Source organism: Rutidosis leptorrhynchoides, chromosome 10 (assembly GCF_046630445.1).
Source record: "Rutidosis leptorrhynchoides isolate AG116_Rl617_1_P2 chromosome 10, CSIRO_AGI_Rlap_v1, whole genome shotgun sequence".
Classification (NCBI taxonomy): Eukaryota; Viridiplantae; Streptophyta; class Magnoliopsida; order Asterales; family Asteraceae; genus Rutidosis; species Rutidosis leptorrhynchoides.
In genome coordinates, this window is record NC_092342.1 from 170397572 (window position 1) to 170469660 (window position 72089).

The 72089-nt window shown below is 33.6% G+C and overlaps 1 protein-coding gene across 3 annotated transcripts; it reads right to left on the reverse strand.

Annotated features, from left to right (window-relative positions):
* Positions 1–30235: 30235 nt before the first annotated feature.
* Positions 30236–37852, reverse strand: LOC139872127 (uncharacterized). 3 transcript variants are annotated; one of them, XM_071859947.1, is made up of 11 exons: positions 37789–37852; positions 36974–37060; positions 36782–36852; positions 36654–36703; positions 36412–36485; positions 36254–36316; positions 31782–31869; positions 31454–31516; positions 31292–31371; positions 31126–31197; positions 30236–30637 (listed from the first exon to the last, which is right to left on the reverse strand). In XM_071859947.1, exons 2-11 carry the CDS (start codon positions 37003–37005, stop codon positions 30559–30561), a joined length of 672 nt encoding a protein of 223 aa, XP_071716048.1. In that variant the 5' UTR covers positions 37006–37060; positions 37789–37852; the 3' UTR covers positions 30236–30558. The 3 variants fall into 3 exon arrangements, with proteins under 3 accessions (XP_071716048.1, XP_071716049.1, XP_071716047.1); XM_071859948.1 differs by lacking the exon at positions 37789–37852 and adding an exon at positions 37579–37702; XM_071859946.1 differs by lacking the exon at positions 37789–37852 and having other exon boundaries at positions 36974–37259.
* Positions 37853–72089: the final 34237 nt, after the last annotated feature.

Sequence of the window (72089 nt, forward strand, 5' to 3'; positions counted from 1 at the left end):
TTGGATCGATTGTTTGGGTGTGTGGTGGTTGAACACCCGATTAAAGCATGTTTATTCTCAGGTATTAAAGAAACCTTCCGCTGTGCATTTACTCATATTAGAGATATTACTTGGAGTCATTCATGACATATTTCAAAAAGACGTTGCATTCGAGTCGTCGAGCTCATCAAGATTATTATTAAGTCAATTATAGTTGGAGTTATTATGAAATAGTATGCTTGCCGTCAACTTTCGATGTAAAGAAAGTTTGTCTTTTAAAAACGAATGCAATGTTTGTAAAATGTATCATATAGATGTCAATTACCTCGCGATGAAATCAACTATTGTGAATCGTTTATAATCGATATGAACGGGTCCTTTCAAGTAATGTTCGAGTTAGCTATACAGGGTTGAGGTTGATTCTACAATAATATATATACTTTGAGTTGCGATCGAGTCTGAGACATGTATATAACGGGTCACGACATGTATTAATTAATTCGAATATTATGTATTAAACTATATATGAATTGTTGAACTACTAATTGTGGACTCCTAACTATGGACTAATGACATTGGACAATTAAAATGAATTAAAATATTGATTATAACATATGAAACTAAACCTTTCTTCAAGTTTTCCACTTGATTTCATCTTAAACCTCATTTGTATCTTGACTATTCCAATCTGCGTTCAAACCTTTCACGAATCTTGAAAACACCTCAATCGAGAGGATGATCCAACCACACGTTATCTACGAAAGGGAGAACCTATGCATATGGGCATGCACCTGGAAAACTCTCGGAACTTGGGTAAACGTTTAACATGTATCTGTGCTAGCTAATGTGGCATTGTTATTACCGAAAATAACATTGCAATTCTTTTTCAAATTAGCAAATTTTGTCACAGCTCCAGCAAGTCAACTTCGACTTTTCGTTCGAAACAATCTTATTATAACCTTGATATATATATGCGTGCTCTTTTATTGTTACTAGGGAACCTTTTATATTCCACCATATTACCAACAGACATGCCAGCAACCTCGTTGCTCCTTGGCTTAAATCTCTCCGACAAATCACTATATTTATCTATTAAAGTCTTATCATGAACTCATCCGCACCTTGTAACGAGAATTGCGATACCAATTACCAGAAATCAGCAATCAGTATTTTGAATCTCGCAACATTTCTACATCAACCGATACATGTAAACATATAACATTTATCTCTTAGAATCATGATCTTCCATTCTAAAATTCTGAAAAGCACCCAGTCTGCAAATCAGTTCTCGAAATTTTGAAAAATGCTGACAAAGCAGCAAAAACTGTAAACGACGTTAACAGTCAAAAGTTTGATGATAACGAATAATGAGTTGGAAAAGCTCAGAAAAAGAAAAGGTTTGGAACTGGAAAATGGATTGAGCAAACCATGAAGGAGGCTGTGGACAAATCACAAAGACTAAACTTGCCTTCAAAGAATCCAAATGATTCAGTGTCTGCTGAAGTCATTATCGAATACCTTGCTCCTGACTCTAAACCCTTACGAACAAATCTTCATCATCATCCATCGATATTAGAAATTCTAAGATATCATCGTATCTTTCATTATAAATATCCTTGATATTTCTGAAGATATTTTCATAACTAATCTTATCTAAAATCATTTATCTCTTCGCGATATCAGTGTTACATCAGAAAGGAAATTGTTTTAGTTTTAAAAATTTTGAAAAATGCGAATTTGAATTATGAATGATTTTGAAGTAGTGTTGGAAATTGATGCATGAGTTAGTATAATATAATTACACTTGATCAACGTGATTATATTACAGTAAGTCATGCTGAGTTTCTAATGAAACTTGATGATTCACAGATTATAACGTCATCGTGTGCCATGTTACACGACTCTTACATTCTATCTAATCTATAAATATATCAAGAACATATTTTCTTGATAGTTCTATCTTTTCTCTTGACTTCTGGTAATTTAACCAATCAAGATCGTGCTATTACAATTTTCTTCTTAGAACATTGACTATGTTCATTCCGAATTTCATATCTACAAATTCTGGAACATTATTCGCTTGATTTAAAGTCGGGAAGAGAAAACAAGAGCATGAAGCTCCGAAATATAAGGGAGAATATAAAGCCGATAACAACACATAAATTACAAACCGTGTATATCAATGTTTATCGCAACATAAAGACACGGGAGAATTAAAAACACTATAAAATCAAGGGTGAAGTAGAAGAAAACAGATTCCTCCGGTGGAAGTTGGAAAAGGAGAATGATTGTTGCGATACTCAGGATAAGGACAAGGATCAGAACTGGATTAAGTATTTTCACAATCTTTTGAATTTGGGAATGGAGTATAGGAGTGGTAAAAGTAATGAAACGGAAGAAGTTAATGTATAGTGAAATATATGATAAAGAAATCAAGGCAGATCTCTACATTTAATTAGAGAGATCCTAATATCCTGAATTACCGAAGAATAAAATCTTATATAGATTTTGAAGATTATCTCTAAATCCCTTAAATTCCGGAAATCAACCATGACTACGTCACCGGTTAAGACAAATCTGCATTTACTCATCTCAATCTTTTATGACAGCTTCACTCGTACGCTTCACATAATCAAATTGTTTTATCTATATTAATCAATAATGATAAAACTCTAAATTTCAGCTCCTATGCGTCATGAAAACATACTTATTGTCAGCCATGACCATTCCAATCAAATTTCAGAACGAAATTTCTTTAACGGGTAGGTACTGTGACGACCCAGAAATTTTCGATCAAATTTAAAACTTAATCTTTATATGATATCGACATAATAAGCAAAGTCTGTAATGATGAAGTCTCAAAAACTTTGAACTGTGTTCATATATGCATTTACCCTTCGACTACTCTCGACGATTCACGAACAATTAATTGTAAATAGATAGGTGTGTATGTATATATAAATAATAATTCGAATTATAATTCAAAGTATTATATGTTGTTGTTATTAAAAATTAATAAAATAAAAATAGGATATTATAATAATTATTATATATCTCTATATAAAGTATATTAAAAATAAATATTAAATGATTGTATTACTCGTTTGATGTTCCGATTGATATTAAGCAAGTTAAATTCAAACTTATGTAATTTTAAAATAAACGGTGATACGAAAATGAGTTATATAAATTATAGACTTATTAAAAATATATTTAAGAACAATTTGTTGAATTTTAAAACTTTTTATATTTTACTTGGAGGTTGGGAGTGAATAATTAATGTAATTTTTATTTAATAGTTAATGACCGAATTTTATACCATAATGACTGAAATAATTAAAGAAACTTAATATAAAAATTTGGTATTTTTTTGAATACTTTTTACTCGTCACTATTTAGCAGTAGAGCACGAAAGTCCAGTCCGTGAATGAAATAGTAATCTAATAATTCAAGGCGGCTAACTATTGTTATTTTTTTTACACGTTTATATTATTATATATTAATTATTATATTATTCTATGATTATATTTATATATAGATAGATAGTTGACCGATGGAATCAACCATCACCAAACTTACTTTATGTTCCATGCCTTGATTTATCAAACCCAATATTCTTCGTCCTAACCCCACTAAATTGCAAGTTGTTATTTGTTTCTGTTTTCCTTTTTCCATTCATTGAACTATATCTATTATATATTAACATATACATATGCATATATTTACATGATACACACATACACTAACATAGGATCACCTCCACACTTCACCATCATCTGCCACCACTCCCTACCACCGCAAACAACCACCATTTCTTCACTTTTGTCTTCCTTAGGAACACCCACCCTTCATCACCATCAAATCACCATCATACAACCGCCACTATCCTTCATCTTCTTCGTGACTACTCAACCCACAAGACCCACCACTCTTGTGTTCTTTTCCTTCTTCTCTTGAGACAACCGGACTACCACCGTCATATTGTTTTTCTGTTTGCAGCCATTTTTTCCACCACCATAAACTATCGATCACTACCAATTATACATCTGCAACTTGATACTTCTTATCTTCTATTCGACAAACCCTCACCAAGATCACGTTGATCTCTCTTTTTTTTTTTTTACGGCTCCCCGTCTTATGTTCTACATCGAACAACAGATTTTATTTTTACTATTGATTCTATGCTTCTGTTACTGGATTGTTATTGTTTCTACAACTTCTCATTCGTTTGTTACTGTTCGGGTTAATATGCGAAGACCAATATCGTCTACTGTTTTGTTTATGGTTACTACTCTGGCTACTCGATGAAACCCATCCAAGGACACCACCTAATGCTCGAGAGTCACCATAACTTACAACGTTTCTATCTTATTTATTGCTACTGATCGCTAATGCCTTTTTTTTCTTTTCTTTTTCGGACCAAGAAACACACAAACATGCTGTTACCATCGACCTGCAACTATTACTGTTTTTGCTCGTCTCTTTTGATACTGTTCAGTTCAAAAACCATAACAGAAACCACTAGTATTTTCTATTGTTATTCGATTGAGATGTTACTAATTTTTTTTTGAGACATCAATCGTGTTGGTTGCCACTGCGTAACTGATATGTTGCATCTGTTCGATCAACTCCAACGATCACCGTACTGTTGCTGCTTAAATCCTTCAGTTCTATGATAAACGCATATAAGTCAACCCTAACAATATAAGACTTTTGTTGCTGCTTCCGTTTTGATTCTGGGACGGTTATACACAAACCCAACAACACACATTCATTGGATTATAAACAGCCTACACAAGTACTTGGGCTTCTTTTAATTAGTTTTATGACTAAACATAAGTGAGCTGAGGTGTTGGGCCAAAGGTGTTATGATCTGTTGGGCCATGATCTATTATTTTCGTTTGGACTGGAACAAAGGCAAGGATATTAACAGTTTTCGGGCTATAAGTATTAAGTCAGTATTATAAATTAGAAAAGTAGTAATAGAGAGATGGTATGAGTTGTTGGTAGGTGAACAAGAGGTCGCGGGTTCGATCCCTGCTGGTGACATTATTTTTAAAGCTTGTTTTGAGGTAGTTTTTCTTTACCAAAAAAAAAATTATTATTATTATTATTATTGTTATTATTAATTACTGATATTATTACTTGTATTATGATTATTATTATTATTATTATTATTATTATTATTATTATTATTATTATTATTATTATTATTATAAGTATTAGTTATCATTTATTATTATTTTCAATACAATTATGATTATTATGATTATTATTATTATTGTAATTACAAACATTATTATCATTAATAGTATTATTATTATGTAGCATTATTATTAATATAATCTTTAGTAATAAGATTGTTATTATTATTATTATTATTATTATTATTATTATTTATTAAGTAGTATTATCAAAATTATTATTTCCATTATCATTATTACTAAACTTATCTTTTTATTAAAAACTACTATTATTAAAGGTATCACTCCTACTAAAATTATTATGTTGTTATCATTAAAAACTATCATTTTCTTTATTGAAAATATCATGAGTAACATTTTTTGTTATTATTATTATTACTATTATTACTATCATTATTATTATTATCCTTAACTTATTATTATTATAATTATTATTTTTTTACAAACAAAAGATATCTATATAAAAATATATATTCATTACATATATCATAAGCATACTAATATTAGATTTTTAATATATTAATAAATATAATATTATTAATCTCACATTTACTAAAGTATATATATATATATATATATATATATATATATATATATATATATATATATATATATATATATATATATATCATATAAGTATTATAACAAATAATAAGGATTAATATAATAATATATAAAGATATTAGCCTATATATATTATAAAATATATATAAACTTAGTTGATAAATATTACAATGTGTTAATATATATACTTGATATAGGTTCGTGAATCCGAGGTCAACCCTGCATTGTTCAGTTCCGTCGAATGAATATTTTTACTACAAAATATTGTATTGTGAGTTTCATTTGCTTCCTTTTTTAAATGCTTTTGCAATATATATTTTTGGGACTGAGAATACATGCGCTGCTTTTATAAATGTTTGACGAAATAGACACAAATACTTAAAACTACATTCTATGGCTGGATTATTAAACCGAATATGCCCCTTTTTAGTCTGGTAATCTAAGAATTAGGGAACAGACACCCTAATTGACGCGAATCCTAAAGATAGATCTATTGGGCCCAACAAGCCCCATCCAAAGTACCGGATGCTTTAGTACTTCGAATTTATCATGTCCGAAAGGAGTCCCAGAATGATGGGGATATTCTATATGCATCTTGTTAAGGTCGGTTACCAGGTGTTCACCATATGAATGATTTTTATCTCTATGCAGTTTGCGAAATGCCTGATATGAGATGTATATTTATGGAAATGAAAATCTTGTGGTCTATTATATTATTGGAAATGATTGTTTATGATAAACTAATGAACTCACCAACTTTTTGGTTGACACTTTAAAGCATGTTTATTCTCAGGTACGAAAGAAATCTTCTGCTGTGCATTTGCTCATATTAGAAATATTACTTGGAGTCATTCATGACATATTTCAAAAGACGTTGCATTCGAGTCGTCGAGTTCATCAAGATTGTTACTAAGTCAATTATAGTTGGATATATTATGAAATGGTATGCATGCCGTCAACTTTCGATGTAATGAAAGTTTGTCTTTTAAAAATGAATGCAATGTTTATAAAATGTATCATATAGAGGTCAAGTACCTTGCGATGTAACCAATGTAATGTATTCGCCTAGATGGATTAGGACGGGTCGCTTCATTGGACGCCTAGATAACCAAGACATTGATGTCATATAGATGAGCTCAACGGATTAGGGGTTGACGAGTTCGATAAATTTTTACGGTAAAACTATAAGGATCAAAGTTAATAGAGTATTGATTTTCAGTGGTTAATTTTCTAACAAAATAAGATTTTTTTAATAATTGTTGGGGGTGATAAGTGCATTATTTAGATGAAGCGGGTGATATGAGTTTGAAAGGTCGATGTGCCTGGTGGTCGTTACTAGAATTGAGGACCCGTAACCAACATAAATATAATGAGTATAATGTTTATTAGAAATGGATTTAGGTATACTTGCATATAAGTGGATGTGATTTGTAGGCTGTAGATCATGTATCCATAATCCAGCATGAATTGCAGGGATGATATGATAACCCGTAAATTTCCGGCAAAATTTAAACAAAAATCTTTATATGATTTCATTTAACCTCGACTAATTCCGACGATTCACGAACAATTATTTGTAAATAATTACGCATTAATTTGATATATTAATATTATTATTATTAATATCCTTTTTAAACAAGATATCAATAATTAATATCTTTATTATCAGTATTGTTATTATGAATAAAAAAATATTGACAAATATTCTTAGAAAAGTAGTAAATCAATTTGTTTATTTTAAAAAATATATATAAAATAAATCCTTAAAATAAATGATTTTTTTAATAAAATAAATAAATAAATAAATAAATAAATTACTTTTTAATTAAAATTATAATGGAAAACTACTTTTATTATTTTATTTTGTGCATTATCTCATGACGTAACATTTAATACTTTTGAATTTTAAAATCCCATTAAAAATTAAAATATTTCTTTTTCTTTTAATTATTTTATTCTTTTTACCTATTTTTTTCAAGTATAAATACCCCTCATATCTCATTCAAACTCACACTAAAATTTCTCTCATTCTCTCTTTGAAGAATTACTACTAGTAAGTATTCTTTTCTTACTTTTTACTTTTTACTTTTTACTTTTTACTTTTTACTTTTTTACTTTTTACTATTTACTTCGGTTTATTAATTTTTTACCGAAACATGTAAATAATGTTATAAATTATATGCAATTAAAATTAAAATAAATAACATGTTATAATTAGTAATATATGTTACTAAAAATTATAAAAGTATTTTTATGAATTAATATATAGGAGTTATAATTAAAATCGAATTAATGAATATATATGTATATACTCACCTAACGTGAAGGTTATAATTAAAGATAGCGTACAAAGACTACAAACATCACCGCTACTTGTGGTCTAGGGTGATTCTTGTTACCATTATGGGACGCTTGTGGATCTCGAATGCCAAGACCTAGATTCTGGTCAAGAGATCCTGGGCCGCTCGGTAACAATAGATCATTCGAGTGACTTGCATGTTAGCGACGAAGTTTGGGCGAGATTGTACAACATCTTTGTTAAGAATTATAACCCGAACATTCTTAAACTAGAAGCTTACTATAAGTGAAAGTTTTTCATAAATAGTAGGTTTCCAAAAATAGAAACTTTTGAGAAATAGGAACTTTTTTCGAAAACCGTCACTGTCAATATAGTTGCTATATTAATAAACATATTTTATGTCAAGTTAGACATTAACTAATCAAACGTTATACCTCAAGGTTGATATCCAGATCACTTACTTGCTTTACTTTCCTTCTTGTGTGAAATACTTCAACTGCTATTTAATGTGAGTTTCATATGATCCCTTTTACTCTTTACATTTTTGGGCTGAGAATACATGCGCAACTTTTATAACCGTTTTACACGTATCAACTAGTAAACTGTGATATGTTGGGCTATGACCACCAAGTCCCCAACCGACAAGTATAAACGATAACTTGTTACGGGGCAAACTTGAAAGTCTAGTCTAAATACAAGTACCAACTATTAAACTGTGATATGTTGGGCTATGACCAGCAAGTCCCCAACCGACAAGTATAAACAATAACTTGTTACGGGGCAAACTTGAAAGTCTAGTCTAAATATCAGTACCAACTGTTAAAACTATGCTATACCCGGTTATGTCCGACTAAGTTCCTACAGTGATATTTTTAATTGCTGCGGCATTCTTAATTATTGGGGATAGGCCTATCGGGAGTAACGTCCCTGATACATTTGACTAAGTCTTTGTATTAATTGATAATGAAATTAAACGACAAGGACAGAACAACTTGTCACGGGGCAAACAACGTTTAGTCTATATATCACGCACTGGCATAACTTTTTGATCCTGCGGGAGATCAACTTGACTGGATCTGAGTGATCTACTTATGAGAACAAATCTTGTGGTCTAACACTATTACTGAAATCATTATTTATGACAAACCTATGAACTCACTCAACCTCGTGTTGACCTTTTTAAGCATGTTTATTCTCAGGTACTTAAATATTGCTTTCGCTGTATATCTACTGCTTTGATGATGATTGCTTGCTATGCTTGGAGTCTTCATTACATATCATATCAATTAGAGACATATTTATCTTCCGCTGCAAAACTCAATAAAACGTCTCATGTAGAGTCGTTCTCGTTTATACAACTGTGATTTGATATAATTAGTCACAAATACCCCAGGCCCTATTTGGGGGTGTGATAGATTGGTATCAGAGCAGGTTTTTGTAGAGAACCAGGATTTCATTTTATGTGTGCCTTATACAATTAGGTACCTTAGCAATGTAGGACTACAACTTTTCTTGACCATAGTGCCTTTAATTGTTGCCTTTAATTGTTAAATGCTACACTATGCTTTAGGAACTTTATTTATCTTAGAATGCCAAACCAATCTAAGAACTCTCCTAATTTCCCTAAGTATTATCCAATTACGCCATCGCATTTAAATGCGACACCATGATTTCTGAAATTCTTGACATTCCTATGTCATCTATCATGGTTTTGTGTATTACATATGTATTACATGAAATATTATCCATGATTTTTGAAACTCCTATAATTGTTACTATTCATACTCAAACGTATATAACTTCCTGTTATATCACGTACCTATATGCCTTATACCTTTATGCATCGGTTTGCGAACCAGAAAATGTCATTGGGTTATCACAGTATACGAATTGAAAGTCTTTAATCGAAAGATTATTAGATTACATACTTATCATTTTATAATCTCGACACGTCATACTGCCATTATTGGAGTATAGACAAATCATATCTTATCATATCTATCCCAATAGACCTTGTCTACCACTTTTCCTAAATTTCCTCCGTAAATTACGGAAATCTTTTTGCTATAAATACGTATTCAAGGAGACGAATATATCATTCAGTATTCAATACCCATTTCATATCAAACCCTATTCCAAACACATAATATGGATTTCTCACCCGATTCTTCAAATTCCTCTAGTTCCGAAGACAGCATGACGGGGACCCACTAACCGATCAACTACCGTGATTTCTTCAGAAGATGGGGATGGGTTCGTGAAATACTCACCCTATGGAGAAACGAAGAAGGTACTCCTTATCATGAGCCAAACTTACCACCAAACGTCGGAGTACTCGATCCGCTTACCGGCGAACCTATTCGTAATACCGTTTACACTCTTTTCGCAAGGATTTTCTGCCTCGAAGGTCGACTCGATGTAGCCCAAGACAGTATTCGTCCTCTACTCCCAAATTCTAATCAGATAGGATTACTAGAAGAAGTTAGAAGGCTTCAAACTAAATATCAAGAATTGACAAACCTTACGGAGGAATGGGTAGAACAAATCCATAGACTCGAGCGTAAAGTAGAAACCCTGGAGAAAACGGTGCACGATTTGGAAGCTAGGCTCACACCTACTACCCAAGTACCACAAGCAACACCAGCAACACCACTAGTACCATCAGTACCACCAACATTACCAACACCACAATAATTGTAAGCACCATCAGCATCACCACCAACAGCATCAGCTTCATCAACAACAACATCCGCATCCCACGCCTCAACATCACACTCAGTACCTCAAACATCAACATCATACGCCCATAGATACCAAGGAATATTAGTAATAATGAGTTAAGATGTATTGACTCATTATTCGCAAAGAATTATATATGTATACTTTATATATATATATATATATATATATATATATATATATATATATATATATATATATATATATATATATATATATATATATATATATATATATATATATATATATATATATATATATATATATATGATTTGGAACAATAATAAGTCTTGTCGTACTAACTAATTACGTGTGAATCTCAACTAGTATGTACTACTTGGTTAATTCATATCACTAATATGCTATGATGTACACCCTTCGTTAATGACTTAACAATTGTTAATCACTGCTTCAACACAATAAACTCCATTTCATAATAAATCAAGTGTAACGATGAATGTATTGATTCATAACTTCATTAGCGAAATATTTCGCGACAATTATGAAATCTCTAAAGGTTTTGGAGATTATTCATTCTCGTTTCAACCGTAAATCAAATGAGTTTAATATTATATTAAATCCATGATTATATCTGAATAATACATATATGAACGTATATCTTCATAAAGATTGTAAATTCTGTTGTACAAACTGTTAATTGTGAAAATATTTTAACGGGTAGGTAATACCCGAGAAATATTTACATCTCACATTAATACACTGTACATTCTTCAATTTCGATTCATAAATCATTAATTATACACACTACCTTCACAATGATACACAATCATCTTCATACAAAATCAATTACACATTCTGAAATTAACATATCGAAATTCAAGTAAAGCTTTAGCAGGTGTTATCTTCCTAAAGATTACTACATTCATTCATTCGTATTCTGCAATGAATTATCACATCAAACCACCGAAATTATCACTCATCACTTTTAAAATCAATAACGCCTATTCGTTAACCATTAGATTCGTTAATGATTACAATCAGCGTTTAATCATCTAAAAAAAAATAAAACCTTGAAACCATCTCGGATTGATAACCAATGATTCCGATATGGTAGCATTAAATGCAGAGGAAACAGAAGAATTTTCCTCATCATTGGATCTTAGAAATTCTAAGATATCACTGTATCTTTCGTTATAAATATCCTCTATATTTCTGAAGATATCTTCATAACGATTCTTGACCGCAATTAATTGTCTCCTTGCGATATCTTTATCACATCATAAAGGAAACTGTTTTAGTTTCTATATTCTGTCAAATTCAAGTTTAAATTTTGAATGATTTGAAGTAGTGTTGGGAATTGAAGCATGAGTTAGTATAATATAATGACGTCAGGCCAACGTGATTATATTACAGTAAGTCATGCTAAATTTTTAATGAAAGATGATGATTCATAGACTTTATAATCATCATTTGTCATGTTACACGACTCTTACATTCTATTTAACCTCTAAACATATCAAGAAAATATTTTTCTTGATGATTCGGTCTTTTTCAGATATTCTGATAATTTGACAAATCAAATCGTGCTATTACTTTTCCTTCTGCTTTGTATATTATGATCATTCGAAACTTCATACCTACAAATTCTGGACCATTACTCGCTTTACTTAGAGTTGATAGGAGAATAAAAAGGCAAAGAGCTCCGATATATAAGGGAAAATATAAAGCCCGATAACAACACTGAAATTACAAACCGTGTATATCAATGCGTATAGCAATATAAAGACACGGGAGAACTAAAAACACAATAAATCCTAGAGCATAATAGAAGTAAACAGACTCCTCTGGTGGGAGTTGGAAAAGAAGGAAGATTGTGGCGATAACCAATATAAGGTCAAGAACAAGAACTGGATTGAGCATATTAACAAATCTTTTGAAAATATGAATTGAGGAAAGAAAATATAGAAGTGGTGAAGATAATGAAACGGAAGAAGCTAATTTATAGCGAAATTCCAGACACAGCAATCGAGGCAATTCACCGCATTTAATTAAAGAAAATCCTAATTTCCTTAATTACCGGAGAATCAAATCCTATAGACTACGAAGATTTCCTCTAATTCCTTGAATCCCGGAAATCAATCGTGACTACGTCAAAAGTTAAGACGAACATTTAATTTCCTCATTTCAATCTTTTACGATAGCTTCGTTTATACTCTTTCTATAATCGAATTACTTTATTCATATTATTAAATGCCGATAAAACTCTAATTTTCAACTCATATTCATCATTCTTGTTGTAAAGAATGACGATCTCTATCAAATTTCATGACAATGATTTTCATGAACTCTTCTCTGTTTTATCTACCCTAATATTGTGGCATAAACGCTCAAGGTTTAAATAAGCTCACTATTATTCATCACACATTTCATGTATATTGAAATGCTTGTATAACGTCATCATCTCTTTCTGAGGAAAACCTAATCAATGACACTCTTGTTAAATCCTTTAGATAACCTCCGCATTAATAATAAAATGCACTTCGTAGAATTTATGGTTCGTAAGATTTAAACGCTAGAAAAAAAAACAATATCCTATTAGTTGGAATTCACGAAAGGCCCCGAGCATACCTGGGAACGTGAAGACCAAATAAAATGAAAATATCCTCACCTGTTTACAAACAACGCCGACTGATGGCAACAACTAAATTTCGGGACGAAATTTCTATTAACAGGGGGATACTGTGATAACCCGTAAATTTCCGGCAAATTTAAACAAAAATCTTTATATGATTTCATTTAACCTCGACTAATTCCGACGATTCACGAAAAATTATTTGTAAATAATTACGCATTAATTTGATATATTAATATTATTATTATTATTAATATCCTTTTTAAACAAGATATCAATAATTAATATCTTTATTATCAGTATTGTTATTATGAATAAAGAAAAAATATTGACAAATATTCTTAGAAAAGTAGTAAATCAATTTGTTTATTTTAAAAAATATATATATAAAAAAATCCTTAAAATAAATGATTTTTTTTAATAAAATAAATAAATAAATTACTTTTTAATTAAAAATTATAATGGAAAACTAATTTTATTATTTTATTATGTGCATTATCCCATGACCTAACATTTAATACTTTTGAATTTTAAAATCCCATTAAAAATTAAAATATTTCTTTTTCTTTTAATTATTTTATTCTTTTTACCTAATTTTTTCAAGTATAAATACCCCTCATTTCTCATTCAAACTCACACCAAAATTTCTCTCATTCTCTTTTTGAAGAATTACTACTAGTAAGTATTCTTTTCTTACTTTTTACTTTTTACTTTTTACTTTTTACTTTTTTACTTTTTACTTTTTACTATTTACTTCGGTTTATTATTTTTTTACCGAAACATGTAAATAATGTTATAAATTATATGCAATTAAAATAAAAATAAATAACATGTTATAATTAGTAATATATGTTACTAAAAATTATAAAAGTATTTTTATGAATTAATATATAGGAGTTATAATTAAAATCGAATTAATGAATATATATGTATATACGCACCTAACGTGAAGGTTATAATTAAAGATAGCGTACAAAGACTACAAACATCACCGCTACTTGTGACCTAGGGGGATCCTTGTTATCATTATGGGACGCTTGTGGATCTCGAATGCCAAGACTTAGATTCTGGTCAAGAGATCCTGGGCCGCTCGGTAACAATAGATCATTCGAGTGACTTGCATGTTAGCGACGAAGTTTGGGCGAGATTGTACAACATCTTTGTTAAGAATTATAACCCGAACATTCTTAAACTAGAAGCTTACTATAAGTGGAAGTTTTTCATAAATAGTAGGTTTCCAAAAATAGAAACTTTTGAGAAATAGGAACTTTTTTCGAAAACCGTCACTGTCAATATAGTTGCTGTAGTGACCCGAACTTTTCCATGTTTATATATATTAATTGAGATTGATATTTACATGATTAAATGTTTCCAACATGTTAAGCAATCAAACTTGTTAAGACTTGATTAATTGAAATATGTTTCATATAGACAATTGACCACCCAAGTTGATCGGTGATTCACGAACGTTAAAACTTGTAAAAACTATATGATGACATATATATGGATATATATATATAGTTAACATGATACTATGATAAGAAAACATATCATAAAGTATATTAACAATGAACTACATATGTAAAAACAAGACTACTAACTTAATGATTTTTAAACGAGACATATATGTAACGATTATCGTTGTAAAGACATTTAATGTATATATATCATATTAAGAGATATTCATACATGATAATATCATGATAATATAATAATTTAAAATCTCATTTGATATTATAAACATTGGGTTAACAACATTTAACAAGATCGTTAACCTAAAGGTTTCAAAACAACACTTACATGTAACGACTAACGATGACTTAACGACTCAGTTAAAATTTATATACATGTAGTGTTTTAATATGTATTTATACACTTTTGAAAGACTTCAATACACTTATCAAAATACTTCTACTTAACAAAAATTCTTACAATTACATCCTCGTTCAGTTTCATCAACAATTCTACTCGTATGCACCCGTATTCGTACTCGTACAATACACAGATTTTAGATGTATGTACTATTGGTATATACACTCCAATGATCAGCTCTTAGCAGCCCATGTGAGTCACCTAACACATGTGGGAACCATCATTTGGCAACTAGCATGAAATATCTCATAAAATTACAAAAATATGAGTAATCATTCATGACTTATTTACATGAAAACAAAATTACATATCCTTTATATCTAATCCATACACCAACGACCAAAAACACCTACAAACACTTTCATTCTTCAATTTTCTTCATCTAATTGATCTCTCTCAAGTTCTATCTTCAAGTTCTAAGTGTTCTTCATAAATTCCAAAAGTTCTAGTTTCATAAAATCAAGAATACTTTCAAGTTGCTAGCTCACTTCCAATCTTGTAAGGTGATCATCCAACCTCAAGAAATCTTTGTTTCTTACAGTAGGTTATCATTCTAATACAAGGTAATAATCATATTCAAACTTTGGTTCAATTTTTATAACTATAACAATCTTATTTCAAGTGATGATCTTACTTGAACTTGTTTTCGTGTCATGATTCTGCTTCAAGAACTTCGAGCCATCCAAGGATCCATTGAAGCTAGATCCATTTTTCTCTTTTCCAGTAGGTTTATCCAAGGAAATTAAGGTAGTAATGATGTTCATAACATCATTCGATTCATACATATAAAGCTATCTTATTCGAAGGTTTAAACTTGTAATCACTAGAACATAGTTTAGTTAATTCTAAACTTGTTCGCAAACAAAAGTTAATCCTTCTAACTTGACTTTTAAAATCAACTAAACACATGTTCTATATCTATATGATATGCTAACTTAATGATTTAAAACCTGGAAACACGAAAAACACCGTAAAACCGGATTTACGCCGTCGTAGTAACACCGCGGGCTGTTTTGGGTTAGTTAATTAAAAACTATGATAAACTTTGATTTAAAAGTTGTTATTCTGAGAAAATGATTTTTATTATGAACATGAAACTATATCCAAAAATTATGGTTAAACTCAAAGTGGAAGTATGTTTTCTAAAATGGTCATCTAGACGTCGTTCTTTCGACTGAAATGACTACCTTTACAAAAACGACTTGTAACTTATTTTTCCGACTATAAACCTATACTTTTTCTGTTTAGATTCATAAAATAGAGTTCAATATGAAACCATAGCAATTTGATTCACTCAAAACGGATTTAAAATGAAGAAGTTATGGGTAAAACAAGATTGGATAATTTTTCTCATTTTAGCTACGTGAAAATTGGTAACAAATCTATTCCAACCATAACTTAATCAACTTGTATTGTATATTATGTAATCTTGAGATACCATAGACACGTATACAATGTTTCGACCTATCATGTCGACACATCTATATATATTTCGGAACAACCATAGACACTCTATATGTGAATGTTGGAGTTAGCTATACAGGGTTGAGGTTGATTCCAAAATATATATAGTTTGAGTTGTGATCAATACTGAGATACGTATACACTGGGTCGTGGATTGATTCAAGATAATATTTATCGATTTATTTCTGTACATCTAACTGTGGACAACTAGTTATAGGTTACTAACGAGGACAGCTGACTTAATAAACTTAAAACATCAAAATATATTAAAAGTGTTGTAAATATATTTTGAACATACTTTAATATATATGTATATATTGTTATAGGTTCGTGAATCAACAGTGGCCAAGTCTTACTTCCCGACGAAGTAAAAATCTGTGAAAGTGAGTTATAGTCCCACTTTTAAAATCTAATATTTTTGGGATGAGAATACATGCAGGTTTTATAAATGATTTACAAAATAGACACAAGTACGTGAAACTACATTCTATGGTTGAATTATCGAAATCGAATATGCCCCTTTTTATTAAGTCTGGTAATCTAAGAATTAGGGAACAGACACCCTAATTGACGCGAATCCTAAAGATAGATCTATTGGGCCTAACAAACCCCATCCAAAGTACCGGATGCTTTAGTACTTCGAAATTTATATCATATCCGAAGGGTGTCCCGGAATGATGGGGATATTCTTATATATGCATCTTGTTATTGTCGGTTACCAGGTGTTCACCATATGAATGATTTTTATCTCTATGTATGGGATGTGTATTGAAATATGAAATCTTGTGGTCTATTGTTACGATTTGATATATATAGGTTAAACCTATAACTCACCAACATTTTTGTTGACGTTTAAAGCATGTTTATTCTCAGGTGAATATTAAGAGCTTCCGCTGTTGCATACTAAAATAAGGACAAGATTTGGAGTCCATGTTTGTATGATATTGTGTAAAAACTGCATTCAAGAAACTGATTTCGATGTAACATATTTGTATTGTAAACCATTATGTAATGGTCGTGTGTAAACAGGATATTTTAGATTATCATTATTTGATAATCTACGTAAAGCTTTTTAAACCTTTATTTATGAAATAAAGGTTATGGTTTGTTTTAAAAATGAATGCAGTCTTTGAAAAAACGTCTCATATAGAGGTCAAAACCTCGCAACGAAATCAATTAATATGGAACGTTTTTAATCAATAAGAACGGGACATTTCAGTTGGTATCCGAGCGTTGGTCTTAGAGAACCAGAAAATTTGCATTTGTGTGTCTTATCGAGTTTGTTAGGATGCATTAGTGAGTCTGGACTTCGACCGTGTTTTCTTTAAAAATGATTGCTTAACATTTTTGTTGGAAACTATATATTTTTAACATATGAATATTATGTGATATATTAATCTCTTAACGTGTTTGATATTATGTGATAGATGTCTACCTCTAGAACAAGTCCCATTGACTCACCTAATAATAATGAAGAGTCAAATGTAAATTGGAATGATTTGTGGACTGATTCACAAGTTCCCGAAGAGGAACCGGAAGAAGAGTCGGAACCGGAAGAAGAATCGGAACCGGAAGAAGAATCGGAACCGGATGAAGAAATAGAACCGGTCGGGGAAATAATAAAACGGTTAAGTAAAAGAAAATCCTCAACCAACCGACCAAAGTTAATTATGGTCAATGGTGTTTCCGCCAAGGAAGCAAAATATTGGGAGGATTACCAATTCTCCGATGAATCGGATTCCGACGAGAATTCCGATGATGTTATAGAAATTACCCCAACTGAATTTAAAAAGGCAAAAGAAAATAATAAGGGAAAGGGCATAAAAATAGAGAAATCTAATTCCAACCCCGATGAACTTTATATGTATCGTCAACCCCCGAAGTCCTTAAGTTGTAACAATGACCCGGGAACCTCTAAACCACCAGGTTTTTCTAAACCAATGTGGACAACGACGGCTCGTATTAGGGGAACATCATATATCCCTAGAAACTTGGCAAAACGAACCAAAACCAAAGAAGAAGAAACGAGCGAGTCGGAATAAGATAGTTGTATTCATGTGGTGTAATATATGTAATATAGTGTTCTTATGCTTTATGATATATGTAAAAATTGCTTGTATTAATAAGTATTTTTTTTATGAATCTAACTCTTGTCTATTTTACAGTTTAAAAACACAAAATGGATAGACAACCCAATATTTTAAGAGACCTACCCGGAGACATGATTGATGAAATCTTGTCTAGAGTCGGCCAGAATTCTTCGGCACAACTATTTAAGGCGAGATCAGTTTGTAAGACATTCGAAGAACGTTCCAAGAATGTCTTGGTTTATAAGAGACTTTCGTTTGAAAGATGGGGGATATCACATTGGGAAACCCATAAGTTACGATGTGTTTACTTTGACGCATATATTGCGGGGAACCCAAATGCTATTTTACGCAACGGGTTAAGAAATTATTTTGACTCAATATATCCGAATATTGGACTTCGTGATTTAGAAAAAGCGGCTAACATGCAACATAAAGAAGCATGTTATGCTTACGGATTAGTAATGTTCGCTTCTCACCAAAGTGAGAACAAGAACATCGGGCTACAACTATTAAACAAAACGTTTCCACAAGTGACGGAGTCGGTAATTGGGGTAAGAAATGAGGTTTTTAGATTATTACGGGACTGTTGGACATTACGTAACCCTCGTCCCTTTGATGACGTTACAACACGCTGTCTTATCAACGGCCATAACGATTATGTTGCACAAGACCAAGGATGGGAAGTAGTCCTAGTAAAACCAGAATGCATGACTTGTTTCTGGACGTATGAATTACGTGTCTTTATTGCCTTTGCTGAACGACTTGTGTACTAGCTAGAATTGTCTTCACAACTATCTTGTATCAAAGTTATTGTGTGCTATATTTCATGCTTTATGTAAAATAAGCGGTATTGTAAGTTTGTAAAATATTGTATAAAAGTTTGAACGCGAAATATTATTATAATCAGTTTTTCATATAGAATTGTAGTAGTTGAATTGTATATTAGCTACTAAGTATGAACTTAACGGGTAGGTACTACCCGAATTTAAACTTATAAAACGCTAATATGAAGAAAAAGCTTTTATAAATGAGTTCATATTATGCTACGAAATACTATTAACTACTCTTAATATTCTGTATGATTAACTTGTTCCATTTAACTATTTTGAAGGAAATGGCACCGACTACTCGACACACCGTGAATATGAATGAAGAGGAATTCCGTACTTTTCTAGCTTCAAACATAGCCGCAGTACAGGCTGCGCTACATACCAACAATAACCTTGGATCTAGCAGTACAGGAAATCATGTAGGATGCACCTACAAAGAATTCACTGCCTGCAAACCTTTGGAATTTGATGGAACCGAAGGACCGATCGGATTGAAACAGTGGACCGAGAAGGTTGAATCGGTGTTTGCCATAAGTAAGTGTACTGAAGAGGACAAAGTGAAGTACGCTACGCATACCTTCACAGGTTCTGCGTTAACATGGTGGAATACCTATCTAGAGCAAGTGGGACAAGATGATGCGTACGCACTACCGTGGTCAGCATTCAAGCACTTGATGAACGAGAAGTACCGTCCCAGAACCGAGGTCAATAAGCTCAAGACAGAACTTAGAGGGTTACGAACCCAAGGATTTGATATTACCACGTACGAAAGACGATTCACAGAATTGTGCCTATTGTGTCCGGGAGCATTCGAAGATGAGGAAGAGAAGATCGACGCGTTTGTGAAAGGATTACCGGAAAGAATCCAAGAAGATATAAGTTCACACGAGCCCGCCTCCATACAACAGGCATGTAGAATGGCTCACAAACTAGTGAACCAGATTGAAGAAAGAATTAAAGAACAGACTGCTGAAGAGGCCAATGTGAAGCAAGTCAAAAGAAAGTGGGAGGAAAACGGTGATAAGAATCACCAATACAACAACAACAGAAATTACAACAATAATCGCAACAATTATCCCAACAATCGCAACATCAATCGCAACTACAACAAACGGCCCAACAACAACAACAACAACAACAACAACAACTACAACAATCATCCCAACAACAATAATAACCGCAACAACAACAACAATCAGAAGCAGCTATGCCAAAGGTGTGAAAAGAATCACTCGGGGTTCTGCACCAAATTTTGCAACAAGTGTAAAATAAATGGTCATAGCGCGGCGAAGTGTGAGGTCTACGGACCAGGGGTTAATAGAACGAAAGGAACAAATGGTGTCGGAACGAGTAATGGCAGAGCAAGTAGTGTCGGAGCAAGTTATGCCAATGTAGTTTGTTATAAATGTGGAAAACCAGGCCACATTATTAGAAATTGCCCGAACCAGGAGAACACGAATGGACAAGGCCGTGGAAGAGTTTTCAATATTAATGCGGTAGAGGCACAGGAAGACCCGGAGCTTGTTACGGGTACGTTTCTTATTGACAATAAATCTGCTTACGTTTTATTTGATTCGGGTGCGGATAGAAGCTATATGAGTAGAGATTTTTGTGCTAAATTAAGTTGTCCATTGACGCCTTTGGATAGTAAATTTTTACTCGAATTAGCAAATGGTAAATTAATTTCAGCAGATAATATATGTCGGAATCGAGAAATTAAACTGGTTAGCGAAACATTTAAGATTGATTTGATACCAGTAGAGTTAGGGAGTTTTGATGTGATAATCGGTATGGACTGCTTGAAAGAAGTGAAAGCGGAGATCGTTTGTTACAAAAATGCAATTCGCATTATACGAGAAAAAGGAAAACCCTTAATGGTGTACGGAGAAAAGGGCAACACGAAGCTACATCTTATTAGTAATTTGAAGGCACAAAAACTAATAAGAAAAGGTTGCTATGCTGTTCTAGCACACGTCGAGAAAGTACAAACTGAAGAAAAGAGCATCAATGATGTTCCCATTGCAAAAGAATTTCCCGATGTATTTCCGAAAGAATTACCGGGATTACCCCCACATCGATCCGTTGAATTTCAAATAGATCTTGTACCAGGAGCTGCACCAATAGCTCGTGCTCCTTACAGACTCTCACCCAGCGAGATGAAAGAACTGCAAAGCCAATTACAAGAACTTTTAGAGCGTGGTTTCATTCGACCAAGCACATCACCGTGGGGAGCTCCTGTTTTGTTTGTCAAGAAGAAAGATGGTACATTCAGGTTGTGTATCGACTACCGAGAGTTGAACAAACTTACCATCAAGAACCGCTACCCACTACCGAGAATCGACGACTTATTTGATCAACTACAAGGCTCGTCTGTTTATTCAAAGATTGACTTACGTTCCGGGTAACATCAAATGCGGGTGAAAGAAGATGATATTCCAAAGACTGCTTTCAGAACACGTTACGGTCATTACGAGTTTATGGTCATGCCGTTTGGTTTAACTAATGCACCAGCTGTGTTCATGGACCTTATGAACCGAGTGTGTGGACCATACCTTGACAAGTTTGTCATTGTTTTCATTGATGACATACTTATTTACTCAAAGAATGACCAAGAACACGGTGAACATTTGAGAAAGGTGTTAGAAGTATTGAGGAAGGAAGAATTGTACGCTAAGTTTTCAAAGTGTGCATTTTGGTTGGAAGAAGTTCAATTCCTCGGTCACATAGTGAACAAAGAAGGTATTAAGGTGGATCCGGCAAAGATAGAAACTGTTGAAAAGTGGGAAACCCCGAAAACTCCGAAACACATACGCCAGTTTTTAGGACTAGCTGGTTACTACAGAAGGTTCATCCAAGACTTTTCCAGAATAGCAAAACCCTTGACTGCATTAACGCATAAAGGGAAGAAATTTGAATGGAATGATGAACAAGAGAAAGCGTTTCAGTTATTGAAGAAAAAGCTAACTACGGCACCTATATTGTCATTGCCTGAAGGGAATGATGATTTTGTGATTTATTGTGATGCATCAAAGCAAGGTCTCGGTTGTGTATTAATGCAACGAACGAAGGTGATTGCTTATGCGTCTAGACAATTGAAGATTCACGAACAAAATTATACGACGCATGATTTGGAATTAGGCGCGGTTGTTTTTGCATTAAAGACTTGGAGGCACTACTTATATGGGGTCAAAAGTATTATATATACTGACCACAAAAGTCTTCAACACATATTTAATCAGAAACAACTGAATATGAGGCAGCGTAGGTGGATTGAATTATTGAATGATTACGACTTTGAGATTCGTTACCACCCGGGGAAGGCAAATGTGGTAGCCGATGCCTTGAGCAGGAAGGACAGAGAACCCATTCGAGTAAAATCTATGAATATAATGATTCATAATAACATTACTACTCAAATAAAGGAGGCGCAACAAGGAGTTTTAAAATAGGGAAATTTAAAGGATGAAATACCCAAAGGATCGGAGAAGCATCTTAATATTCGGGAAGACGGAACCTGGTATAGGGCTGAAAGGATTTGGGTACCAAAATTTGGAGATATGAGAGAAATGGTACTTAGAGAAGCTCATAAAACCAGATACTCAATACATCCTGGAACGGGGAAGATGTACAAGGATCTCAAGAAACATTTTTGGTGGCCGGGTATGAAAGCCGATGTTGCTAAATACGTAGGAGAATGTTTGACGTGTTCTAAGGTCAAAGCTGAGCATCAGAAACCATCAGGTCTACTTCAACAACCCGAAATCCCGGAATGGAAATGGGAAAACATTACCATGGATTTCATCACTAAATTGCCAAGGACTGCAAGTGGTTTTGATACTATTTGGGTAATAGTTGATCGTCTCACCAAATCAGCACACTTCCTACCAATAAGAGAAGATGACAAGATGGAGAAGTTAGCACGACTGTATTTGAAAGAAGTCGTCTCCAGACATGGAATACCAATCTCTATTATCTCTGATAGGGATGGCAGATTTATTTCAAGATTCTGGCAGACATTACAGCAAGCATTAGGAACTCGTCTAGACATGAGTACTGCCTATCATCCACAAACTGATGGGCAGAGCGAAAGGACGATACAAACGCTTGAAGACATGCTACGAGCATGTGTTATTGATTTCGGAAACAGTTGGGATCGACATCTACCGTTAGCAGAATTTTCCTACAACAACAGCTACCATTCAAGCATTGAGATGGCGCCGTTTGAAGCACTTTATGGTAGAAAGTGCAGGTCTCCGATTTGTTGGAGTGAAGTGGGGGATAGACAGATTACGGGTCCGGAGATTATACAAGAAACTACCGAGAAGATCATCCAAATTCAACAACGGTTGAAAACCGCCCAAAGTCGACAAAAGAGCTACGCTGACATTAAAAGAAAAGATATAGAATTTGAAATTGGAGAGATGGTCATGCTTAAAGTTGCACCTTGGAAAGGCGTTGTTCGATTTGGTAAACGAGGGAAATTAAATCCAAGGTATATTGGACCATTCAAGATTATTGATCGTGTCGGACCAGTAGCTTACCGACTAGAGTTACCTCAACAACTCGCGGCTGTACATAACACTTTCCACGTCTCGAATTTAAAGAAATGTTTTGCTAAAGAAGATCTCACTATTCCGTTAGATGAAATCCAAATCAACGAAAAACTTCAATTCATCGAAGAACCCGTCGAAATAATGGATCGTGAGGTTAAAAGACTTAAGCAAAACAAGATACCAATTGTTAAGGTTCGATGGAATGCTCGTAGAGGACCCGAGTACACCTGGGAGCGTGGAGATCAGATGAAGAAGAAATACCCGCATCTATTTCCAGAAGATTCGTCAACACCTTCAACAGCTTAAAATTTCGGGACGAAATTTATTTAACGGGTAGGTACTGTAGTGACCCGAACTTTTCCATGTTTATATATATTAATTGAGATTGATATTTACATGATTAAATGTTTCCAACATGTTAAGCAATCAAACTTGTTAAGACTTGATTAATTGAAATATGTTTCATATAGACAATTGACCACCCAAGTTGATCGGTGATTCACGAACGTTAAAACTTGTAAAAACTATATGATGACATATATATGGATATATATATATAGTTAACATGATACTATGATAAGAAAACATATCATAAAGTATATTAACAATGAACTACATATGTAAAAACAAGACTACTAACTTAATGATTTTTAAACGAGACATATATGTAACGATTATCGTTGTAAAGACATTTAATGTATATATATCATATTAAGAGATATTCATACATGATAATATCATGATAATATAATAATTTAAAATCTCATTTGATATTATAAACATTGGGTTAACAACATTTAACAAGATCGTTAACCTAAAGGTTTCAAAACAACACTTACATGTAACGACTAACGATGACTTAACGACTCAGTTAAAATGTATATACATGTAGTGTTTTAATATGTATTTATACACTTTTGAAAGACTTCAATACACTTATCAAAATACTTCTACTTAACAAAAATTCTTACAATTACATCCTCGTTCAGTTTCATCAACAATTCTACTCGTATGCACCCGTATTCGTACTCGTACAATACACAGCTTTTAGATGTATGTACTATTGGTATACACTCCAATGATCAGCTCTTAGCAGCCCATGTGAGTCACCTAACACATGTGGGAACCATCATTTGGCAACTAGCATGAAATATCTCATAAAATTACAAAAATATGAGTAATCATTCATGACTTATTTACATGAAAACAAAATTACATATCCTTTATATCTAATCCATACACCAACGACCAAAAACACCTACAAACACTTTCATTCTTCAATTTTCTTCATCTAATTGATCTCTCTCAAGTTCTATCTTCAAGTTCTAAGTGTTCTTCATAAATTCCAAAAGTTCTAGTTTCATAAAATCAAGAATACTTTCAAGTTGCTAGCTCACTTCCAATCTTGTAAGGTGATCATCCAACCTCAAGAAATCTTTGTTTCTTACAGTAGGTTATCATTCTAATACAAGGTAATAATCATATTCAAACTTTGGTTCAATTTTTATAACTATAACAATCTTATTTCAAGTGATGATCTTACTTGAACTTGTTTTCGTGTCATGATTCTGCTTCAAGAACTTCGAGCCATCCAAGGATCCATTGAAGCTAGATCCATTTTTCTCTTTTCCAGTAGGTTTATCCAAGGAAATTAAGGTAGTAATGATGTTCATAACATCATTCGATTCATACATATAAAGCTATCTTATTCGAAGGTTTAAACTTGTAATCACTAGAACATAGTTTAGTTAATTCTAAACTTGTTCGCAAACAAAAGTTAATCCTTCTAACTTGACTTTTAAAATCAACTAAACACATGTTCTATATCTATATGATATGCTAACTTAATGATTTAAAACCTGGAAACACGAAAAACACCGTAAAACCGGATTTACGCCGTCGTAGTAACACCGCGGGCTGTTTTGGGTTAGTTAATTAAAAACTATGATAAACTTTGATTTAAAAGTTGTTATTCTGAGAAAATGATTTTTATTATGAACATGAAACTATATCCAAAAATTATGGTTAAACTCAAAGTGGAAGTATGTTTTCTAAAATGGTCATCTAGACGTCGTTCTTTCGACTGAAATGACTACCTTTACAAAAACGACTTGTAACTTATTTTTCCGACTATAAACCTATACTTTTTCTGTTTAGATTCATAAAATAGAGTTCAATATGAAACCATAGCAATTTGATTCACTCAAAACGGATTTAAAATGAAGAAGTTATGGGTAAAACAAGATTGGATAATTTTTCTCATTTTAGCTACGTGAAAATTGGTAACAAATCTATTCCAACCATAACTTAATCAACTTGTATTGTATATTATGTAATCTTGAGATACCATAGACACGTATACAATGTTTCGACCTATCATGTCGACACATCTATATATATTTCGGAACAACCATAGACACTCTATATGTGAATGTTGGAGTTAGCTATACAGGGTTGAGGTTGATTCCAAAATATATATAGTTTGAGTTGTGATCAATACTGAGATACGTATACACTGGGTCGTGGATTGATTCAAGATAATATTTATCGATTTATTTCTGTACATCTAACTGTGGACAACTAGTTATAGGTTACTAACGAGGACAGCTGACTTAATAAACTTAAAACATCAAAATATATTAAAAGTGTTGTAAATATATTTTGAACATACTTTAATATATATGTATATATTGTTATAGGTTCGTGAATCAACAGTGGCCAAGTCTTACTTCCCGACGAAGTAAAAATCTGTGAAAGTGAGTTATAGTCCCACTTTTAAAATCTAATATTTTTGGGATGAGAATACATGCAGGTTTTATAAATGATTTACAAAATAGACACAAGTACGTGAAACTACATTCTATGGTTGAATTATCGAAATCGAATATGCCCCTTTTTATTAAGTCTGGTAATCTAAGAATTAGGGAACAGACACCCTAATTGACGCGAATTCTAAAGATAGATCTATTGGGCCTAACAAACCCCATCCAAAGTACCGGATGCTTTAGTACTTCGAAATTTATATCATATCCGAAGGGTGTCCCGGAATGATGGGGATATTCTTATATATGCATCTTGTTATTGTCGGTTACCAGGTGTTCACCATATGAATGATTTTTATCTCTATGTATGGGATGTGTATTGAAATATGAAATCTTGTGGTCTATTGTTACGATTTGATATATATAGGTTAAACCTATAACTCACCAACATTTTTGTTGACGTTTAAAGCATGTTTATTCTCAGGTGAATATTAAGAGCTTCCGCTGTTGCATACTAAAATAAGGACAAGATTTGGAGTCCATGTTTGTATGATATTGTGTAAAAACTGCATTCAAGAAACTGATTTCGATGTAACATATTTGTATTGTAAACCATTATATAATGGTCGTGTGTAAACAGGATATTTTAGATTATCATTATTTGATAATCTACGTAAAGCTTTTTAAACTTTTATTTATGAAATAAAGGTTATGGTTTGTTTTAAAAATGAATGCAGTCTTTGAAAAACGTCTCATATAGAGGTCAAAACCTCGCAACGAAATCAATTAATATGGAACGTTTTTAATCAATAAGAACGGGACATTTCAGTTGCTATATTAATAAACATACTTTATGTCAAGTTAGACATTAACTAATCAAACTCAAGGTTGATATCCAGATCACTTACTTGCTTTACTTTCCTTCTTGCGTGGAATACTTCAACTGCTATTTAATGTGAGTTTCATATGATCCCTTTTACTCTTTACATTTTTGAGCTGAGAATACATGCGCAACTTCTATAACCGTTTTACACGTATCAACTATTAAACTGTGATATGTTGGGCTATGACCAGCAAGTCCCCAACCGACAAGTATAAACGATAACTTGTTACGGGGCAAACTTGAAAGTCTAGTCTAAATACAAGTACCAACTATTAAACTGTGATATGTTGGGCTATGACCAGCAAGTCCCCAACCGACAAGTATAAACGATAACTTGTTACGGAACAAACTTGAAAGTCTAGTCTAAATATCAGTACCAACTGTTAAAACTATGCTATACCCGGCTATGTCCGACTAAGTCCCTACAGTGATATTTTTAATTGCTGCGGCATTCTTAATTATTGGGGATAGGCCTATCGGGAGTAACGTCCCCGATACATTTGACTAAGTCTTTGTATTACTTGATAATGAAATTAAACGACAAGAACAGAACAACTTGTCACGGGGCAAACAACGTTTAGTCTAAATATCACGCACTGGCATAACTTTTTGATCCTGCGGGAGATCAACTTGACTGGATCTGAGTGATCTACTTATGAGAACAAATCTTGTGGTCTAACACTATTACTGAAATTATTATTTATGACAAACCTATGAACTCACTCAACCTCGTGTTGACCTTTTTAAACATGTTTATTCTCAGGTACTTAAATATTGCTTCCGCTGTATATATACTGCTTTGATGATGATTGCTTGCTATGCTTGGAGTCTTCATTACATATCATATCAATTAAAGACATATTTATCTTCCGCTGCAAAACTCAACAAAACGTCTCATGTAGAGTCGTTCTCGTTTATACAACTGTGATTTGATATAATTAGTCACAAATACCCAGGCCCTGTTTGGGGGTGTTATAGATGATTATGTGAAGATGCATAGAAAAATATTTAGAGGATTGTTCTGGTGGTGGGATATACACCCATTCATATTGGTTGCTATATTTTTCTCTGGAGGCCTGGAGCCATTAATCATGATAAGGGTAGAAGAAATAGACAATTTCATAGCCAATACATTTTGATTGGTTGTACCGATCAGTTACAAAACCAATATATTAATGAATAGTGGGGTATTAAAAAATCGTAAGTTGAAAATTTTGCTACACTTTGAATTTTTAAAAAATCACCAAATATGAAGTATAAGAAGTTATCAGCAAACACATGAATGACACAATTATGATTAAAAATGAAAGATTTAGACAAAGAGGTAGGTGAGTATGGATAACTATTTAAAGAATAAAGAAAGCAAGGATGATTTAGGAAACAAAGGCTTTGAAAGTGTAAAGATGGCAGAAGCAGGATGAATAAAAGAACAAGGACAAAGAAACCCCAAGACATTAGGCTCGATACCATGTTAACAAGTACTTCCCATAAATTATCAACTGTATTGAGCAACTAATATATAATACAACTGCATGAAAGACGTCGTTTAGTTGCCGACGCCAAAAGAGCCAACACTGGCCAACACTTCTAAGGGTGGTTCGACGCCGGGAAACCCGGCGTTCCAAATTGGAAGTTCGAAAAAATGGCCCACTACTAGTGCCCTTACAGTCTTCAGTGTTTCTAGTGTTTCGTTGACTACAACTCTAGTAAAGGCTCTTATTAAAACTTTATGAGGGATATTGTACATAAACCACTATCTAAGTTAGGATATATTTAATTACCTCGAAATTGAATGATTCTATGTTGAGCTAATTCATCATTCAGTGCGTTTGATATATGACAATTGATACTGACCAATTTGATATCTACGTTGAACGATTTAGATTGAAATATTTCCTCTCAACACTTATAATTCCTTCAATATCCACCTTAGATTATATCTAAAACTCTCATCAAACAATTATATCATTTTATTTGTTCATTCTAAAAGTTAATACATTAACGAGTTTTTATTTCTCTCCGAACAAACAGCAACAATTTGTTATGAAAATATAAATACGACATAATGCAGAAGAAAAAACCAATGTCAACTTGCACAGGAGTTTACAAACAAATGAAAACGTTTAGTCATCACACTTGGGTAAGTTATTTTGTCCGACAATTGAGATCTCACAACAATTAGAAACCAAAGAAAACATGTTTAGCCATCTAACTTTTGACAAAATAATCTACTTTAGGATAATTATTAATTAACATACCTGATGCTTGATGACGATATACAATGACTGAACTACTGAAGATAAAGAGCAATTGCAGATGCAACATATTCGACAGTCACGGTTTTTACTAGATCGATGGAGAAAAGCAGCAGAAAATTGATAATGATTATCAACAATAATGACATTTCTCAAACGACATTAAACAAACTCGATCATTTTAAAATTGTTTGAAATTGCTCAAAAGCCTGGAGCAAGTTGGGCCATACACAAGAAGCTAAATTTAGGAAGCAACATCATCATACATTTCTATATACACCCTTTACTAGTAAGCAACTAATAGTGGTACTTAATAACATAAACACGGAGTGGAAGATAATATGTATTAAAACTGGGTGAATACCTACATACAACTATAGTCAGGCCTAACATTTTGTACGCTACCATCATTTAGATCCTAGACGAATATGAACACAGTACGTTTGTACATACGTACATCCTTTCTGCACATTACATGTCCATATCGTCAAATATGTCGCCATCTGCCTCATAGTATCCTTCCATCGTAAAACCATCAGTCACCAAATTGCTGCAACAAAATAGCATTTAATAAAATGACTTTCGAAATCATAGACATGACAAAACCCAAAGTTATCTACAATATGTTTTGAGGTGGTCATCTTAACCCATTTACTAGAAAATGTCCCATGACTGATATTTTCGATTTTGTAATGTGCTGAAAGAGTTCAACTTAATAAATAAATAAATAAATAAAAAAAAAAAAGGAGATCAAACGAGTCGAATGGGTTTAATGTTGCCCAGGTTGTACTTTCAAATCATACCGAATGACTCACCTCATTGTAAATTGTAATAATGATGATATTAGTGGTCATAATCTACAAAGAACAAAAAGATACGTTTTGTGGGTCATCTCAACTCGACAAGTCCTGTTTGATCCATATTAAAATAACACAGGTTCGAAACAGGGGTATGTTTTTGACCCATTATCGAATCTGAGCCAACCCATGTTGTCACCTCTACAATATAAGGTAGATATGGGGGGGTTAAGAAAATCACCTTAAACAGCTAAAACGGAAACTCACAACACGCTTGAGTTTTCTATTGTAGAAGAAGAAATTATATGACCACCTAAAAAAGAGAGTAGGATGATACAAAAGTCAGATATCAATGAATAGAACCTACACACACACACGGGTTGAAAACAAATACGATTAACTCTTACAAAGATCCTTTTTCTATGGACGGGTCAGCATCAGAGTTTGGGTCATAGCTATAAACTTCACATTCAGCTAAGTTGATAACCTGAAATTTTGCAATTATATATCAACATCGAGCTATAGTTTAGTTTCTTTATAATAATACAATATAAAAGTACTCTTTTTACCTCATCTAGAGCTTTGAATAAGGTTTCCATCAAGGAACTGTCTTCATTTGTCTCCATCCATTCCTGGAACCAAAATTTACACGAAAAACCAACTAAACAAACACTCTAAACGTTACCAAGGTTTCAAAAAGCATTACTCGGGACAACTCAGTCACGACCTTCTAGGGAATATTCGGCAAATCGGGGATGTTGACCAGGTTTGACTTTGACAGAGTTTTTGACCGACTTTCCAAGTTTTGGCCGAGTTTGACCGAGTATAATTTCAGCAATTGATGTTCAGGAGAGACTATTCAGTATTCAATATTCAATATACAGGCGGCAATAATACCTTAGATGCATCAGACATGTAGCTATCAAATATTTGCCTAAAACCTTCCCACGTTTCTTCTGTGAAAAACTGGTGAGCTTTCACTGCACTGTTACACAACACCACCACGATGACAATATAATCGACCGCCAACAATATTATTCAATATGTTGACATGTTAACTTATTCTTCACAATGTCATACATAATACAACCATGGTTTAAAAAAACGGTCGAGGCATACGCCTCGAGACGCGCCTCAGGACGATTTTCGAATTATCCGTTTAGGAACGTACGCCTCAAAGGCCAACTAAAAACGTACGCCTCAATTGGAGAGGCGGTTCGATTTTTGTACGCCTCACTAGTGACTGAAAAGTGTGTGCGCGCCTCATGTTGTTTAGCAAAATATGGCGGTCAACGGCGGTCAATTGTGCAGATCTCGTAAGCGACATGAAAAGAAAAAAGAAGATGAGAGAGGAAGGATAGCGGCCGTAGTTTTTTAATTTCTTTTAAGTTGAGAAGAAGATAAGTTGGAGAGAGAAAAATATACTCCTATTGCTCAAACCTGGAGTCTACTCGTATTATTATTTATTGTTTATTTATCATTATTTATTACTATTTATTAGAGCATTCCCAACGCAGCCGTCTTCTAACCGCCAATCACCACCGCCAAACATTGGCCCCGTTGGGAGTGAATCGCCAATAGCCTGCCAATTCAAACTCGTTCTCAGTTTCGTGAATTTTGGGCATGATCCATCACGAAATTTTATCTTGCTTTTGAGTTTTTTTTTATTATGTTTATTTATGGATTTTATATTTTGTAGATGATGATTTTTGTAGATGAAAATGGAGGTCTGCTGGGTTTGGGTTTGCTGCACTCCATCGAAGAAGATGCTGATTTTTATTAATTAACTTTTCTTTTTGTTTTTTAAATTGTGGGATCCACCACTAACCTAGGTAAACGATACGTAGTATAATACTAATTATAAAAATAAATAATATAATATAATATATTTTTGTCAACGAGTAATATGGAGTACTCATATAAAAAAAATAAATAATAATAATTAATTTAATAATAATAATAATAATAATAATAATAATAATAATAATAATAATAATGTAAGTTTAATAATAAAATAATAGACGTGGGTCCATTTGATGGTATGTGATGGTTTGGAGTGAATTGTGATGAGTTAGTGATTAGAAAGAAATGGGGTGAAAATAATGATGTGGCGCTGATGTGGAAGTGTGTTAATATAAAGAGGAATGCCATGGTTGGGAACAAGGTTGCAAAATACGTGAGACGGGGTTGAGACGGTCGGGTTTTAAAAAGGTCGAGACGTTCGAGACGGGGTCGAGACGGGGGTCGAGACGGACGTTGACCAAAATTGACTTTTAAATATATAAGTATATAAATGTATATATGTGTACATATTTTAAAGTCAAAAACTTTAATTGACTAATTTGTACTCATAATTGCTATCACCGTTAATATAATACAGAAAATTTAAACTAAAATACGACAAATTTGACCGATTTTACCGACTTTCTGGCTTTTCCAAATTTTGAGAGACTTTGACCTGATTTTTTTCAACTTTGACCCGAATTTTGACCGTTGATTGTCATATTAAACGGTTTTCTTCAAGACGGGACGGGCTAGTCACCAAAACGTCGCAACGGGCGTCGAGACGGCTCGAGACGGGGTGTTTTGCAACAGAGGTTGGGAATGCTCTTAGTAAAAGTCATGTACGTTACAGCTAACTTTTTCTCCCTCCTCCTTTGACCGCCCTTTTGAATTTCAAAACGTTTCCACTTTCCCCCCACTCAATTCCACCACATCTCCACCATTGCAACCGCCGTCTACCTCAACCTTTACTCCGATTTCACATCCGATTAGTGCTCCTGCTCCGATTGTTGTCAATCTTGGGCTCGGCGAGATCAATCCATGCTCCGATGATGCTTCTCTACTTTCTGGTTTCAAAAGTCCGGTGGGTGGTGAGAAATCTAGGTGTACCATCTTCGTCGGAAGGTTGAGGTTGGGGTTCGATAAAGCTATTCTTCAGGATTCCTTCGGCAAAATAGGCTTCATTGTTGGGATTGAGAGCTGGGTTGATCGCAGATATGCTTTTATCGAATTTGAATCTCGTGAGGTTGCTACTGCTGCAATTTCGTTGATGAACGGGGGTGTGCTTTTCGGTAAACCTATCTTTGTAGGCTGGGCTTCTCGGAATCATTACTTCGGTCCCAAGAATGTGACTAATCTTGCTGCTCGTGCTCCAGTTCTGAGATTAGGTCTAAATGTCAATTTTGACATTCTAAACAAGCTTCGTTTCAGTGTTTTTTTGCTCGACTTTCAACCTTTTTCCAATGATAAGCTGGCTGCCGTTTTATCTTGGAGGGGTGCCCTCGTTAACCAGGTTCATAAATGGGGCCCTTTCGGATTCATAGTCGTTTGTCCGGATGAGGAGAATATGGTTAAGTTGACTGCCGATCATCCTAGGGTCGACGATTTGATCCTCGTTGAACCTTACGCAGCCCGGGCCGATAGTTTTAGTCGTTATACTTGGGTTGCCATCTCCGGGTATCCGGTTAAGTATTTTTCGGTTGAGAATATTAAGGAGACGGCTACCTCCTTCGGAAAGGTATTGTTCGTTTCGAAGTCTTCTTCCGAGCTTAGGCAACTCAGTGTAGCGTTTGTGTTTATCGAAGTAGGCGATCCATCGTTAATTTGTGACACGATCAAAGAGGTAAAGAACACTTTAGGTTCGGATTCCTTCCGTATTCGGGTCCAGGAGGTTACTGACTCGATCGCCATTAGTCGTATTATAAATGATGGATTACCTTCGAGTTTACTTGTTAAATCTAATCGCGCGGTGTGGCTTGGCGATAAGCTTTCAAATGGTGTTGAATCTGATGCTCTTTTGGATTCGATGGGTAATAAAGATTGCGATGTTGGGGGTGTTTCCCTTGGGGTGAACACTTACTCAAATCACTATGTTGAAGTCAATCAAGCCTTAAAAGCTCAAGGTTTTGTCCCTAATTCTGCTCCTGTTGGTGTTACAAGTACACCTTTATTTGTGCAGGATCCTTCACTTGATATTTCGGTTGGGACTGTTTTGATTGAATCACCAAATGTGATTCAATCAGTTGATGGTAAGCTTGTTGATCAACCCATTGTGGCCCAACCTTATGTTTCTGATTGTGATGTGCCTGCTACAAATGGTGTTAAACACAGTGTTGCGGATTCTTCGAAGCCTTGTATGCCCAAGCCTTTGTATAAAAATATGTTGATTGGTAGTATGCCTATTTCTACACCGGTTATTGATTCGGAAGATTTTCTTGAGGATGAGATCGAAGAGGTAGCTCCTAGTGTTGTTCGTATAGGTCCATCTTCTTCGTCGGGTTTTGGTAATTTGGTTTCCTTGGAATCGGAGAATGAGGTAGTTATTTGTGCCAACGAGTGTCTGATTGACTTCAATGCCGTTGCCTCTAAATTTGATAAGGGTAAGAGTATTGATACTGAGGGTGTGGGTGTGGATGCCGTGGCTTCTATTTCGAATCCTTACAAGGCTTTCAACAAAATGATGGACAACATGGTAGCTGAGAGTGCACACACCATCCCTATTAACTCGATGATTTGCCAAAAAGCAAGCTAAAGTTACGAAGTCAAAGAGAAAACAACGAGTTCAAGGTGAAGAAAAGAACAAGTTCTCCAAATTTATTAAGGACGCTTGATGTAGTTTCCACCCTTATCCTTCCTTCTTTTGTTTAGTTTTAGTTCATTTTCTTTCTAATATGTCTAATTTGTAGTTTGTACTGTATTTTGCTTGTGAGCTCGTTTAAGTTGTTAGTTCTTTTTTAGCTCGGTGGTTAGCTTGGTTTGTAAGTTCTAGGGATTCATTTTTTTGATGAATTCCCTCGTCGTTATAAAGTTCTTTTTTCCGCAAAAAAAAGAAGAAAAACAAAAAAACAAAACTAGCTTAATTTTTTTTTTACTTCGGTCAAATAACAATAATAGTCCCTGAAGTTTAACAAAACTAAAATAACTTGAATAAACTTGATATTTATTTATACATACATATATTAGAAAATATATATTTTTAACTCCGCCTCGAACGTACGCCTCGGTTCACCTCGAGGCATACGCCTCGCCTCACAAAGGGGAAACGCCTCGAAGCACGTTTTCGTTTTTTTAAACTTTGAATACAACTTCAATTATAGCTGACATAACAATACAACTTAATCAACTGAGAATACGTTTTTGGGAAATGGAGAGAATTGAACTCTCAGCTCGAGTAATAAGAGCAACAGTTCAAAACTGTTTGTCAAACCAATTGACAACACTCCCAATCTCATTTAAATAAAGAAGGATTACATAGTGGGTTGCCATGTCGCCCGAAAAGCTGACAGTGTCATTACCCATAATCCTCTTTACAATTACATGTCAGTGTATATATACTTAATAATAATATAAATATAAATAAAAGTTACCTGAAGTCATAGTCTGGGTACATATGATTTAATGTGAGAATCAGATAGATCAATGTCTTTCGACTGTAATACACAAAAGATATAAGAAAAACTATATTAGACTCCAACTAACTACACTTGTTCTTCAACAATCCTATGTTGTTGTATTGTATCATCACCTGGATCTACTAGAAAGATATTCAACTGATGACTCAGAGTCAACATCAGGAGAGTTCCCAATATGATCAAGGATCTGAATTGAAACACAATACCAACAAATCAAACCAACAACAAACTTTTTATGCACTATTAATATAAAAAAAAAAACCATGATTCTAAATCATCTTGATTTATTCCCAACGGCGTTACATAAACAGAGGGATTTTATATTTATATGTAACATAAAATCTATAAATGGTACCTCATTTTCCAAACTGAGAGACAACCTCTTATCTGTTCCTGTATGCTTGCCTGTAAAAAGAATGTTATTTTATGTCTCCACATAAGACCTAAATAAACAGTTGTACAAGAATACAAAGTTTTACTCACAAGAGTAAGCTTCAATGCATCCATTAATGGTACGTTCTCCAAGATTGAGCTGGTCTAGAAAAGCATTTATCCTGTGATAAAAGTAAACAACTTCAAACTGAGACTTAGTCTCAGAGCAATAACTGATGAATACATAACAAAATTTTGAAAACTCGTTCTTATAAGAGAGAACAATGATGCCGCTCAAAATACCGCTCAAAGGGGGTGTATTCCAGATACTTCATGATCCTTAATGAGAATAACACAAAACTTCAATTTCGATTGGTTTAAATAGATGTACTGCAACAATAGGACACAGAAATGAATAATTAATTCAGAAATCATGATATTGTAATTAGAGCTCTCTAAAAGACTCATTAGCATGACTCATTAGTCATTACATAAAAAACTAATCTGCCAGTTGTTTAAAAACATGATATGTTCTAGTTTATTCTTATATATATAAAGGGTTTTTTTGTCAATTTTCGGTTCGTAGTCATTACTAATAGTTCATATACTATGAAGAAGTGTGCAATCAAGTGTAACATTTGAATTTGATGTTCAATATTTACTTAAAAATAGTAATGATACCTACAAAATTATCAATAATAATACAGAGTTTCAATTGACATACACAAATGTCCTTTAACAGAGTTTCAATTACTACTATTATTATTGCTATAAACAAATCCAAATATCGAAATTAACTTATATAGTTATTGGTATATCGTCATTGTTATGTCAACAATCATAATAACTACGGTAAGTATTAGCGCTGGATCTAAAGTAAATTGTTGTCTAAAAACCGTGTATTATACCTAATAATAACAGTTTGGCTAACAGTGATACTAGATCTACATAAAATCAAACGAATTCGCATAGCAACAGAACGCAAAATTCAAAATAGTATCACATCATCTGTACGATATACACACTTAGAAAAAACTACTACAAATTTATATAGTGTTCATGCAATATAATTATAATTAAAAAATATATTAATGATAATTAAAAAAATATACACGTACCTAAAACACAAATATGAGAGAAAAATAAACGATGTGATAAAGAATAAAGGACAACCAGAGATATAATTTTGAGGATAAGAACAAAGCCCTTGAAAATAGGGGATGTTAAGTCTGACGGATAATTGTCTAGACACGTGGTAAGAGGTCCACGTTGGTGGGTGTATCCGACGGCAGCAAATGTATTTGAGAGGTAAGATGTTCTTCAATTCTCAAATTCGTTGGGCGAATGTTCTCGTAAGATGCTTTTACCATTTTTAACTAGACGTTAGAGGGGTCCGTCCCCGGTTACACTCCGACGTCGTAAAAACAGTTTTTAAGATATTCTTTGATCTAATTAGACGTGTTGCGAATATTAATTAGACGTATTTCGTGTTTTTTTTGGTAGAAATCTTAATTAGACGTGTTCCGACTCGTTGACCCTCTAACACTCTTAACGCGGCGTCAGTAGTAACGTCCTTGGGGCGTTAGTCGAATATTTCACGGAAAAAAAGTGCGTCAGAATACGTAGCGCTTTTTGATTGGTCCATTTTTTAACCGTTTGACAACCAATCTTTTTCAGATTTTTCGTTTTTTTTATTATGTATATTTATATTTATATTCTTTTCTATATAAACCCATCAAAACCTATCATTTTTAACACATCAAACTCAATATTTTCTCTCATTTTAACATTTTCATTCAAATTATTTATATTATTAAATGGCATCGTATTTACTTAATTCCGAATCCGATTCGAAAGGCGAGCGTATTGTTGCACTAATTCAAAAATTACAAGGTGAAGATGCCGAAGTCGAATCATCTGAGCGTGTTCCAAGATCCCAAAGAAAGCCACAGAAAACTTATGAAAGGATTATTTTAGTGAGTCGCCCGTGTTTCCGCAACATAAATTTAAAATGCGCTTTCGTATGCCTATTCAATTATTTCTCCGAATTTCTTGAGGTATTTCTGATTAGGATAATCATGAAATTCCCTATTATTTTAGTTATTTTAGGGAACGTTTTGATGCTATCGGTAGGCCAACTAACTGATGATCTTTTTGAGCATATTTGAAACCTTCCGCCCACATTTCGCACTACGAACTAGCTTATTTTATAATTTAATTTATGTAATGGTTAGATCTTAAGTATTGTTAATTTATATTAATTTATGTAATTGTTGAATTTTATGAAATATTAATTTGTGATGTTTTTTATATTTTAGATGCATTTTATTTTATAAAATATACTTTGTATTCATATTTAATATAAAATAAAATAAAATACTGGTAGGACCCACATTTGGATGACACGAAATGGGGCGTCGGGGTTATTTTGTATCAGAAACTGACATCTGCCACGTCACAGCCAGATTGTACTTTTTTGACAAAAAAGTGTACAATCCGCCTGTAACATCACATGCAGGGTTATATATGGTCTTATGCTTGTGTACGAAGAGATTTCGTTTCTATTTGCGTTCTCATTAAATAAAATTGCAAAGTTTCCATATTTTTTCTTTACACTCTGTTTCCTACTCATTTTATGGGCTAATTAATTCCAGAAAAATAACCACGGAGTTATTGCAGGTGAACCTGCAACGAGTAAGTTTCGACACTATGATCTACGTAAATAATGATTATTGAAAAACGAAATGATATTTTTGAGACGACCCGTCCTAATCCATCTGGACGAATACATTACATTTGGTTACATCGCGAGGTACTTGACCTCTATATGATACATTTTCAAACATTGCATTCGTTTTTTTTAAAAGACAAACTTTCATTACATCGAAAGTTGACGGCATGCATACCATTTTATAATATATCCAACAATAATTGACCTAATCTGTCATAATAATCTTTATTGAACTCAACGACTTGAATGCAACGTCTTTTGAAATATGTCATGAATGACTCCAAGTAATATCTTTAAAATGAGCAAATGCACAACGGAGGATTTCTTTCATACTTGAGAATAAACATGCTTAAAAGTGTCAACCAAAAGGTTGGTGAGTTCATTAGTTTATCGTAATCAATCATTTCCATAATTTAGTAGACCACAAGATTTTCATTTCATTTCTCATAAACATCATCTCATATCAGGCATTTCGCAAACTGCATAGAGATAAAAATCATTCATATGGTGAATGCTTGATAACCGAACTAACATGATGCATATAGAATATCCCCATCATTCCGGGACTCTCATCGGACATGATAATCGAAGTACTAAAGCATTCATAACCCGAATGGGACGTGTCAAGGTCCATAGATCTATCTTTAGGATTCGCGTCAATTAGGGGCCATATCCCTAATTCTTAGGCTACCAAGCTAAAAAGGGGCATATTCGATTCGATAATCCAACCATAGAATGTAGTTTCGATTACTTGTGTCTATTTCGTAAAACATTTATAAAAGCAGCGCATGTATTCTCAGTCCCAAAAATATATATATATTGCAAAAGCATTTAAAAGGGGAGCAAATGAAACTCACAATACGATATTTTGTAGTAAAAATATGCATAAGACGGAACTGAGCAATGCAAGGTTGGTCTCGGATTCACGAACCTATATCATTTATATATATATTAATACATATAATCGTAATTGAACAATTTCATATATTATAACTTATTTTATATATTATATATATTTAATTTGTGTATATACATTTATAATGACTAATATTTATATAGTTATATTAATATTAATATATATTTGGTTAGCATTATATTAAAAATACTTAATTTGTTATATGTGAATATTTATAAAAATGTTAATATGATTAATACATACTTTTATGTAATATTACTAAAAGTATATTTTTATATACAAAATGTTTATTTGGTAACATAATATCAATAATAGTAATAAAAGTTGTTTTTGATTATAATGATAATAATACTATTAATAATAATAACTATAAAACTAATGAGTTTACTAATAATAATAATACTAATATTTATATTAATAAGTATAATGATAATACTACTACTAATAATAATACTAATACTTGTAATAATAATAATAATAATAATAATAATAATAATAATAATAATAATAATAATAATAATAATAATAATAATAATAATAATAATAATAATAATAATAATAATAATAATAAGAAAAGTAATACTACCTTAAAGAGTTTTCCCAAAAATAAATGCCCCAGACCGGGCTCGAGTCCAAGACCTCTCGGTTAAACCTAAACACCCCTAACCACTCCTCTGTCTGATACTTTTCTTATATAATAATTTCACTAAATAATTTTAAGCCCTATCTCTCTGTCTACTTCTTCATTATGATCCGTAATCATCATCATCACTTTAATTGCTACTGTAACAGGAATTTAGAAACAGAAAAACGTATTGCAACAGTGGTAGCCTACCATATCCTAGTATCGTCATAACGTGATTACAAGGAAAGATTAAATGAAGGTGTGTGTTGGGCTTTGGTTTAGCAGAATAGTTGAAAGTCCTTTAAGCCCAAGTTGAAAGTCCACCCTAAGATTAAGTGGCCCAGAATAGTAATCGGTTAACAAGCCCATTTAGTATTGTGACGATCGCTCCAAATCCATATGGATGAATACGTCATTCATCGATTTCATTGCGAGGTATTTGACCTCTATATGATACGTTTTGTAAACATTGCATTCTTTTGAAAAGGCACACCATAAATGAATATTTAAATCAAAGGTTTTCGACATCTGATGATTTCTACATATAGACAATCACCGTAAATAATAGTTTACAATAGTAATTCCGTTGACAATGCAGTCAAAATAAGATACATGGTGATGATTTGGTGAATGCAACGTTTCCTTGATACATATGCCATGTAAGACTCCATGCACATAGCTTGTCTAACATATAAGCAAACAGCGGAAGACTTCTAGGGAACCTGAGAATAAACATGCTAACAAGTGTCAACACAAAGGTTGGTGAGTTCATAGTTTTAGTGTTTCGCATAATCTGTATATAAAGGTGGATCACAAGATTTCAGTTGTTTCATCCGAAACGTTTATCAAAATATTCTACGAAATTGAGCACTCTGGTAACTAAACTTAACGTATATATATTTTATACCCTTTGTATAATCATCTTAATAATACACGCAAACCAACGTGTACGCATCTCAAATAGCATACGTCCGTTAAAAGGCTAGCGCTCTAGCTCGGACGGGGATATCAAGCCCTATGGATCCATATACTACTACTCGTACCCACCAGTTCTTATAACTGGCAGTTACTAGTTACCAAAGCTAAGGGATTTTCGGTTCAAACTCAGTGTAGAATTTAGTATGTACTTGTATCCATTGCGTTTAAAATAAAGTGCATGTATTCTCAGCCCAAAAATATATATTGCAAAACCATTTAAAAAGGGAGCAAATGAAACTCACCTTAGTAGCACATAAGGTCATTCATCAAAAAGTGAGCGTAACTCGGAATGCAAGATTAACCGTAGATCTCAACCTAGAGAACATATGTTGGTCAATACATGTCTAATAAACTAGGTTGGGTTATAGTGTATCACAATCCTAATGCTCGAGATCGACATACAAAAGTTATCAAAAGTCATTTCAAAAAGTCAATTTTGACAATTGTTCAACAAAACGAGACGTGCCTTATATAAGGATTCATTTACTTGGCTAGTAGTATTTTATCAATCTCATAAACAGGTTGTTTAAATATTAATTGCAGATTCAAAAGCAATTCCAATTAACGTCAATTATAATTCAGTTGACCATATCTTTTGATTCGTTCATCGAAATTACGCGATTTCTAAATGAAAAGTTATTGATTTTTCGCCAGCTTTCCGAAAACATGTATATCATATACCTTTTACCAGTAATATATGTATTTAATTCGTGATTCATTATAAACTGTTTAACGACGAAATTTAGCATACAAGCATGTATAAATATATACTCGAGCACTAGACATGTATACACTATTAATATATAAAAGATAAGATATGAATGCTCACGTATCAATATTGAGATTCAATATTGCAGGAAAGTACGTAGACGCAACAGAGATGATAAATACTAGGTTTGACTTGCGAACAATACCCATGAACATTACCCATAACCTCCATAGCTATAACCCATAATTTTCTTAGTTCTATCCCGTTTGAAGCTTGTTTTGAAAGTGACACGCTCATGACCTCGTCGTAATATTTTATGTATAATATTACTAAAAATATTAAGATTAATAATAATAATAATCTTAATAATAATAATAATAATAATAATAATAATAATAATAATAATAATAATAATAATAAATAAATAAATAAATACTTAGGAGTAATATGTGTAAAAAAACATGCGCAAGAAACCTGGTATTTATAGCCATAATTCCTGATTCTGATGCCCATGCGATCGCATGGGTTTTATGCCTATTTCTCATGCGATCGCATGGCCGTCAGATCCAGCTCACATATTTTTTGTTTTCATGTTTGTCGACATAATTAAATATAATATATATAATTTAAATAATTAATTATATATTATATTAAATTCATGTGCATAGTTGACTTGTAATTTTCGTTCCGATGACTCGTACGTTGTCACTCGACTTATGTCCCGGTTCCGGTTTCTCGAACGCATTTTCATACGCTTAGAAAACTCGCAATTTATGTTTTGTGACTCGTACTTTTGTCAAAATATAGTCTTAAATTATCAATAAACTATATCATTCAAAGTGTATCTTAAACTTTCGTGTGTTTTGGTCATTTACTTCTATAAATCATTGTCTCGCTATTTGTTATATATATATATATATATATATATATATATATATATATATAACAAATCGTTTTATGACCAAGTTAATATATATTTTCAACATTCATAAACACGTTTTAAATATACGTCATAAGTTATTCATACAATTAATATTCCAACTTATTATATATATTCAAATAAATATTTAAACCAATAAGTTTAATGTACGGTATCAAAAAAATTAATACATTGTTACGTTTTCAAGTTATAGTATATATATGTATATATATATACATATAATTGTTCGCGAATCGTCGAGAACAACCGAAAGATATTTGAATATATGAAAATAGTTCAAAAATTTTGAGATTCAGTTTTACAGACTTTGTTTATCGTGTCAAAAATGTTACTCATACAAAGATTAAGTTTAAATTTGGTCAGAAATTTTCGGGTCATCACAGTACCTACCCGTTAAAGAAAATTCGTCCTGAAATTTGAGTGAGGTCGTCATGACTAACAATAAAAATGTTTTCATGGCGTATATGTGTTGATAAATAGAGTTTTATCACCGTTGAATAATATGGATAAAACAATCCGATTATTCAAAGCGTATGAGAGAAGTTATGGTAATAAAGTGAAATGAGGGAATAGAGATTCATCTTAACTTTTGAAGTATTAACGATTGATTTCCGGAATTTAAGGAATAGAAAATCTTCATAATCTAAATAAGATTTGATTCTTCGGAAATTAAGGAGATTAAGATCTTCTTTAATTAAATGCGTAATCTGCCTCGATTGCTATGTCTGATATTTTACTATAAATTGACCTCTTCCGTTTCATTTATTTTCACCACTCCTATAAGCTTCTTTCTTATTTCATACTTCCTAATAGATTTTGAAAATGCTTAATCCAGTTCTGATTCTTGATATTTTCTTGGCTATCGTATCCTTCATTTTTCTTTTTCATCTGCCACTAGAGGAGGTTATTTTCTTCTACTATTACATTGGGATTATAGTGTTTTTCATTCTCCCGTGTCTTTATATTGCTATACGCATTGATATACATGGTTTGTAATTTCGGGGTTTTTATCGGGCTTTTTATTCTCCATTATATTTCGGAAGTTCATGCTTTTATTTTGCCTTCCCAACTTCAAGTCAAGCGAATAATGGTCCAGAATTCGTAGGTATGGAGTTTTGGATGAACATAGTTAATGTTCTAAGAAGGTAATCGTAATGGCACGATCTTGATTTGTCAAATTACTAGAATATCCGGAAAGATAGAACTATCATGAAGATATGTTCTTAATATGTTTGGAGATTGGGTAGAATGTAAGAGTCGTGTAACATGGCACATGATGACGGTATGATCTGTGAACCTTTATCATGTTCCATTAGAAACTCAGCATGACTTACTGTAATATAATCACGTTGATCAAGTGTCATTATATTATACTAACTCATGCTTCAATTCCCAACATTACTTCAAACATCCATTTTTTTGAATTTTTCAGATTTTTGAAACTAAAATAGTTTCTTTCATGATGTAATACAGATAGCGCAAAGAGATAAATGATTTTAGATAAGAATAATTGTGAAAATATCTTCAGGAATATCGAAGATATTTATAATAAAAGATACGATAATATCTTAGAATTTCTATTATTGAAGGATGATGAAGAAGACTTGTTCATAAAGGTTTAGAGTCAAGAGCAAGGTATTCGTTAATGACTTCAGCAGACACTGAATCATTTGGATTCTTTGAAGGCACGTTTAGTCTTTGTGATTTGTCCACAGCCTTCTTCATAGTTTGCTCAATCCATTTTTCAGTTCCAAACCTTCTCTTTTTCTGTGCTTTTCCAACACACTACTCTTAATTATCCAACTTTCAACTGTTAAGGTCGTTTATAGTTTTTGCTGCTTCATCAGCATTTTTCCAAAATTCGGAGGACTAGTTTCACAGTTTGGGGTTTTTTTCAGAAACTTCACATTCGAAGTAAGTAAGTCTAGGAGATAGACATTATATGTATATATATAACTGTTGGCGTAGAATTGCTGCGAGATTCAAAATACTGATTGCTAATTCCCGGTAGTTGGTATGACAATTATTGTTACAAGATGTAGATGAGTACATGATAGGGTTTCTATGAGTATAATGATTTTTCAAAACATCAAAGATAAATGAAGTTGTTGGTAAATTTACTGCTAATGTGGTGAAACATGAAAGGTTCCCCAGTAACAATGATGAAGGGGTAATCGTTATAATAAGGCTTATTCGAATGAATAATTGAAGGTGATTTGCTGGAGTGGCGACAAAACTGTCTATTTTGAAAAGGGATTGAAAAGTTATTTTAGCTAATAAATGCCAAAGGGTCTGACACGGATACGTGTTAAACTATGACTTTGATTTCGAGGGTTTTTCAGGTACAAGACTGCGGTAACATGTGGTTGGATCATCATATCGATGATTCATTATTTGAAGTGTCTTCGGGAATTTCGAGGAATTTGAACATAGATTGTAATCGTTAATATTCATATGATGTTCTAGGAATTTGAATGATAAAAATACTTTTCTGGTTTCTATGATGTTCTAGCACAGTTTTGAAGTCAAAGTATAGCTTCGAAAGATGTAGGAATCTAAGAATGATGTCTTTTGTTAAATCTTGACTTGGATTTTGATTTGTCAAATTCAAAATATGTAATTAAATTTGGATGAGGATGGTTGCTTTGATTTTTATAAAAGTATATATATTGTTGTGAAAGTAGTGAGTATAGTTGAGGATTTGTTGAATCAGAATCGAAGAATGTAACATATTAATTGTGAATTTATATATCTCTCGGGTATTACCTACCCGTTAAAATATTCTCACCATTAACAGTTTGTACAAAAGAATTTTCTTAATTACAATCTTTATGAAAATATACCTACATATATATTTTCCTTAGATGTAATCATGGATTTAATGAGTTAACATAATATTAATCTCATCTGGTTTTCGACTAGGACTAGAATATATAATCTCTAAAACTTTTAGAAACTACATATTCTCTGCAAAATATTTCTTCGATGAAGTTATGAATCAATACTTCATCGTTTGTTGTTGTTGGTATTCCTTGGTATCTATGGTGCGTATGACGGTGATGTTCGAGGTACAGATTGTGATGTTGAGGTGTGGGATACGGATGTTGGTGGTGGTGGTGGTGATGGTACTGTTGGTGTTGCTGATGGTGGTACTGTTACTGTCGGTGCTGCTGCTGGTGCTTGTAACCTTTGCACCACATTCTCCAAAGCCACTACCCGAGCGCGAAGCTCGTTGACTTCTTCTATTACACCGGGGTGATTGTCGGTTCAGACGAGTGGACGAATAAGATCTAGAATTTGAGATAATATATAATCGTGACGAGACACTCTGGAAATGAGAGAGAAAATGGTGTCTCGAATAGGTTCGCCGGTAAGTGCTACAGGTTCTTCGCCAAGAGGTGAATGTGGTGGATGGAAGGGATCACCTTCTTCTTGTCTCCAATAATTAAGTAGGCTACGAACCCATCCCCAATTCATCTAGAATAGGTGATGGTTGATTGGTTGATCCATTCCGGTTACACTGTCTTCGGAATTCAGGTGAATATCCATATCGAAATAGCTGTCGGAGTTTAAGGAATTTGAACTAGATACGGGATCCATCTTGTATAATTAGAGAGATGATTTTTGATATGAAATGGATTATAGAAGTTAGATTGGTACTCTTTAATACATAATTTACATATGTATATATAATACCAAATTCCATAAATCACGGAAGAATTTTCGGAAGATGTCAGGAAAAGTTTACAGTAACAGATACGCTAAGATATGAATTTTGTCTATACACTATCTATGCAATCAATGCAATAAGATGCATTTAGACTTAAGATGATAAACATGTAATTTCCGACAAGAAATAATAAGCAAAACTTTTAACATGCAGACACAGTCGAAGTCCAGACTTACTAATGCATCTTAACAACTATCAGTTAGACACACTCATGCAAGACCTGGTTCGCTAGGACCAACGCTCTGATACCAACTGTGATGATCGCTCCAAATCCATATGGACGAACACGTCATTCATCGATTTCATTGCGAGGTATTTGACCTCTATATGATACGTTTTGTAAACATTGCATTCTTTTGAAAAGGCACACCATAAATGAATATTTAAATCAAAGGTTTTCGACATCTGATGATTTCTACATATAGACAATCACCGTAAATAATAGTTTACAATAGTAATTCCGTTGACAATGCAGCCAAAATAAGATACATGGTGATGATTTGGTGAATGCAACGTTTCCTTGATAAATATGCCATGTAAGACTCCATGCACATAGCTTGTCTAACATATATGCAAACAGCGGAAGACTTCTAGGGAACCTGAAAATAAACATGCTAACAAGTGTCAACACAAAGGTTGGTGAGTTCATAGTTTTAGTATTTCGCATAATCTGTATATAAAGGTGGATCACAAGATTTCAGTTGTTTCATCCGAAACGTTTATCAAAATATTCTACGAAATTGAGCACCCTGGTAACTAAACTTAACGTATATATATTTTATACCCTTTGTATAATCATCTTAATAATACACGCAAACCAACGTGTACGCTTCTCAAATAGCATACGTCCGTTAAAAGGCTAGCGCTCTAGCTCGGACGGGGATATCAAGCCCTATGGATCTATATACTACTACTCGCGCCCACCAGTTCTTATAACTGGCAGTTACTAGTTACCAAAGCTAAGGGATTTTCGGTTCAAACTCAGTGTAGAATTTAGTATGTACTTGTATCCATTGCGTTTAAAATAAAGTGCATGTATTCTCAGCCCAAAAATATATATTGCAAAAGCAATTAAAAATGGAGCAAATGAAACTCACCTTAGCAGCACATAAGGTCATTCATCAAAAAGTGAGCGTAACTCGGAATGCAAGATTAACCGTAGATCTCAACCTAGAGAACATATGTTGGTCAATACATGTCTAATAAACTAGGTTGGGTTATAGTGTATCACAATCCTAATGCTCGAGATCGACATACAAAAGTTATCAAAAGTCATTTCTGAAGGTATTTCGTATGCCCGAGAGACATATTTAATTAATGTGGCTAATATATTATGATCCAAGTCGGGTCATACCCAATAACAAACTTACCGACACCTTATTCGTCTTTGATTTTAACGATTGGTTCATTGATCAAATACGCGACACTTGAACTTCAAGAAAAATGGTTTTCTGAAATATTACTTGATGTGTATATATATACATAAATTATGGATTAATTTATATATATAACAAGAGTTTAAATTATTTATAGGTTAAATAATTTATTTTGTTATGTTACATTTTATAAAGTTTTGGTTTTATAAAATAAATGTACATAACAAATATATACATATGGAAGTATTATGGAGAGTTTTATAAAATCTAATTACTTTTATAAAACTTATTTAATAATACTTGAAAGAGTAGTGGCATAGGGAATGAGATACACATGCTTTAGGCTTGGAATCTTTCACCCATACTTTCTCATTTCCATATGTAAGCATCTTGACTCTTGAAGACACACACACATGCAAGATACTTGTAAAAATTCTGCTCAAAAACTCTCCCAAAACTGCTACTGCAGCCGTGGGCTTTTAGGTGCTCAAAGGGATTCAAAGTTTGGTTTTTGCAAGCAACATTCAAGTGTAATTAAATCCTAACCAAAGCTAGGGTGTTGGTGCACAAGTTTGGGGTATAACTACTTGAGGTTTCATCCATTTGAAGCTCCATTCAACATCATCATCTTCATCACTTTCAACTAGCTTGGAATAGGTATAACATCTTATTCTTGCTTGTAGTTTGTAAGCTTATTTCTCAACTTGATCCTAATTGGGATTTAACTTTAATTGGTTAAAGATTAACATGTTCTAAAATGGTAATTACATGCTTCCGCTTTTAATTGATTCTTAAATGGTTTTAAGTATCATGAAACTTGTTAAATCCCAACAATGGTATCTAGAGCCGAAGTTGTTGAAATATGCTTCGAGATGGTTTTTGAACTCACCATAACTTTGCATTTTATGTACATGCATGATAATAAAATGCAAAAATTATTGGTTTTGGGTGGTTTGATGTCTTGGCCGAATTTGGAAGCTCCAAAAATTGGGTTTGGTTCTTCCATTTTGGTCATTTTGTTGTATGTTGAAGTTCACAATCAAGCCTTGGCCTTTTGTTTGAATGGTTGCATGTTTGGTTGAATTAATTCATTCATTTGGTATGTAATATTAATTCATTCATGTGGTTGTAATATTCATGCAATTTGGTTTGTAATATTATTCATTTGGTTATGTAATTTATTTTATATTTGGTATGTAAAATAGATTAGGTTGTATTTTCATTTTCTAGACAAAATGTATTAGGATATATTTTGTAAAATGATGAAGATGATGAAGACTTGAAGAACACATGAAGAAGCATTTGGATGCAAGATTAAGTGGGAGGTTAAAACCTCCTACTTTGTGTTATAACCCCTTAACCGGTGGCATTTATTTTCGGCTAAACAAATGTCTACCAAAAATGGCTTGATTGTGAACATATGATTTTGCATGCGTGGTTGTTTTGTATGATTATGTGGATTGTATGTTTGTATGCTACAAGTTAATCACACAAGTTAACAACAAACTAAAATGGCAATTTAAATTGGTTAAAATTGACATTATTAACGACATGCAAAACGTCAATTTAAATGGTTAAATTAAAAACGGCTAAAAGGACATTAATAATCGGTTATTAAGAACATGATAAGGATCATACATATAAAATGGTTTATATCAAAGTAATAAAATTGGCTTTATTACATAACATGAAAATGGATTTTCAAATAAACCATACACTAAATGCATGTTGGTGTATGGTGCAAAAGTTTTCTCAAACTAGAATTAATGAAAACTTAAAATCCCTTATTAACAAGGCAAACAAGTTAAACGCCATCCTTTTTGTGGAAACACTTAGACGTATTAGGAAACTCTTGATGGGATAAAGGTCACCTAACCGTCATGAGCGAACTAATATGAATAAGGTACACTTCGCATACACGTGGGATAAAGGTCACCTAACCACTTGTATGTTATGTCTACATGTTTACACAAGTAGGACGACTTGATTTGGGAATCATGAACTTAGGGTCACCGAAGCATGATGAACAAATAGGCGTTGATGGGATAAATATGCCATGCAAAAGGATTGCATGATCCCATAACTTAGAAGTTGCAAAAGGATTGCAATTGTCATATAATGACTACCTAGCTAAATCAAATAACGGGATAAAGGTCACCTAACCGAAATTTGATTTACCGTTGGATTCTAATATTTAATAAGTCAATTAAAATTTAAAAGGGTATTGAATGTTAAATTAAAATCGATACTTAAACGAACTTTGTTAATTTTGTAGATGGCCGCCAATAACAACAACAACATTCCAAACGCACCACTTAACCTAAACCACCTATCATTAAGGTCTCTCTTAGAGAAAGACAAACTCAACCATACCAACTTTATGGATTGGTTCCGCAATCTTCGGATTGTCCTCAAACAAGAGGATAAAATGTATGTGCTTGAGGACCCCATTCCCGATCAACCGAATGAGAATGATGTGGAGGCAATGGCCTCTTACGATAAGTATTGCCACGACTCCCTTCAAGTCTCATGCTTAATGCTTGGGACTATGATACCCGAACTCCAAAAGGATTTCGAACATCATAGTGCATACGACATGATAACGCAATTGAAGGAGATGTTCCTCCAACAAGCGCGTGTCGAGCGCTTCGAAACGGTTCGGGCGCTACATGCTTGTCGTATGGACGATACCCAATCGGTTTCATCTTATGTACTTAAGATGAAAAGCCTTATCGATCGTGCTAACCGTCTTAACCTAAACATTTCCAATGAGTTAGCCACCGATCTTATCCTTAACTCCCTATCAAAAAGGTTTGATCAATTTGTAATTAATTACAATATGAATGGGATGGATAAGAGCATAGGTGAGCTTCACGGTATGCTTAGAACGGCCGAAACTAGCATGGGTAAAAGGGCTTTACCCGTGTTAACAATCGATCAAGGTGGGTCCAAAGGTAAGACCTCTAAGCCAAAGGTGGCTAAGAGAAAAGGACCCGCCCATCAAGGCAAAGGGAAAGGGAAGATGGTTACCCCAACCATCAACAAGGCTAAGAAGCAAAAGGTAGCCGAGAAGGCAAACCCCAAGGAAGACCCATGTTTCGGTTGCGGTGAGATGGGTCATTGGAAACGAAACTGTCCGGTATATCTTAAGGAGTTGAAGGACAAGAGGGATGCAGGGCAAACCTCAGGTAATATATATATGGTATATATAGAGCTTAGTATTACTTCTTCTAATACATGGGTATTAGACACGGGATGTGGAACTCACATTTGCAATTCATTGCAGGGGTTCAAAAGAAGTAGCAAGCAAACGGGAACATCAAGTCTCTACATGGGTAATGGAGCCAAAGTGCAAGTGAAGGCTCAAGGAGACTTTGTGTTAAAACTTCCAAGTACCTTGGAACTTATTTTGAAAGATGTTTTGTATGCACCCGATTTATGTCGAAACATTATTTCCATTTCCCGTTTGAAACAATGTGGTTTTAATCTTAATTTTGTTAATGACGATATCCATATTTATTTAGATAATGTATTCTATTTCAAGGCTTCACCTTCAAATGGAATTTATGAATTGGTTCATGATGACACATCATCTAGTAGCTCAATGTACCATACAAGCACCAAGAAACTCAAAAGGGATTTGAGTGATTCCTACTTATGGCATTGTCGCCTTGGTCACATAAACAAGAACCGAATACATACACTTCAAAAGAATGGACTTTTGAAATCAAATGAAATGGATTCGTTTGAAGTATGTGAATCTTGTTTACAAGGCAAGATGACTAAAGCACCTTTCAAAGGGACCTATGAAAGGGCTAAAGATTTATTGGGATTAATACATTCGGATGTATGTGGACCCTTTAAACCCATGACTAGGAATGGTGAAAGATACTTTGTTACTTTCATTGATGACTTTAGTCGTTTCGGATATGTCTACTTATTAAGACATAAGGACGAAACGTTTGAAGCATTCAAAGAATATCAAAACGAAGTACAAAATCAACTCAATAGGACAATTAAGGTACTTCGTACCGATAGAGGAGGTGAATACCTAAGCGATGCCTTCCAAGATCATCTTAGGAGTTGTGGGATTATCTCACAACTTACTCCACCCGGAACACCCCAACTTAATGGAGTTTCCGAAAGGAGGAACCGAACCCTAATGGATATGGTTCGATCTATGATGGCAAGAAGCTCGTTACCTCTATCATTTTGGGGTTATTGTCTAAGCTCCGCGGCTCGTATTTTAAATATGGCCCCAACCAAGAAAGTGGAACGAACTCCTCACGAGATGTGGTTTGGAAAACCTCCTTCTCTATCATACTTAAAAGTATGGGGATGTGAAGCTTATCCTAAGCGTTATGTAGCTAATAAGCTACATGCTCGATCCACAAAGTGTATCTTCATAGGATATCCTAAAGATGACATGGGATATTACTTCTATGATCCATCCGAGCAGAATGTATTTGTTGCTCGGAAAGCGGAATTCCTAGAAACCAAGTTCCTTATGGAAGGTGATGGTGAAAGGAAGGTAGATCTTGTAGAGGTACAAGATCAAGCCGATGATACACAATTGGTTGGCACTAGTACTCAACATGAGGATGTTGAAAGTGATCAAGTGGATGATCAAGGTACACAAGACGTTCGAAGATCTAGTAGGATTAGTAATCCTCCCGAGAGATATGGGTTTCTCGTGGATGGTTGCTATACGGTTGATTTGGATGAACCGACAAACTATGAAGATGCTTTATCAAGGATTGATAAAGATAAATGGCAGGATGCCATGAACGCCGAGATGCAATCCATGTATGAAAACCAAGTGTGGGAACTTGTTGAGCAACCTCCTGGCTCTAAGCTAGTTGATTGCAAATGGCTTTTCAAGAAGAAAACCGACATACATGGAAACTTGGATACATATAAAGCTAGACTTGTTGCAAAAGGTTTCACTCAAACTCAAGGGGTTGATTATGATGAAACTTTCTCGCCTGTGGCAATGCTAAAGTCTATTAGGATATTATTTGCCATTGCTGCTCACTACGACTATGAAATATGGCAAATGGATGTCAAAACCGCTTTCCTAAATGGATATCTTATGGAAGATGTCTATATGGTCCAGCCTGAAGGTTTTGTTGATCCAAAATATCCTAAAAGTGTATGCAAGTTAAAGAAGTCAATCTACGGATTGAAACAAGCATCGAGAATGTGGAATCATCGTTTTAATGAGGAAGCCGAGAAATTTGGCTTCATTAAAAATGGTGATGAAGCTTGTGTATATAAGAAAGCTAGTGGGAGCACTATCATATTCCTTGTACTATATGTGGATGATATATTATTATTTGGGAAAGATATTACCACAATGCAAGGAGTCAAAACTTGGCTAAAGAGTTGCTTCTCCATTAAGGATCTTGGAGATGCACAATACATATTGGGGATAGGGATCTATAGGAATAGATCCAAGAGATTGATAGGTTTAAGTCAGAGTACATACATTGATAAAATCTTGAAAAGGTTCAAGATGGAAAACTCTAAGAGAGGTTTGGTACCTATTCAAAAGGGAACCGTTCTCAGTTCATCTCAGTGTCCTGCCACGAAAGATGAACAAGAGAGAATGAAGAAAGTCCCATACGCATCTGCTATTGGGTCTATCATGTATGCAATGATATGTACTAGACCGGATGTGTCATGCGCTCTAAGCTTGACAAGTAGATACCAGAATAACCCAGGAAATAGTCATTGGATTGCTGTTAAAAGCATATTGAAATACCTTAGGAGGACTAAGGATATGTTTCTAATATATGGGTCTGGTGAGGAGGAACTCGCTGTAAAAGGTTACGTGGACGCGAGTTTCCAAACTGATCGAGATGACTCTCGATCACAATCCGGTTATGTCTTCATGTTAAATGGTGGTGCGGTCTCTTGGAAGAGCTCGAAACAGGAGGTTGTTGCGTTATCCACTACAGAGTCGGAGTACATTGCCGCCTCACTGGCAGCTCAAGAAGCTGCATGGATGAAGAAATTCATCGACGACTTAGGAGTGGTCCCTTCCATTCAGGACCCTCTTGAGATCTTTTGTGACAACGAGGGTGCGATTGCTCAAATCAAGGAACCTCGTGCCCATCAAAAGACTCGTCACATTGAGCGGAGATTCAACTACATAAGGGATGAAGTTGAAAAAGGAAAGATATGTATTCGCAAAGTTCATACAGATCATAATGTTGCGGATCCACTCACGAAGCTTTTACATGGGCCAAAACATGAGGGACATGTTTGTGCATTAGGGCTTCGATATTCTAGTGATTGGAATTGATCTATTTTATGTATTGTAACGGAACGAATTAGTTCAAACTCATTAATATAATTATGGTATTAATTTATTTATGAGTCATGTTCCAATTTTGCATATTTTATCCATGAATAAACTATTATTCTAAATTCCGTAGTTGATCACATTTATGGGAACAAGTGTGAGGTCTAGACTATTATGAACTTGGATTGGTTAACATTCAAATGGTGAATGTGGGGCAAGGTTGCTACCAAGGTTCATAGATATTTGTGGGACACAAATATTGGAAGACCCGCTCTCAAGAATTACTGTATAGAGCCTTTGTGGTTGATCACATGTAATCTTGAGTAAAGGCGAATATCATTGTATCCTCTGACCTGAGATACATATTGGGTTCGGATATTCACCTAGTACTGTGCCTTGATTCCTTCCTTCGCTATTCTGAAACATGGTAGTACATAAGGAAGAACTCAGGTATATTACAAAGTGTATATCTAGGACGTATGTAGTCAAGATGGAATTTGTCCCTCTTATTCGTTGAGAGTCAGATGTCTAAGGCCTAAAAAGTTAAATCTATAAGAGAGTGATCACTCTGTATCTCTTGGATTTAACATGACATCTAGGACGAAAGGAAATAATGAAAGATTCACCTAATCATATTCGAGATGGGAACTCGAAAGGGATGATGTTATTGAATGGCACAAAGTCATAACATATTAGGGGTGATGGACGGTGTGTTAGGCTGTATCCATCACTTGCATTAATTTCTTATGTTTCTCGTGCAAGTGGGAGATTGAAGGTATTTCGTATGCCCGAGAGACATATTTAATTAATGTGGCTAATATATTATGATCCAAGTCGGGTCATACCCAATAACAAACTTACCGACACCTTATTCGTCTTTGATTTTAACGATTGGTTCATTGATCAAATACGCGACACTTGAACTTCAAGAAAAATGGTTTTCTGAAATATTACTTGATGTGTATATATATACATAAATTATGGATTAATTTATATATATAACAAGAGTTTAAATTATTTATAGGTTAAATAATTTATTTTGTTATGTTACATTTTATAAAGTTTTGGTTTTATAAAATAAATGTACATAACAAATATATACATATGGAAGTATTATGGAGAGTTTTATAAAATCTAATTACTTTTATAAAACTTATTTAATAATACTTGAAAGAGTAGTGGCATAGGGAATGAGATACACATGCTTTAGGCTTGGAATCTTTCACCCATACTTTCTCATTTCCATATGTAAGCATCTTGACTCTTGAAGACACACACACATGCAAGATACTTGTAAAAATTCTGCTCAAAAACTCTCCCAAAACTGCTACTGCAGCCGTGGGCTTTTAGGTGCTCAAAGGGATTCAAAGTTTGGTTTTTGCAAGCAACATTCAAGTGTAATTAAATCCTAACCAAAGCTAGGGTGTTGGTGCACAAGTTTGGGGTATAACTACTTGAGGTTTCATCCATTTGAAGCTCCATTCAACATCATCATCTTCATCACTTTCAACTAGCTTGGAATAGGTATAACATCTTATTCTTGCTTGTAGTTTGTAAGCTTATTTCTCAACTTGATCCTAATTGGGATTTAACTTTAATTGGTTAAAGATTAACATGTTCTAAAATGGTAATTACATGCTTCCGCTTTTAATTGATTCTTAAATGGTTTTAAGTATCATGAAACTTGTTAAATCCCAACAATTTCAAAAAGTCAATTTTGACAATTGTTCAACAAAACGAGACGTGCCTTATATAAGGATTCATTTACTTGGCTAGTAGTATTTTATCAATCTCATAAACAGGTTGTTTAAATATTAATTGCAGATTCAAAAGCAATTCCAATTAACGTCAATTATAATTCAGTTGACCATATCTTTTGATTCGTTCATCGAAATTACGCGATTTCTAAATGAAAAGTTATTGATTTTTCGCCAGCTTTCCGAAAACATGTATATCATATACCTTTTACCAGTAATATATGTATTTAATTCGTGATTCATTATAAACTGTTTAACGACGAAATTTAGCATACAAGCATGTATAAATATATACTCGAGCACTAGACATGTATACACTATTAATATATAAAAGATAAGATATGAATGCTCACGTATCAATATTGAGATTCAATATTGTAGGAAAGTACGTAGACGCAACAGAGATGATAAATACTAGGTTTGACTTGCGAACAATACCCATGAACATTACCCATAACCTCCATAGCTATAACCCATAATTTCCTTAGTTCTATCCCGTTTGAAGCTTGTTTTGAAAGTGACACGCTCATGACCTCGTCGTAATATTTTATGTATAATATTACTAAAAATATTAAGATTAATAATAATAATAATCTTAATAATATAATAATAATAATAATAATAATAATAATAATAATAATAAATAAATAAATAAATAAATAAATACTTAGAAGTAATATGTGTAAAAAAAACATGCGCAAGAAACCTGGTATTTATAGCCATAATTCCTAATTCTGATGCCCATGCGATCGCATGGGTTTTATGCCTATTTCTCATGCGATCGCATGGCCGTCAGATCCAGCTCACATATTTTTTGTTTTATTGTTTGTCGACATAATTAAATATAATATATATAATTTAAATAATTAATTATATATTATATTAAATTCATGTGCATAGTTGACTTGTAATTTTCGTTCCGATGACTCGTACGTTGTCACTCGACTTATGTCCCGGTTCCAGTTTCTCGAACGCATTTTCGTACGCTTAGAAAACTCGCAATTTATGTTTTGTGACTCGTACTTTTGTCAAAATATAGTCTTAAGTTATCAATAAACTATATCATTCAAAGTGTATCTTAAACTTTCGAGTGTTTTGGTCATTTACTTTTATAAATTATTGTCTCGTTATTTGTTAATATATATATATATATATATATATATATATATATATATATATATATATATATATATATATATATATAATAACAAATCGTTTTATGACCAACTTAATATATATTTTCAACATTCATAAACGCGTTTTAAATATACATCGTAAGTTATTCATATAATTAATATTCCAACTTATCATATATATTCAAATAAATATTTAAACCAATAAGTTTAATGTACGGTATCAAAAAAATTAATACATTGTTACGTTTTCAAGTTATAGTATATATATATGTATCTATATACATATAATTGTTCGCGAATCGTCGAGAACAACCGAAAGGTATTTGAATATATGAAAATAGTTCAAAAATTTTGAGATTCAGTTTTACAGACTTTGTTTATCGTGTCGAAAATGTTACTCATACAAAGATTAAGTTTAAATTTGGTCAGAAATTTCCGGGTCATCACAAGTATCAAATAACAAACAGGTTTCGGTTCTCTTTTTCTTTTTCTTCGAACAATAATTGACACGTTGCAGTAAGGAAATAAATATTGCAGTTGCCAGACTCGTTCAACAGAAGCTGATTAACGAATAACTTTAGGGGGTTTCTTGATTGTAAAACTGCAGCAACAAGTATTTTAATAAGGTGGGCTTCGTCTATAATTTCAAACAACTAATAACAGGTGATGGCTGCGTGTTCACAGGGTGGTTTGTGATGGTGTTTGAGGTATAAATAGGAAGTGGCAACGTAACAGGAACTCCTTTTAACAACGGCAATAGTATCGATATATAACGGCAGTATTCCTCGATCATGGTACTTGAAACAGAAAAACAAAATACATAAAGAATAACAGCGTAATAGTAGTATTCATAGAGGTGTTTGTATTTCTGTTGTGGTGGTGTTTTTGGGCCGGTCTATCAGCTGGAACGGTGGTTCAATAGCAGCAGCAGTTTTAGAGGGTGTGGGTTTCGATTGGGTGATTGAATGGCATGAATTTTAAGTTGTTTATAGTTGCAGCAGTAGGATGGCTTAATGGTGAAGTGGTGGAGGTTGTTTAAGGTTTGCAAGGTGATATTTGGTGGGTTTATGGTGGTTCGAAGGTGGTGGTGATCGATGATATGGGTGTTTGATCAGGAAAAGAAACGGGAAACAGGCGAGCAAGCTACAGCAGAAGTATATATATATATATATATATATATATATATATATATATATATATATATATATGCAGTATGAGTGATTGTCGACTGGAAATAGAAACAAACACTCGTTATAACAGTGAGTAGCAGCATATGGCAGCAAAACAGAAAGAAATATGGCTGTTTTGAGGGTGCGTTTTGGACAGAAAAACAAGAGCAGGAAACTGAATAGCAGGTGCATCAAAGAGACGAGTAGTAGCAGTCAAATGGGTTTTGGTTTATGCGTGGATTACAACCGAAAAGTGCAGAAACAAAAATTAAAGAGAGTTGCAGAAGTCGTGAGCTATGGTGGTTTTGGTGGTGGTGTGTGGATTTACGTGAGTTAAACCCTAACAGAAACAAAAGCAATCTCTCGATGGTGGTGGCAGTTTATGATAGTTTGTTGTGGTTGTGGGGTGGCAGTTGAACCCGAACAGGATAGTAATAGCAGTAGCAAGTAGAAGGAACAATTAGCAAATCGAATAGTATTGGTTAATAATGGTGATTGAATAGCTATGAAGAGGAGAAGATCAAAGGTGATGGTGTGGGATCAAACGGAAAATATACAAGTAATATATATACGTGTTTGCATTTGCTTCTGCATTATTAGGAAAATCAACATTAAATGGCACTTTATATCCATGTGACCTTATATGTTATATGGGTTATATATTATATATAATATAATGATGTTAATGATAATATCTGAATCCAAAAAGAAACAAACAAACTAGTAGTAGCAATAGTCAAACAAGTGGTTTTGTGATTGATCGAGCAAAATAGAAATCAATTACCAGTTGTTATGCATGATATGTATATGTAATATATAATAATAAGGATAAGGATAATAGTAATATAAGAAACAAAGAAATGGTGGCAGGCAAAGCAAATAGCATGTTTGTCAAGTAGTAGTAAGAGACAATGTGTGGTAGTTGAATAATGATATGCATGTATCACCTCATATATCATATATATAATTGATTATTATTACTTTAATGAACCTTTAATACATGCAATTAAAACATATTGAATTATATAGCCACCTGTTATTTTGTATATTTACTCGTCGACATCAAATTTTAATTTACAGACCAATATAACATGCTCTTTTGCTAAATAGTGATGGGTAAAGGTATTCGGAAAAATTCCATCTTTTTAAGTTAAGTACCTTTATTTATTTTGGTCATTATGGTATAAAATTTGACTATTAATTTATTAAATAAAAATTACATCAACTGTCCATCTCATTTATGGGTAAAATATAAAAAGTGTTAAAATTCAACAAATAGTTTCTGGATATATTTTAAATAAGCCTATTACTTATATAACTCATTTTTGGATCACCGCTTATTTTAAAATAATATAAGTTTGAATTTATCTTGTGTAATACCCATCGAATGGTGATTGAGTGTTACTGTCGTTTATTAAATAGATTCGAAATCACAAAATAAATACTCTCATACTTTATTTATATATATAGATATGTTGTAAATAATATAATAATTATCATAATATCATATCTTTATTTTATTTTGCATAATTAATTTTTAATACAATAACATATAATATTTAAAGTTAATTTCCAAATTATTATATTTATATATACATATATATTTAAATACACACAAATTTATTTATAATTATCTGTTCGTGAATCGTCGAAATTTGTCGAAGGTCAATTGAATATATGAAACAGTTCAAAAATTTTGAGATTCAATTAAATAGACTTTGCTTATCGTGTCGAAATCATATAAGATTAAGTTTAAATTTGATCGGAAATTTTCGGGTCGTCACAGTACCTACCCGTTAAAGAAATTTCGTCCCGAAATTTGAGTGGGATGGTCATGAATAATAATAAGTATGTTTTCATGACTCATATAAGCTGATAAATAGAGTTTTATTACCATTGAGTAATAAGGATGAAATAATTCGATTATTCGAAGAGTACGAATGAAGCTATCACAAAAGAGTGAAAATTAGTAAATGAAGATTTGACTTAACCGGTGACGTAGTTACGGTTGATTTTCGGAATTTAAAGGATTTAGAAGAAATTCTTGGAAATCTATAAAATCCGATTCTTCGGGATTTAAGAAAATTAGGGTTTTCTTTAATTAAATGCGATCATCTATCTCGATTGCTCTGTTGGATATTTCACTATAAATTCACCATCTTTATTTCCTTTATATTTTGGAGTTTCATCCTTTTGTTTACTCTTTCCGACTTTAAGTCAAGGGAATAAGGGTCCAGAATTCGTAAATATGAATTTCAGAATGAACATAGTAAATGTTCTAAGAAAGAAATTGAAATAGCACGATATTGATTGGTTAAATTACCATAATTCAAGAGGAAAGATAGAACTGTCAGGAAGATATGTTCTCGATATGTTTTGAGATTAGATATAATGCAAGAGTCGTGTAACATGGCACATGATAACGTTAGGATCTGTGAATTATTACGTTCCATTACAAACTCAGCATGACTTACTATAATATAATCACGTTGATCAAGTGTCATTATATTATACTAACTCATGCTTCAGCTCCCAACACTACTTCAAAACATTCATATATTAAATTCGAAGATTTACAGAATATAGAAATTAAAACAGTTTCCTTTTATGAGATAACACAGATAGCGCGGAGAGATAATTAATATCGGACGAGAATATTTATGAAGATATCTTCAGAAATATTGAGGATATTTATAATGAGAGATACCATGATATCTAATAATTTTAGAACCAAAGTGTAATGAAGAAATTCATTCACAATGATTTGGAATGATTAGGGAGCAAGGTAATTACCAAAGATTAAATCAGCTTTTTTAAGATTCAGAAAACTGATTCATAGGCTAAAGCGCATTTTCAGAAATTCAGAATTGAAGTTCGTAAACCCAGGAGATAGAAGTTATATATATATATATATATATATATATATATATATATATATATATATATATATATATATATATATATATATATATATATATATATATATATATATATATATATATATATATATATATATATATATATATATATATATATATATATAATTGTTTTCGTAGAATCGCGGAAAAATTCGAGATTATCGATTGATGCCTCCCGATATTTGGTATGGTAATTATCGTTAAAAGATGCCGATGAGTTAATGATAGAGTTTTAATGAACAAATATAATGGTTCTTCAGAAAGATTTAATCCAATGAGTAATGAAGTTGCTGGTAAGTTTACTGCTAATGTGGTGAAATATAAACGGTTCCCCGGTAACGAAGGCGAAGAGACAACGTATATATCAAGGTCATAATAAGATTGTTTTGAACGAAAAGTTGAAGTTGACTTGCTGGAGCTGTGACAAAATTTGCTACTTTGAAAGGAATTACCAAGTTATTTTGGGTAGTAATAACACTAAAGAAATTAGCACAGATACGTGTTAAATGTTTACTCAGGTTCTGAGTGTTTCAGGTGCATAACTATATGCATCAATATTTTCTTCTGTAGATGAAGTACGGTTGGTTCATCCTCTCGATTGAGGTGTCTTCAAGAATCATGAAAGGTTTGAATGCAGATTGTAATCGTCAAGATACAAATGAGGTTTAAGACGAAATCAAGTGACAAACTTGAAGAGATGTTTAGTTTCATATGTTATAATCAATATTTTAATTCATTTTAATTGTCCAATGTCGGCAGTCCACAGTTGATAGTCCACAGTTAACAGTCCAATAATTCATATATAGCTTTATATATAATATTCGAATTAATTAATATGTATCGTGACCCGTGTACATGTCTCAGACTCGATCACAACTCAAAGTATATATATTATTGTAGAATCAGCCTCAACCCTGTATAGCTAACTCAAGCATTACTGCATATAGAGTGTCTATGGTTATTCCAAATAATATATATAGATGCGTCGATATGATATGTCAAAACCTTGTATACGTGTCCCGATATTTAAAGTGCGTAAAATAAATAACAGAAATTAAATGATGATAAATAAAATTGTGAGAATATAATTTGCGATAATTAAATTGCGATAAATAAAATGTAATCAGTTAGCTAGGAACAGTTAGCTAGGAACAGTTAGCGTGGGTTCTTAACAAAATTTCTCATAGTTAATTTGTTTGTTTCTAACAAACTTTATTTTGTCCAATGTTTTCTTCATTATGCCACTTGTTGGATTCTGATAGGTCAAAATCCAAATATGAAATTGAATGAAACTGGTTATTCTGCAGTGAACGGATACGTATATCTGTGGATGTAAGTAGGATAGTAAATGACTGTTGAATCAGATTGGAAGAATGTACAGTGTAACTTATTAATGTGAAATCTAAATATTCCTCGGGTATTACCTACCTGTTAAAATATTTTCACCATTAACCGTTTGTACGAAAGAATTTTTAATTACAATATTTATGAAAATATACTTACATATATATTTTCTTCAGATGTAATCATAGATTTAATGAGTTAATATAATATTAATCTCGTTTGATTTACCGTTAGAACTAGAATACATAATCTCTAAAACATTAGAGATTACATAATCGCCATGAAGAACGAAGATAATTGATGTAGAACGATACGTAGAACGATGATTATACTCGAGGTATAGAATGAGATGTTGAGGCATGTATTACTGATGGTACTGTTGGTGCCAGTGATGTTACCGAAGCTGGTATGTTTTGCACCATATTTTCCAAGGCTACAACTCGGGCGCAAAGCTCGTTGACTTCTTCCATTATTTCGGGATGATTGTCGGTCAGAACGAGCGGATCAATAAGGTTTAGAATTTTAGATAGAATATAATCGTGGTGAGATATTCGGGAAATGAGGCTGAAAATGGTGTTTCAAATAGGTTCGCCGGTAAGTGTATCAGGTTCTTCGCCAAGAGGTGAATTCGGTTGGTGGAAGGGATCGCCTTCTTCTCGTCTCCATTGATTAAGTCGATTACGATCCCATCAGATGAATTGGGGATGGATGATTGGTTGATTCATTTTGGTGACGCCACTTTCGGAGCTTAGGTGAACATCCATGTCGGAATAGCTGTCGGGTTCCGCAGAACTTGAACTAGTGAGGAGTTTCATTTCGTACTATTGAGTAAAGGGTTTTTCGGTATGAAATGATTTTCGGTTATCAGATGATATTCTAATTACATAGATTATCTATATATATAGAACAAAAGATTTCGTAGATTACGGAGGAATCTACGGAATATGTTAGGCAAAATTTACAGTAACAGATACGCTAAGATATGAATTTAGCAGATAACGCTAAGATATGAATTTTGTCTATACACTAATCATGCTATTAATGTAGTATCATGTGTCTAGACTAAGAATGATAAGCAAGTAATTTCCTAAGGATGATAAGCAGATGATTTTCGACACGAAATGATAAGCAGAACTTTTGACATGCAGACACGGTCGAAGTCCAGACCCACTAATGTATCTAAACAACTATCAGTTAGACACACTAATGCAAGACCTGGTTCACTAAGACCACTGCTCTGATACCACATGAGACGACCCGTCCTAATCCATCTGGACGAATACATTTCATTTGGTTACATCGCGAGGTACTTGACCTCTATATGATACATTTTCAAACATTGCATTCGTTTTTTTTAAAGACAAACTTTCATTATATCGAAAGTTGACGACATGCATACCATTTCATAATATATCGAACAATAATTGACCTAATCTGTCATAATAATCTTTATTAAACTCAGCGACTTAAATGCAACGTCTTTTGAAATATGTCATGAATGACTCCAAGTAATATCTCTAAAATGAGCAAATGCACAGCGGAGGATTTCTTTCATACCTGAGAATAAACATGCTTAAAAGTGTCAACCAAAAGGTTGGCGAGTTCATTAGTTTATCGTAATCAATCATTTCCATAATTTAATAGACCACAAGATTTTCATTTCATTTCTCATAAACATCATCTCATATCAGGCATTTCGCAAACTGCATAGAGATAAAAATCATTCATATGGTGAACGCTTGATAACCGAACTAACAGGATGCATATAGAATATCCCCATCATTCTGGGACTCTCATCGGAATGATAATCGAAGTACTAAAACATTCGTAACCCGAATGGGACGTGTCAAGGTCCATAGATCTATCTTTAGGATTCGAGTCAATTAGGGGCCATTTCCCTAATTCTTAGGCTACCAAGCTAAAAATGGGCATATTCGATTTGATAATTTAACCATAGAATGTAGTTTCGATTACTGGTGTCTATTTCGTAAAACATTTAGAAAAGCAGTGCATGTATTCTTAGTCCCAAAAATATATATATTGCAAAAGCATTTAAAAAGGGAGCAAATGAAACTCACAATACGATATTTTGTAGTAAAAATATACATACGACGGAACTGAACAATGCAAGGTTGGCCTCGGATTCACGAACCTATATCATTTATATATATATTAATACACATAATCGTAATTGAACAATTTCATATATTATAACTTATTTTATATTTTATATATATTTAATTTGTGTATATACATTTATAATGACTAATATTTATATAGTTGTATTAATATATATTTGGTTAGCATTATATTAAAAATACTTAATTTGTTATATGTGAATATTTATAAAAATGTTAATATGATTAATACATACTTTTATGTAATATTACTAAAAGTATATTTTTATATACAAAATGTTTATTTGGTAACATAATATCAATAATAGTAATAAAAGTTGTTTTTTATTATAATGATAATAATACTATTAATAATAATAACTATAAAACTAATGATTTTACTAATAATAATAATAATATTTATATTAATAATTATAATGATAATACTACTAATAATAATAATAATAATACTTGTAATAATAATAATAATAATAATAATAATAATAATAATAATAATAATAATAATAATAATAATAATAATAATAATAATAAAAGTAATACTACCTTAAAGAGTTTTCCCAAAAATAAATGCCCCAGACCGGGCTCGAACCCAAGACCTCTCGGTTAAACCCAAACACCCCTAACCACTCCTCTATCTGATACTTTTCTTATATAATATTTTCACTAAATAATTTTAAGCCCTATCTCTCTGTCTACTTCTTCATTATGATCCGTAATCATCATCATCACTTTAATTGCTACTGTAACAGAAATTTAGAAACAGAAAAACGTATTGCAACAGTGGTAGCCTACCATATCCTAGTATCGTCATAACGTGATTACAAGAAAGATTAAATGAAGGTGTGTGTTGGGCTTTGGTTTAGCAAGTTGACAAGTTCTTTAAGCCCGAGTTGAAAGTCCACCCTAAGATTAAGTGGCCCAGAATAGTAATCGGCTAACAAGCCCATTTAGTATCAAATAACAAACAGGTTTTGGTTCTCTTTTTCTTTTTCTTCGAACAATAATTGACACGTTACAGTAAGGAAATAAATATTGCAGTTGCCAGACTCGTTCAACAGAAGCCGATTAACGAATAACTTTAGGGGGTTTCTTGATTGTAAAACTGCAGCAACAAGTGTTTTAATAAGGTGGGTTTCATTTATAATTTCAAAAAACTAATAACGGGTAATGGCTGCGTGTTCATGGGTTGGTTTGTGATGGTGTTTGAGGTATAAACAGGAAGTGGCAACGTAATAGGAACTCCTTTTAACAATGGCAATAGTAACGATATATAACGGCAGTATTCCTCGATCATGATACTTGAAACAGAAAAACAAAATACATAAAGAATAACAGCGTAATAGTAGTATTCATAGAGGCGTTTGTATTACTGTTGTGGTGGTGTTTTTGGGGCGGTCTCTCAGCTGGAACAGTGGTTCAATAGCAGCAGCAGTTTTAGAGGGTGTGGGTTTCGATTGGGTGATCGAATGGCATGAATTTTAAGTTGTTTATAGTTGCAGCAGTAGGATGGCTTAATGGTGAAGTGGTGGAGGTTGTTTAAGGTTTGTAAGGTGATATTTGGTGGGTTTATGGTGGTCCGAATGTGGTGGTGATCGATGATATGGGTGTTTGATCAGGAAAATAAACGGGAAACAGGCGAGCAAGCTACAGCAGAAGTAAAAAAAAATATATATATATATATATATATATATATATATATATATATATATATATATATATATATATATATATATATGCAGTATGAGTGATTGTAGACTGGAAATAGAAACAAACACCCGTTATAACAGTAAATAGCAGCATATGAAAGCAAAACAGAAAGAAATATGGCGGTTTTGGGGTGCGTTTTGGACAGAAAAACAAGAGCAGGAAACCGAATAGCAGGTGCATCAAAGAGATGAGTAGTAGCAGTCAAATGGGTTTTGGTTTATGCGTGGATTACAACTGAAAAGTGCAGCAACAAAAATTAAAGGGAGTTGCAGAAGTCGTGAGCTATGGTGGTTTTGGTGGTGGTGTGTGGATTTATGTGAGTTAAACCCTAACAGAAACTCTCAATGGTGGTAGCAGTTTATGATAGTTTGTTGTGGTTGTAGGGTGGCAGTTGAAACTGAACAGGATAGTAATAGCAGTAGCAAGTATAAGGAACAATTAACAAATCGAATAGTATTGGTTAATAATGGTGATTGAATAGCTATGAAGAGGAGAAGATCAAAGGTGATGGTGTGGGATCAAACGGAAAATATACAACTAATATATATATATATATATATATATATATATATATATATATATATATATATATATATATATATATATATATATATATATATATATATATATATATATATATATATATATATATATATATATATACGTGTTTGCATTTGCTTCTGCATTATTAGGAAAATCAACATTAAATGGCACTTTATATGTAACACCCTGTTTCTATTTCTGATTTTGTAGTAGATCAGGACGTCGTCCAGATAGGGGGACGCCGTCCAGCAACAAAAGGTGGGACGCCGTCCAAGGTTTGGGACGCCGTCCAAACTGTCTGTCGAGCCAGCTGTTTTAATTTGTTATAAATGGGTAAAATGGTAATTTCACTTGGGTGCCGGTTTGGAGCCTTCAAGGCTGATCCCTTGATCATTTTCGGATCACTTTACACCCACACAAACACTCTCAACCTCATCTAGAGAGAGAGTAAGGGTTTTAGAGAGAGAGAGGTGGATTTGGAGAAGAAGGAGTCGGATTCTCGCTAAAGCTCGGGTTCTAAAGTTGTTCATCTCGCTCCTAGCTACGTTGTGGTAGTATTGGTAAGCTCAAACTCCGAATTTCAATTGTTAGATTTGATATTCAAGTTAGGGTTTTGAGCTAGTTTGTTGTAAAACCCTTCTAGATGATGAAGTAGGTTTATGGTGACTTGTTATTCTTGTCACTTGGCGGGTTTTGGGTCGGTTGATGATTTGGCCTTGATTAGGGTTTGATAATGAGTTTAATCACTAGGTTTAGTGATATTGGAAGTGTTGGAACACTTTTGGGTGTGTTTGGTTAACTAATTTTAAAATGGGTCAAAATTAGGGTTTCGGTGTCAAAATGGGTATGACACTTGTTTAACACTTGTGATCGGGTTTAATTGGTGTGTTAGGACCATTTTCACTCGTGTTAGTGAATATTGGTTAGTTTGGGCGCGGTTTGTGCTTGGAAGTGCAATTTGGTCAAAATTTCACTAAGTGTAAATTGGGTTGGTTTGTAAATCCACCCTAATTATGTTGTGGTATTTGTGATAATGGAATAGGTATTTTCCATTGACGAGTTGCGGATTACTTGGAAGCATTCAGCAAGGCGACAAGGTGAGTGTTAATATCCTATGTGCATATGTATGTGTAGGATGGGTGCGGGTCGGGTGAAGTGGTTCTCAGTTATAGAGCTCACTTCACATATAGGTGGATTGATGGATTTGTGTATAGGTCCAATTGGCACGGTTATGCGTCTTGGTTAACCACCTTTGACGAGGTGCACACTTTGTGTGTACGTTATCACATGGGCGTGTGATGTGGATTATATAACCCCAATGGCGAAGGGTTAATATTGTGAGTGGAGTATTTATACATACGTGTATATGGCGTATTTATTTTTGGGTGTTATGGTATGAACCATCGAGCCGGTAGTGCCATAACATGTGTGCGATAAGATGTGAACCACGAGCCGGTAACATCGAGTGTGAACCACGAGCCGGTAGCACTATAAAAATAGATGTGAACCACGAGCCGGTAGCATCGAGTGTGAACCACGAGCCGGTAGCGTCGAAGTGTGAACCACGAGCCGGTAGCACTATAAAAGAGTATGACTCAAATACGTATGGTGTGAACCACGAGCCGGTAGCACCATAGCGTTATGGTTAACCATATTGTGTTTGTGATTGTTTAGCATGTTAAATATTGTATACGTATAATGTTGTATTGTCGTGATGTAGCTAACCCTCCGGGTGTAGCTTATTGGCATTTGTTCACATTGTCGTTGGTGAACTTACTCATTGTTGATGTTGTTAGCTTGTTGCTTAGTGATCGTACGGTATGCTTAGTGTAGTTGCCTTATTCATGGATGCTTCGTGTATGCGGTATTTGATATTGTGTGGCGTGTCCATTTTATACATATATATGTATGTAGTATATTATCACTCACTAAGCGTTAGCTTACCCTCTCGTTGTTTACATTTTTATAGATTGCATGGATGAGGTGGCTCGGGTAAGCGTGGGAACTAGTGGACTTGCGTAGTTTGCTTTAGAAGACTTGCTTTTGGATTTGATTAGGATTGGTAGCGTATCCCCAATCCCATGCTCGGTCTATGTTTTGAATTTAACTAAGTGGGTCGAAATGGTCACTTTGTGGTAATTTGGGTCCATGTGGGCCCGTTGTTGTAAAACTCAGTTTTATTGTGGAAAACTCTTAGTTTTAATTATTATAACATATTGTGAAAGTGTCTTGGTTTAAAAGTGTCGGGAAGCGAGTTTTTCGCCCGTGTGAAATCGTTAAGCAAGACAGAATCTGGCAGGCATTCTGGACGCCGTCCAGATCTGCTGGACGTCGTCCAGGTCTTAAGGGCTGGACGCCGTCCAAGCTTTTGGACGCCGTCCAGAAGGGCTGTCTCAGGGAAAAAAAAATTCTGGCACGTTTTCGGATGGTTAACGGGTTGGGTTATTACAAGTGGTATCAGAGCATGGTCTAAGGGATTTAGGTGACTTGAGATAGGTACCTAGACTTAGACTTTTGTGTGTGCTTAATTGTTGCGGGACTTGTAGGAGTACGGGTCGAAATGGGTTATAGTTAGTGCCTTGTTATAGGTGTTCTAACATTTATATTAGTAATGCGGATATTATTAATATGTTATTGTGTTGTGATAATAATTCTTGCGTGTGCTTATATCGTGTAGAATTTTGTTTGTGTTTGATTTTATCATCGAGTGATGCGGTTGTTGTACTAACGAGTGGATACGGCGTGTGTGCATAATAAGGACTTGCAAACCTTATTACGGGTGCAAATCATGTCTAACAAGTGATGTACGACGAGTGTGTAGCAAGATGGACCGGAGGGGAGTGTGTGTTTTATACGTTCTTGATCTAATTCGTGTTGCATTCCTTCGAATGGCGACGGGAAGTGGGATTGATACGAACGATGCGGAGTTTAACACTAGAGTTGCGGCCGCCGTTGCGGAGCAAATGAATGCGTTTCGAGAAGAAATGGGTAGGAAGTATTCCGAACTTCAAGGTAGTGGTGAAATGGAGCGATGTCTTAAGAACTTCATGAGGACTAAACCCCCGATGTATGACGGGAAACCGGATCCTTTGGTGAGCACAACTTGGATTTCGGATGTCGAAGGGTGTTTTCGTACTATTGATTGCCCTCCCGAGAAAAAGACGAGACTCGCTACTAGTCTGTTGCGGGGCAGGGCAAGGGATTGGTTGGATGGTAAGATCGATCTTGTCGGTGGCGAAACGTTTATGGCCTTATCGTGGAACGAGTTTAAGGAGGAATTCTTCGAGGAGTTCGGGACTTTGGCCGATTTGTAGGAATTGCGTAATGAGTTGCGAAATTTGTGACAAGGATCTATGGATTTGAATACTCTCAAGACGACCTTTATGGCGAAGGCTCGTTTTTGCTCGGAGTATTTGGGGAATGATCGTTTGTTAATGGGGGATTTCTATCGGACCATGAATGATGAATTGAAAAGTAAAATTAGTCGGGGTCAAGCGAAATCGTTTGCGGAGTTATTCGCCTTGGCTAGAGGTTTCGAGTCGTATTCACGATTCAAGAAGAGTGAACCTGCAAGTGAGAGAAGGGTTGTTTCGTATGGTGATCCGAGTAAGAGGACTAAGGGTCCGAGTGCGAGCACGGGTGGTACACGGACGGGTATATCGGACTCGAGTGGGCCTAAGTGTTATAATTGTGGCGTGAGGGGTCACAAGTCTTGGGAATGTTCGGTGCCAAAGGGTGATGGCATGGTGTGCTTCGTCTGCCAAGAGGAAGGACATCGTAAGTCGGAATGTCCCGAGTTAGCGGGGACGGGTGCGACAAGGAGACGTTAAGGTACGTTTCGTTTTAATAAATATGTTCTTTGATTATTTATTGTGTGTCGTTGAGTTTGAGTTGGTTAAATGCATGGTGTTGTGCCTGTTATTGATAAGGGTGACGTCCCTAATAGAAGTACCCTATGGTGACGTTTTGATTGCTGGGCGAAGGGCGTAAGACTTGGCGTAACCAAGCATTCCTTAGTATTTGGGAAATGTTTCTACCAAGCCATGGAAATGGGTTTTGGTGTCGGTTGTTAAGCGCGTGTTCGCTTTTGTGTTGAAGTTGATGAACCATGAGGTTCGACGGGTGGGATGAAACCCGAGAAATCGAGTTTTTTTTTAATCTCGATGTATGTTGGTAAAGGAGTCTACGTGACGCGACATTAGGTGCCTCTTTTATACCTACTAGCGTGGTGTTCGACTCCGATTGTGTTATGGTTACATTGTACTTAGGGTACCGAAGTGAAACCCTTAAGTACATGAGTGACTAGGTGAAATTTGACAAACTAAAGCAATTGGATGATTGCGAGGGTATAGTTTGTGTAATTTGTGGTACACTTTTCATTTGAAGTGTTTAAGG

Excerpts from the sequence above, each read along its gene's own strand:
- LOC139872127 (XM_071859947.1), bottom strand. The coding sequence starts at position 37,005 with ATGAAGTATCTGGAATACACCCCCTTTGAGCG. Across the intron at positions 36,317-36,411 it reads TATCTTTCTAGTAGATCCAG|TCGAAAGACATTGATCTATC; the intron begins GTGATGATACAA and ends TGTGTATTACAG. Across the intron at positions 31,870-36,253 it reads TACCCAGACTATGACTTCAG|TGCAGTGAAAGCTCACCAGT; the intron begins GTAACTTTTATT and ends GTTGTGTAACAG.